The sequence below is a fragment of the Electrophorus electricus genome, unplaced genomic scaffold (assembly GCF_041902795.1).
Source record: "Electrophorus electricus isolate QZ-2024a unplaced genomic scaffold, ASM4190279v1 Scaffold78, whole genome shotgun sequence".
Lineage (NCBI taxonomy): Eukaryota > Metazoa > Chordata > Actinopteri > Gymnotiformes > Gymnotidae > Electrophorus > Electrophorus electricus.
In genome coordinates this window covers 79,415-151,503 of record NW_027658795.1, presented here as the reverse complement: position 1 = coordinate 151,503, position 72,089 = coordinate 79,415, and the positions used below count along the sequence as shown (strand labels likewise).

Below are 72,089 nucleotides of genomic sequence, written 5' to 3'. Positions count from 1 at the left end.
TGTACCTAGACTATGAGAATAGGCAGCTGTCTTTCTATTACATACTAACATATCTACATATTTATCGGAAACCTCCGGGAGAAGAAGCTGTATCTCCTCTTTGCACTGCTGGACAGACACGCTCATGACACTGTACTCATCAAAAGCTGCACCAGAGATGCACTGAGTCATATCCGGCGACACACCTCTCCAGCCAGCTTGTTTGCACATTTTGTCATAAAACCTAAGATGTCAGTTGTTGCTGTTATTATCTAAGATACACAAAATAATAGTGAAATCAAATCTCACAGTTACTCTCCCATCGAGACAATGGGAGGAAGATTTATTACTAGCCCCCGACGCCGCAGTTTGGATTAAAATGTGTAATAATCATTACGACATGACAGCAACACTAACCTACAATGCATTCAGTACAAAATAATACAGAGTACATTATACTACACATTGGTTGTTTAAAATTGGTTTCACAAGCTCAGCAATCTGTACATACTTTACTCAAAACACAGCTGACGATTACATTCACGCGACATGGCAGAGCACACCTATCAAGCAATTTTGGCAAGTCGTCATCACCAACATATCCCATGCTTTAAATAAATAACAATATCCATCCAACACCATCTTTATGTCTCCTAGGAGACATATCATCAACCAATATGACAGGATACTATGTATAACATTATTATATTGATATAATAAAAATATTATTGCAAAAAAACAACAAACAAAAAAAACATACTCATGAACTGGAAAACAAAAAATAATATTAGTGTCACCCAATAGAAAAATCTATTGATAGACTATATATCAATAGAATAATTCTCAGAATTAATCAATAACAGAACCAATAATCTAGACTGGACACCTTTGATAAAATCCATACAGAGCCAATCCATAAACGATAAATATCACACTCTAATACATGTACATATACAATCCAACATACATGTACTTGCACATAACCATATATATATATATATATATATATATATATATATATATATATATATATATATATATATATATAATGTTTCTCTCATACTCGAGGTTGCTTCACATAATTCATACGACATAGAACAGTTAACAAATGATATATATATATATATATATATATATATATATATATATATATATATATATATACATACATACATACATACACGCACGCACGCACACACACACACACACACACACACACCATTCCTGTAATGGTGCAGATGGCGAATACTTAAAAATATTCTATATACATTTTGCGTTTGTCTGTTCATCTGTCTGTCTTATTTTTAATAATAAAGCTCTAAAGGTCCTCTGATGGGGGGTAGTAAATTAATATATTTATTTCTCCAGATTTCTAACTCTGAGAGAAAATAAATGTCCTTTTACAAATTGCACCTCGTTGTGGACCTCGGCTAGGTTTACATTCCAGGTTATTATTTTAGAATTCAAGGGGAGGAGCTGCAGAAGTTGGAAGAATTAATTTGGAAAAAAGAAGTTATCAGAGCAATACAGGAATTAAACACACGCAAGACTCCAGGAGCCGATGGTTTACCTGCTAAATTTCATAAGGTGTGCGTTAGTGAAATTGCTGATCTTCTAGCTGATGTTTTTAATGAAGCATTAGATGGGGGGCAATTGCATGATTCATTTTATCATAGTGTGATATCATTAATATATAAAAAAGGAGATCCTTGTAAGTTGGATAATTGGAGACAGGTTAACCCTATTGAACTTGGAGTACAAAATTTGTGCAAAAATAATTGTTAATAGGATGTCAGAAATATTGAATGATATCATAGAGTTGGAACAGATATGTGCGATAAGAGGCAGATACATGTGGGATATTTTAGGAGTAATAAGGAGTTTGGTTACTGAAGGGTCTGAGAGGGATTTTTATATAATAGTAAAGGATCAGAAAAAGGCCTTCGATTATATTTCTAGAGACTACTTATGGTGTACATTGGAACATTATGGTTTTCCAGAGAGGTTTGTAAATATGATTAAATTATTGTATAGTAAATCAAAAGTACAAATTAATGTTAATGGTGTGTTAACTGAAGATTTTGAAATACATAGCGGGGTTAAACAAGCATGCCCATTGAGTGCTGCATTATATGTCATCGCTATTAGCCCACTATTATATAAAATTAAAAATGATCAGCGATTACAAGGTGTTCAAATGTTAGTTATGGAAAGATGGAAAATATCTGCATACGCAGATGATGTGATGGCTTATGTCAAGAATCAAAATGAGTTTCATATAGTTAAGAGACACTTTGAAATGTATAAAGTTGTGGCTGGAGGGAAATTAAATGAAAGTAAAAGTGAAGGGGTATGGATAGGAGATGGGCAACCTGTACCAATAGATGTAGAAATAAAAAATGAAATTAAAATATTAGGTTTGATGGTAGTAAATGGTAGATGTAGCGAACGGAATTGGGAGAAGAAGGAGTGTGAAATGAAACTAGAATTGGGAAAATGGAGGGTGTCAAACTATAAGACTAGAATACAGGAGGTTAAGACCTTTGTTTTGTCGAAATTGTTGTTTTTGGCTACGGTTTTCCCTCCGAATGAGAAATGTATTAAGAGGTTGAATAAAATGTGTGTTCGTTTTATTTGGGGAAAAAACAGAGAAGTGACAGAACGGGAAATTATGTACAAGTCGAAAGATAAAGGCGGATTAGGGGGAGTTGAGTTAACTCGGAAATTAGAAAATGCCTTTTGCAAAAATGTAACGAAAGCTATATTTCGGAAAGCAATGTGGGTAGGAGATGTAAATCAGTGGAAAGAAAAGAGGTAAGTCAAGGAAACATGCTCCTTATTTTAAATTAGTATATGGAGATTTTTTGTTTAAATATAGGCAGCTTAATATTGATTGGAATAAGTCCCCAAATAAAATGATAGATAAAACAATACAAGACTGATTTTGGGGGAATGTCAATTATAAGGGTCTGACAGTGACAGAATGTGAAACCTGTGTTAAAATTGTGCAGTCTAAAAGTATCTCGGAAAATGTTCGAGATACTGCATGGCTTATATCTGTTGGAAGACTGCCTGTATGATATATTGTCAAATGGAGTTGTTTTGTTACAACAAAGGAATGTCCGATGTATAATTGCATAGCCGATGAAACGATAGAACATTTATTACTGCAGTGCACAAGGACTATTGGAATTTGGGAGAAAATGAAAAGTATTGGGTTTAAATGGGATCGTAACAGGAAAAGTATTAGGTATGGAGTGTTTAATGAGAATTTGACTGAGAATGTGAAGGACCTTTGTTGGATGATTGTTTGTGTGACAAATTCGAAGATTTGGAAAACACGATGTAAGATGATTATTGAGCAATGTATAATACCTGCAGAAATAGTTTTTAAACAGATTGTGTGTGAGTTAAAAAGGTTGAAGACGTTTGATATGAGAGGAAAAATTCCCTGGACTCTTTTGGACATATAAATGGATGATGTATACCTAATTTACAGATGTAAATTGTGTTGTTAATTATTAATGTATAGAGTGAAGGTAGTCTGTATCCTCTGGTAGATATTGTTTGTGAGGTTTTTGTGATGGAGTGTTTGTATTGAATTGAACTGAATTTTCTTAATAAAGTCAATTTAAAAATGGAGAAAGGCAGTCCTAGAAACATAATTTATTTCCGTGAGTTTCGAACGAGAGGGTGGGATCCATAACTCCAAGATCTTTAACCGTTAGATAAGATGTGATTGGGAGACCATTGAGGTTCATTGAGTAATTAGAGAGTGGGGACCTAGCTGACTCTGGGCCTAATAGAAACACCTCTGAATGTCTCCGAATGTTAGAAATTAATTAAAAATACTAATGTCAATGTATTTACGACACATGCATTTAGGACATGTAACTACCTTCACTGAAAGTTAATGCTTAGAAGATTACAAGTGGCTAAGACATACCTTGTTAAAGGCTGTGCTTACTGATGTACACCAGGTGGACATAGTGTCAAAGCAGAGGGTCTGATGGAGCAGGTGGAACATCAACATTTAAAACAAAAATGAACTGCTTGTATTTAGCGAACTAAATAAAGCATAAGCATCCTATGCATGGCATACAGATCCATATAAGCTTTGATAAAATCCATCCTCATGTAAAAGATGTATTGTCCCAATCATAGTAAGTGAAAACTATGACCTAAAAAACTTTGCTTACCTAATATAAGCAGGCAATTATCTTTTAATTTGACCTACCCCAGTAAATCACGGTACCTAAGTTGATGAATAACAGGAATAATCACAAACTTCTAATGAAGCAAAGTAATATATAATTACAATTATAAAGGCCTAATTTGGTTCGTCTCCCCCAAAGCCATTAGAATGTTCTTTATATAACAGGTGAAAACGACCTACACCAATGTGATATACAAACCAATCCTGCTTTTATTACACAGAAGAGCTGAGCAATTATGGGGAGGCACCCTAAAAAGTTGAGGGTGGAATTACCTGTCAATAAACAAAGTACAGAATAGAAAAGCAAAACTATTCTGTTGCATCGTCTTTGAAATGACTCTGCAAGGAAAATGTTGATATGAATAAATGCTTGCATTCCTTTCTGATACAAGTCAAAAAATATCTTTAAAGTGGCTCAAACATAAGAACTATGTGCATTCCTTCACAAACATATACAAACCAATGAAAAAATCTCCCCTAATATGTGTATATACACAAGTGTCTGTGGGAGCCCCAAAGCTATATTATGCATTCAAATAACAAAATATATATCACAGTCCCTACAAAAAATGAAAGTAAAAAAGCAAACAAACAACAAAAAGGGGAAAATCATAAATGAAAATATCCCAAAAATAATTTACTAATGTCATGTTTGTAAGCAGCCGTGCTTTCCTGCTTCCTAAAATGGTGACATATATTAGGTACTCAGGCCACTGGAAACAAAAATATACACAGCAGTTCTTCCACACATTTAGAGGAACCTGATTTTTTTGTTAGATAAATATGTGTCGGTTATGACCGTTAAAAAGACCTGAACAAAAAAAATGTTTGGATTTTTATTCGCTGTCACCTTTCATCACGGGCAACATAAAAATTCTCACTACTGCAATATCGCTAACATGTTACTGGCATGCGAATAAGACACCTGAGCACAGAGAGAAACCCAGTGTTATGATTACAGTTGACATTGGAACTAGCTAGATAGCTCATATTAAGACACTTCTTTGGAGAACACGTGCTAAAGTGTTTTCCCCACAATCTATATGCATAATTTATTTGCCAACTGTGACCAGAGAGAGAACATAGCTAGCTACCTTACACACAGCCGAGGACATGCATGGATTTTGATGAGGACTGCATATGCCTGGGATCAATTCAAACACGTCATGACGACGATATAAAACCTGATGAAACAAGCTTGACAAGCAGCAGTTCCATTTTTCCGTGAAAGTATCAGGCACAGATGAAGACGTTTCTATGGTTATCTCGGTTTTATAAATATTAGCCTATAGAGTTGGGCTTAGTACGTGAATAAAAGATGGAATTAAACATGCATAAATTACAGTGTCCTGGAAAACCCATCGTGCTGCAAATACACAAAGCATATTCATCAAAGTGGTAACACACTTTAGAAATGCGGTGCAAATTTAGAAAACGCATACAACTTCAGGAACAAATCCTGTCACAACACAACGGAAGTGCTGTTTCCGGAGGACACGGAAAGGGGTGGACTTCTATGAGATTAACGCGAAGTCTATTGGAAGAAGTGACAACTGAGTAAAAAGGGTTGTTTTTTTTCCCCAGTTACCACGGTGTTATCAAGGGTAGGTATGTGATACAGAATGGAAGACTGACCTATTCATGCTCTGCATTCTTGCATATTTATTTATACATAAAGCAGCCTTAAAAACATGGGATGGAAATCCCATTTAACACAATATGCACTGTTTTACAGTCAGAGTGAAATAAGTAACATTCTCCTTTTAATATATATATTTTAAATGTTAAAATTCTTAACTATGTCAGTTAAGCTGCCAAAAATGCCCCTTTTGAAATTTGTATTTCTAATGTCACAAGAACACTTTATTTACCTATCTCTGCCTATTCAGCCTATAGAGGTTTAGCACATCCACTTATATTGCCTTTCTCAGGCATTTCAGCTCTGAGTACATTTTGAATGAAGCACAATACAGGGCAGCCAATCATAAAGGAGCTCATTTATCTTACATCCGTGTTAAAGGTGCAGTAGCAACAGGTGTCTGTTGAATTCCGAGTGATATATATATGGATAGATAGATAGATAGATAGATAGATAGATAGATAGATAGATAGATAGATAGATAGATAGATAGATAGATAGATAGATAGATAGATAGATAGATAGATAGATAGATAGATAGATAGATAGATAAAAGTTGGAAATTGGTTGTGTAAAAATGAATTGTGATTGTTACGCCACACAGATGTAAGTGGACATCAAGGGAAAAAATAGTGTGGGTGCCAAGTATGGTGATTGTATCTTAAAAGCTGTAGGAAATGTTACATTCAGAATGTTTGTGAGACAAAAAAAATAAGATATAATTACTATCCATGGTTTAATTGACTGTGTTGCAGACAACATAGGCAGGAATTAGACTGAAAAATGAGTATTTTTAATGCTGTTTATTGCTGTCATCAGAGGTTATGCAGCCATATCCTCCCGAGCAAGTACGGCTTCTAATCCTAACAGTTTGGCCACCTGCAGACACAAATACCGTGTTGAGCAATATTTAATTACATCTACTTGAAATGCATATTTAATTACATTGTTAGTATTTATGGAAAACAAGTGTTAGGACTGCTCTGCTGCATTGCAGACTTTCTCACTCTAGCAATCATGGCTTCCAGGTCCTCAATACATTTATCCCTCTCATTGACATTCATATCTTTAGGTTCCACCTGTAGATATGAGTAGAAATATTGTTGAACAGTATTTAAATACATTTAATTGAAATATGACTTTAATTACATTTTGATACATTTGTAATGTATAATTTGTATTGGACTGGAAAGGAAACAAATACAATTTTTATCGCATAGCCGTTATCACATAGCCTGCAGGCCTAATAATGTAAAAATGTGCCCGCAAACATCAAATGTTCAACAGAAATAACAGGACCTGACACACTAAGGTACCGTAGACCCATTCAAATTGTGCTATTGGAATAATAAATTCCAATGCATTCAGTCATTTTAGCTAGTGTTGATTTTAATTCTTGCCACAATTATACTAATAATCAGTGTTACAACTCAGCATGCAAAGTCACCGAACAGTCGACTGTTAATTCTATAGTAAGGAGAATGTAAAACAAACAAACAAAAAACCCACCAACAGTATTTTTTTTTTCCTGTAACTGACAAAGATTGCATATGCTAAATGTATGTGTCCTAAATATATTCTGAATACATTTACATTAGTGTTTTTAATTAATTTCTCAAACATTTGTTGAAATGAATTTGTAATTTATATTCAGAGACATTTCAGTGTACTTAAGTACAAGCATTCAATTAGCATCACTGTTCACCATAGCTGTTTTTCCATTTTTTTGTGGCTTTTGTCCATTGCCACAGTATGGCTTTAAATCATTTGTCTTGGTTCTACTTTACTTACTATGGCTGATTGAGTTCTCTCAATAGTGAAGTCATTCTTCATTAAACACTTTGTTCTAGTATCTGTTTAAAAAGTAACAGAAAATGTCTTATTAGCGTTGTATAGATACTTAGAACACTTCTATGTAGATCTCTCTCTCTCAGACAACCACACACACACACACACAGTAGTACATCCAAGTGGTGGCTGTGGTCAGAACTTACCCTTAAAGATGTCATCCTCTATTCTAGCAGGGATCTGGGCTCGTGTTTTTTCGTTTTTCTTTTTCCCATATTTAGCAAATATCCCGTGCTTTTCCTTTTCATATTTCTCAGAAGGAACATGTTCCTTGCGTCTTGGATTGCAATCGTAACTACCGGACTGACCCATAATAAATTTAGTTTTGAAAATCCAGGTGTAACCGTTATCTGTGATCTGTAGACTAAAAATGGTTCACAGAAATTGTTCATTTGAAAAATCTGTTCTTTGACTACATCATAATCGCTTAATTGATGCGGCTGCATTATGACATCACACGTCACGTCTGCAATAGTTTTCAATTTACACCAACTTTAAAGAGAAAATGATTAGCAAATGTAGTTGCTAGTGATTGTCTAGTGATTGCAAGCAATGACTATTCGTGCTCTGCATTCTTGCGTATTTATTTATGCTAGGCTGTACATAACGCAGCCTTAAAAACATGGGATAAAAATCCCCATGTAACACAATTCAGGTTCTGTCTAAATACATGGCTAGCTAGCTAGTTATTTTACAATCCCATTTAGCACATATATCGTCGTGAATGTCCTGAACAAAACACGCTGTACCTAATCCCCATAAATGACATATCTCTCACTGAATAAAAACTCGTATGCTTCAACAGTATACGGTGGGAGAAATGGCAATCACCTTTAAAAGGATTTCTTACTGTAGGCCTATTATAAACAACATGGAGGAAATTAAAATAAAGATACTTGTGTCAGACCGTGGGCACAGGCTGCTGATAAATCAGGTAAATGAAACTGGATGGACTGCTTAATTTTGTAAAAACACAACATTTATGGTTACAAGGATGTTTCACACATACACTCTTAAGTGATGCTGACCTCAATATCCATATTTCACATTGTTACTGTAACACTATAGATGAACCTAAACTTCACATTCTCGTCACGTTGATAAGCTTTTTGAAAGTTCCGCTCTGCACGTCTCTGAAAGGCAGGTGAGTTAAGCTCCTGGAAACATAAAAGCATGATCCTAAATCTTTCACTTTGTTCTTATATGCGAGTTGTCAATAATTCAAAATTCTTGTTAAAACTCTGGAACTCTGTTGCAGCTCACTCTCTCTGTTTTGCATTGCCAGATCGCTGGACAGGAGTATGTCCAGCTTTGCCACACGTGCCCTGCGCTGACCAGTACCGCCAGCAACCACAACACGTGGAGACGTAATCCTCTTTAACTACTTGTCCTTCCTCCACGTATATACACTCAAAACTCCAGTTTAGAGTGGTTAATGGCACTTACGCCAGCACACTGTACCGGTTTGTTCACCTGTAGTCAGAGATACACGGACCCGTTGGTGCGTATGCGTAACTCGGAGCAGGTGCTGCTCTACAAGGTTATGCTGCTGCTTATTGTCACTCTCTCACGAGCACAAGCCCTCATCTACTTTAACAAGGCTCAGTCACTGATAATGTAATAACAAACATGTTTGACAAAATACTAGGTCATGGTTTGCAGTCTGAAGTACTTCTGACCTGCTGAGAGTTAGCCTGATTTGATTTAGCTTGTTCTTAACCTTTGTTTAGTATGTTACGTAAAAGCTCATTCATTAGGGGTTTTTTTAATAGGCTGTAGTAATTTCAGGAGCTCAGGCAGGGGCATATTTATATTTATGAGTGGCTATGCAACACCCACTGAAATAAAAGCTGAGGATGTCATTGCAGAGGTAGGAGGAGCCAGAGCAGAATATTACAGAATATTACATGTCTTGAATAGTGGCTCTGTCTGCCCTGGGGGTATTATTGAAACCCAAAGGCTGAAAGGATGGGGAGAGAGAGAGGGTACGGCCCCTTCCCCCAAACGTCTCCCCGTGTGTTTGCTTGTGTGTGTGTGTGTGTGTGTGTGTGTGTGTGTGTGTGTGTGTATGTTCATCCGTGTGGCCACGCTCCCTTGTGTTTCTCGCCTGCTCTTCGTTGTGTTGTTAATGTTTGCGTATATAAGTCCTTTGTGTAAACGTTAACGTTGTCAGTGTTTGATCCCACGATAGCCTTAGTGCTACGTTGTCTTCCATGTCAATAAATAAACATCGTTGTATGCATCACTGCTCCTCTTTTGTATCCTGCCAAGCCTCCCTGCGTTACAATTATGATAAAATTTGATAAAATACTAGATCATAGTTTGCAGTCTGAAGTACTTTTGACCTGCTGAGAGTTAGCCTGATTTGATTTAGCCTGTTCCTAACCTTTGTTTAGTATGTTGCGTAAAAGCTCATGGAAATATTTCAGATGTAACATACATGTAACTAACCTAGTAGAGCAAAATTACAGAATTGTAAGGAGGAAGTGACGTTCTTGGGGCATATCATTAAGGGAAATACACACAAGCTGTCTCAAAACCGAGCACAAGCCATAATTTCGCTACTTAAACCAAAGTGGCATACTCCCCTCTTACTGTTTTAGTCCCACACGCAGTACACCGAATACTGCAGGACCAGAGTGCCACACTTATCAGCCCAGTGGTAGCTGAGATACCACACCACCCTCTTAGATATGCCTAATATAACTGTCAAAAGGTGTATAACACTGAACCCAGCTACACTCCTTCCTACGGAGGAGGATGGAGATCCACAAGACTGCACAGCAGTCTTAGCTGAAGTATATATACTGCGGGTTGATCTCTTTGAAGAAGCCATAAATAACTCAGACCTATGCCTCTATGTGGATGGGTCAGCAAGCAGAGACGACACAGGGGTCAATAGGGCAGCATACGCGGTAGTAACAGATCATGAAATACTTAAAACAGAAGTATTACCATCCTCCTATTCAGCGCAGGCTGCTGAACTAGTAGCACTGAGGGAAGAATGCAAACTAGCTGCAGACAAAACTGCTAATGATTTTTGAGCCATATGGAAACATAGGCAATTCCTGACAAGCTCGGGTAAATATATTAGACATCACCATCTTGCTAGAAGCCATTTCGCTGCCAAAGACAATTGCAGTTGTTAAGTGTGCAGCTCACAGGACTACAGAAGACCAAATCAGCAAGGGGAATAATTTTGCAGATAGAGTAGCAAAGGCAGCTGCAACTAAAACCGCTGTGCAAGCAATACAGGACACCGCTGCTACCCCGCAGGCCACATTACGGGAAATTCAGTCAGGGGCTACCGCCACTGAAGGCACCAGGTGGAGACAACTAGAATCTCCTGTTAACAACCCACACTGCTGTCAAAATAGAAGGACGAGGAACCTGGGTACATCACACACACTGTAAGAAGTTTCTGACACCAGCCCCAACTCCAAGCAGCAGCACCCAAACAGACTAGGTCGGAACTGTGTTGAGTAGGGTGTTAAAGGCAAAGCCTACCCTTTCGACACTCGGAACTGTCAAGAGACAGTAGAGAAAATCAGACACAGCTAACACAGTCAGAACATAGACTGCATATTAATATGGATGAAGAATCCCACGACTTATTAGAAGACTTGTTACCATTTCAGGGTCCCAACGCCACTGAGGCAGAATGATTAGCAGCTAAATGCCAACAAAATACAGCGTGTATGTCAGCCATTGTGCATGCCCAACATATCGAGCAAGAGTGCCTGGTGTGCCAGCATACCAGTGTTCCAAGGACTGTAATCCCTCTGAAAAACGCAGACGTAGGAGAAGTGAATATGGCAATCTCTATGTGCCAGGTTATTAACCAGACCTCAAACTGTCCCAGTCCCACTAACCCCGCACCACCGAAAATGATGCTGCATGTGGCAGCTAGAAAGGGTGAGATATGTGTATAGCAGATGAAGCAGCAGGTGCCGGTAGGCTGGTCCAGATGCGTCGACTATGTGCAGGTGCACAGCAATGGCACTTGCAGTGACTCCAATAGCAGTTCCCTGTGGAATTGCTCCATGACAACCCTGCAGGGGTATTGGAATGTAATGTGGGTCTGTGGTTCGGTGGCCTATGGTGAATTGCCACAGAACTGGACTGGTTGTTGTTATCCAGCTGTAGTGCGCCCAAGGACGCAGATGTATACACTTCCCCATGCCAAGCAGCACAGGGTGAGGAGAAACATAACCAGCACAGACTATTGTGGTAGAATTCTGAGGGACCCATGGACCACTCCGGGTGAAACCATTGGTTGGTCCCTTTTCCTGGGCGGTGGCACAGTAGCAGCCCTGCAAAAGATCAATGGCTTAGCTTATCAGTTACTGCAAGTAGTTAATGACACCTTAGCAGCAATAGGTGCCTTAAAGATAGAACAACAAGTGATAAGGGCAGTAGTGCTTCAACATAGAATGGTATTAAATCTCCTAACCATGAAGGAAGGAGGAGTGTGCAAAATGATTAACACTTCCTGCTGTTTTTACATTCCAGATCTCTGCGCTAATATTACTGATTATATGAATCATATGCGATCTGCCTTCACTCCGCAGCCTACAGTTCCAGGTGGATTCTGGGACTGGCTGACGGCCTGGTTGGGCAGTTGGGCAGCGAACCTAGCAGCTGTACGTTGCCCATTCTGCTACCCATTCTTCTTCTTCTTCTGTGTTTACCTCCTTTTTTGTCATTGCGTGTCAGACGTCTTTCTTGTGATTTCACCATGCCAGCGCTCAACGGTCAGGCCAATGACCAACCCCAGCTCTGTGAAGACATTCCGCTCCCCAAGATGGGCGGTGCTGGTGATCCACATGAAGACATCGTAGTGCTATTTGCTGAATAAATGTGTGATAATGTGTGATATAGAATAAAAGGGGGAAATGTTGTGGAAATTTACTTTGCTTCATTTTGTGGAAATTTACTTTGCTTTATTTTACTTTGCTTTATGTTTCTATAGTCACAGCATAACAGTCTGCAGATAAGCATGTGAGTCAGGGACACCAGCTGCTCACATAACATTCTAACCATAGAGATAGAAGAAGCCTTCAGCGCTCAGGCTAACCAAAACATGAACTAGCAGATACTCTGTAGGAGTCGTTTTTCTTTTTTCTCTTTCTTCTGTTCTCTGTATAAGGGCAGGGGGACCGTACTGCGGGTCAGTTCTCTTACTCTGTTATACAGGGGACAGAACCCAATAAACTTTTACTCTTTACTACTCAATGCATAAAGCTGTCTGTGTTTGATATGCTCTCATTTTCCCACCACATCCATTTAGCAGTACTTCTGAATAACCAAAATGGCTTAAAAGAGCTGAGGGGATGTTTGAAACTGAGTGATAAGATGTTCAGCAATTTATATATAATACAAGGCAGTAAATTAAATTGGGCTGAACTGGACAATAGTACCTGGAATGAAAAGTATGTCGTAGAGAGAGTAACAAAAAGCTCAACCTCTCACCTCACGCTCTGAGATGTCTCTGTCACTGTCTGTAGTGTCCTCTAGGATACTGCTGCCCTCACTAAAGTGTGTCACCCTAACCGGGTCAAACATCTCTTGAACATAATAAGTACACAATGGAAAATCAGCTTCAAGTGCTGCATTGAGCTAGAGTGCACTGTAAATGGCCAGATACAAATGGCAATGTCAGTAGTAAATTTATATATGCAGTCATGGAACAGGACCTAGCTGTAGAGCACAGCTTTAAGGTGCATATTATGATTTGCTCTTACCAATCATCCTCCTGGCTGTGTCTTGCTCTTTTGGCCAAATGTTTCTCTTCCAAAGCAGACAGACCAGACTTGCTGCATATTACTCCGTGCACTATAAATAAACCACATGTATAATGCCTTGTAAACAATGGAAGAAGGGAAATTTGAATTGTGACTACTCTGTTAAAGGGGCGGATAAGGCAACCCACCCAAACCCCCCGAAAGCTGTTCTGTTATCCCTAATTGCTATGCAATAGTCCTGTGATTAACTCAAAGGCTGGAGAAGTTTCACCTTTCTCTACTTGAATCCTGAAGGCTGTTCGGTTCCGTCGCCTACAATCCATCCTGTGTAATTAAACATTCACATCATAACTCGACCCCGTGTAATAGGGCAAACTCACTCGGATGGGGGAAAGGATTACAGACGACCTGTACTGCTGCCGCAACTCTGCGGCCATTCCAACAACATCCACATACATTCCAGCAACATCCTATTATAGGACACAGTGGGCTTAGGTACACCCATTTAATAGCATGTTGGACCTTCTTTGGCCTCCAGAACTGCAGCAATTCTTTCTGGCATAGTTTCCACTATGTGCTGAAAATACTCTGCAGGAATCTTGGTCCAATCTTCATAGGATATTTTCTCTCAAATTACATGGAGGGACTGACATGTTCTAAACTGCCTGTTGTACTCTTACAGCTGCTCTGAAATACAAAAAAACATATTTATCTTCCACTCCACTCAAGGATGGCCACACTTGGAATTTCCCTTGGCACATTTAAAACATTGTGTGAACCAGATAGCTTCTGTTTTCAACCTTCCAATGCTCTGAGTAGTAGTGTTCCATGCATATGAGATGCTTCAACACGTCCATTCGTGTTGTAAAGACACACAGTGTAAGCAGTATTAATGAAACTGCATCTCTTCCTCAAACTCACCAGTGTAACAATTACAGTGTGTGAAATCTAATTTTAAATGGCGATCAGCCTTCTTAACAAATCTCCAATAACAAATAAGCAGAACTCACCTTGTTGAGTGTTTGTGTTTGTTTGTGTGTGTGTGTGTGTGTGTGTGTGTGTGTGTGTGTGTGTGTGTGTGTGTGTGTAGTTTTAAGCATAGCAAGGCACTTCAGGGTTGCCAGGTGGAGCCTTCCTGAAGACTCTGATACTGAAACAGCATTAAAAGCTGCAATGGCACTGTAGTTGTATTTATCTGCACTAATACAGCTTTGAACAATTGCACTCTTACATACAGTAAGTTTCTGTGTACCTGTGTACATTTCTGTGTACCTTTAGTAAATAAAGGGATTCTATTCTAATATTACAAGTGCTAGAAGTACTGAAACTCCAAACAGTGAAGAAAGCAGTGGAGCTTAATGACTGGTCAGATGAAGAGAGTGAAGTGAGGAGTTTCCTTCAGTGTCTGCCATGTCCCAGCTGAGGTGAGTGTGAAGCTTTTATTAGTACTATAGGAGTTGTGTTTAACTTTGAAACTGATGGTGTCACAGCCATTTGTGGCCGGGAGTCTAAAAGAGCATAATTGGCTGTACTCTTAGGGAGAGAGGGAGTGGCACACGCTCTCTCCCTTGTTAATTACAGAGACACCGTGCAATCAAGGGCGTCTATAAGTTCACGCGTCAGAAGGGGGAGGAAAAGACTATTTTCCGAGTACTTAGAATAACATTCCGTACTTTTTGGAGAAAATTTTCTAGAGTGTTTTCATGTAGAGAGAGAAATGAGTGGCTAAAATTTCAGAAGCATTAAGGAGACAAATGGGGAATATATAACAGCTCTTTCCATGTGTTAGTGACACCAGCGTTCCCTCTTTTCGCAGATGGTAAAAAAGAGCCCTGACTCTTGCAAACTTCATTTTTTTGAAGAACAAAGAGAAAGATGAATAACTCGCTTTATGGCCTTCCACTCATGCATACCAATTCCAGTATGCATCCAAACATTGTCAGAATAGTAGGAGTGCAGACTTTGAAAAATGGTAGTGTCAGGTAATCTCTGCGGCTTTGTCCCTGGTTGTCTAGTGGTTAGGATTCGGCGCTTTATCAAAAAATCTCTTTTTTTGCTCATATAAAATGACAGATTCTGCATTAAAACATAAAGTTTGTGGGAGTCGGAGTTGAACCGACAGCCTAAGGACGACAGTTGTAACTTCTACTCTACCAACTGAGCTATTGAAAGTGACGTGCAAGTAATCCCACATGTCCAAACACCAGTATGTTGGCAAGAAACACAGCCAGTTTTGGATGTTTCAATTGTTAAGTTCATTTGACACAAAGAAGAAAGATCGCATTGTATAAGTTGTTCAGCTACAAACAGATATATCTTTTGATGACATATGGAATCATACTGGACTTTGTGTACATGAATGGAGAAAGGCCATAAATGGTTAGAATAACATTCAGTACTTTTGGAGAAAAGTTTCGAGAGTTTTGTCATGTAGTGAGAGAAATGAGTGGCTGAAATATCAGGCATTAAAAGTGCAATTTGCAATCATGGAAAGAAAATTGCTTTCATGTGGACTGCATTGAGATATCGAACTGCCTGTGGAACATAACACCTCTTAAGAGGCTAGATTTGTGCTCTCAAGTTGCGATGGTGGTTTTATCATGGCTTCTAAAAGAAGAGGCTGTGGTCAGGGTGGAGTGAGTCTTTGATAACCAAGATTGTTGTTGTTTTGGCCTTCAAATAGACAACGGCATTACCCAGTGTCAGGTCTTTCTCAGTAAACTGCAGAGAATGATATAGAGGGCAAGAAATGGTCAAGCACAGTTTAATTGGCTGTGTGTCTCTAAAAAACACTACAGCTCTCTGATACATTTTTGGTTCAAGAATCATTATGCAAATGATTTAATCATTGATTTAATCATTATGCAAATGATTGTGATTAACGCTTTGTCTGTTTAATTCAAATATCATACTATAAACCTAATATTTTAATAGGGTTGGCAACTTTCTAGATCCAATTACTACATGTGTGTGATGTACAGGTGCTGTAGCTATACGGTATACAATTGTTCACAGTAGCCTAATTATAATATATACAACCAAAAATGCATCTAAAATAAACACCAGAAACCTGGACTAAGGGTGATGTAAATAAGTGCATTAAATCTAGATAGGACTGCTCAATAGGTAGGATAACAGCAGAACAATTGTCCCGCCATATAAGCAAAATGAGAGCCTGCTAAGGCCACCAAGAGGGTGCCAAAGACCATGTATTTATTTCTATTTGTTTTTTTACCTATGTTATGTCAGTGGCTGCTCAGATTTCTTCATAGGGCCCCACACAGGCTTGGGCCAGCCCTGGTATCACAGTGTCGTGCACTGGAAAACCATCAAGCCTGTTGACTATGCTACCAGTGTTGTTCATGTAACTGTGCAAATAACCTGCAAACACAATTACTTTTAGAAGTATCATCCAGTTTGTTTTCGCAATTGCCAAAATGTAATGAATCACAGCCAGTGTTCTAAAACAGAGCTGGAATGTATTCCTGGCTGACGTGCCCTGTTTCTGGTTACAAAAAAAAAATAATAATAATAATTGGTGGATGAATTTTCAATGAAAGTGCTTCACTCAGCAGCCATTAATGATTCTTCTGTCCAGTATGAATAAATTGGAATTCCTATCCTTGTATCGGGTGTGGCAATTATGTGTAACAATTGTGAAGCAAAAAAGCAATAGTGAAATTTTAATATAACAATATAGGTACTATAGAATATAATCTGCATGCATATTAATTAGGCTATGCAAATAACACAACTACTTCTGTAGCACATCATTCATGCCTGTTGAATAGGCAGTTTTCTGCTTTGCAGATACTTGAAATCTTTTACTAATCTTTCCCCAAATCCACTAGGAGCTGCCTTTTACATTAACATGCCAGGAAACACACTGACTGGATTTTTAATCTTTCTAATGGGTAAGATATATTCGTATAGTCAAGAAAGATATTTTTTTAATTATTAATCAGTTAAGGAAGTCAAGCTATTGCATTTTGCTGAGATGAAGAAATATTGCATAACCCTGTACTGGCCAAATAATTAGATTTGATGTGCTATTTTGTGGCTTAATCCCATAACTGAATTATTCACATGGTTTTATAGCCATGGTTAATACTTGCTGTCAAAATGCTGAGGTTCATAAGAACTTCTTTCCTTCATAAAGAAGCTTCCTGTTTTTGAAACTGTTTCAGCATACTAGCTCTTACTGCTCTCTATCTGTTTAACAAATTTTTCCTTGAATTTAATTACTTTCTACCTGGAAACTGGCAACTTCCATGGAAAACTACTTTATCATCACAAACTATATCTAAGGAACTACAACAAACATAAGTAATGTTAACATTTTCCTTTTTCATCACGACTTATGTTTTACTTCAGAGCACTGAATGCAGCATGTTTATTCTTCGTCATTAGTGGCAGTTTTATCTGTGAGAAGTGTAGATGAATTGCTAGTCTGACAGAGAAGACTCTAGCACCAGAAGTGCACATCCAGACAGCAAGGCAAATGGGTGACGTTACGGCAAAGTAGACGAGCTTCGACCAGCTCATGGGAGCACTACACATTCCCAACATTAAGTAGCAAAACCCCAGAGACCTTCTGCCTGTACTGGCCAGACTTCAGATCAGAAGGTGAGAGAATACAGTCATGTGTTGTGTGGCTCAGATTGTTCACACAGTTAGTAACAGTCCAAACACTTTAATTATACTGTACAGCATGAGACCTGGAAATGTGTGTGTGTGTGTGTGTGTGTGTCTTCTCCCCAGGCTGAGCTCCAGCTTTGTACTGTCCATCATCAGAGAGATCTATCAAACTGGCTCTGCTCACTGTGTGTCCAGCTTGTTGAGTTCAGCAGAGAACTGCATCAACCTGAACAGCAGAGAGGTGGACTCTGTCCACTGTGCTGCCCTGTGTTTCACCCTCCAGCACTGCACAGCAGTCTCTCTCAGCCTGCTGTTCACCTCCATACCAAAGGCGGAGCTGGAGAGCATTGAGCCACTGCTCTAACACGTCTCCCGTCTCAGGCTTGAACTTTTCTTACATTCAGAATTTTAACACACAACAGGTCTGTTTAGGGAGTGTTATATAAACGTTTATGTATGTTTATGTGTTTTTCACGAGTTTCCTCAAAAGTCATTTTGTGCCAGTATCATTTAGGTTTTATTGAGACTCCTGTCAGGTAATCAGCAATATCCATGGATATTTTGCTCAGGTGTGTTAGGACAGAATAAAATGACTTTCTGGAGGAAATTGGTAAATTTAGGTGAAATATTTATATTAATCTGAAATTAACTGCCCTGCCACTGTCTGTGTGTGTTTTGTTTTCTCCTTGTTGACAGGCCGCTGTTGCTGAGGCTGCTCCACTGCTACAGTGTCTCTGAACTACAGCAAGGGGCAGCAGCAGCAGATCTGCTCTTCGCTCTGCAGCACAGACTTGATTTCTCCTGCTGCTCTGCTCTGGAACTCACAGCAGACAAACAGACACACACACTGACTCTGAGCACTGAGGACTGCAGAGTCGTCTCCATGGTCATCCAGAGAGCAAGCTCTCACACACACACACACACACACAGCTCACTCTACACGGCTGTGAGGGCAACTCTTCCCCATTTTACACACAGTCACCCTTCAGTAAGCCACTGACTCAACACCACACAAACTAGGGAAACATTCTGGAAAAGGGGAAAGAATTTTATCATTTGAAACAAAATGTGTGTAAATAGCATTAATGTTAGTAGTTATGTGAGTGTGTTAGTGTTTTGTGACTCTACATGTTGGTGAATGTTGAGTGTGTTCAGCTGCAATAAAGCCATGCTGCTCCAGTTCCTGTCTCTTCTCTGTGTGTGGACTGATATGGAGTGTGTGAGATGCACTGTGGCTCTCTCCCGGGCTCTGGGTAAGATGGTGGACCTCAGTCAGACCCGGCTGGACCAGCAGGCCTGTAGGTCACTGGCGCTGTTTCTGGAACATTTTGAAGGGCTGTCAGAACTGGACCTTAGCCACTGTCAGCTTACTGACCACTGCCCGCAGCTGCTGTTCCCACACCAGCACAAAGCCCACATCCTGGAGTGAGTGGACAAGCGGGAGGAGGAATGTGTAGAGAGTCTTGATTGTTGAGTCCACAGTGAACACTAACATAGATATAACACATTTTACTCTTTTTCTCACAATTTAACACAAAATCTGAACATAGAAGCTGTGTGTGTTCATTGTAAATCATTGTATGTTCCTTGAAAGGCTCTATATAAATGTAACTTTGCTCATTCAGTCATATCCTGTGTTCCTTCAAGGACTTATTTTTTTCAAAAGCAAACAGCAAAAAGTTTGATTTTCTTGGTGATTTTATTTGGAAATGACAACCTCTCTCACTGGCTGCCTGGTTCACTGATCACTGCCTGTACTTGGCAGGATGGACCTCTGTGGTCTACAGAATATCCAGACTGCTTGTAGAAACACATGTTCTCATTAAAAAGAGAAATAAGGCATAACAGACTCTTTACGATTTACAGTTTCATGCCTGATAGATAACAAGTCATGTGTACAAGAACTGAAATAAATGATATTTTGTTTAAAATGTCAAAATGCATAATTATCTGGCCATTAATGACTCAGGTCCACTGACACAAATATACTATTAATTCTTTGCTTATTCATTCATTTGCTAATTCAGTCATTCATTTATTCATTCATTCGTTCATTAATTTAATTAATTGATATATAAATCTACAGGTGTTTGTACTACTACACGGTGATTTAATAGAGGGAGGTGTGTTTGGGAATCCTGAACAATGTGGTAATTATAATCCATCTAATTTCAGCCTCAGTCACAATGACATCACTGATGTGTCAGCAAAGCGGATCTATGATACTGTCTCCACCAATAACAATATTCACACTGTGAGGTAACTCTGTGTGTGTGTTTAGGCATTCAAAATAAGGCTGTATTTATTTGAGTTTAAAATTTCAAATTGAAAAGCCTATTTTGATTTTATAGGCTCTTCAACAACAGAATTACAGGCATACAAATCTTCCTCTCAGACAAGTGCTTTGAAGTCTGGTGATGTTGATGTGTTGTTGGCACTGTAATGATGAGATTTTATTTTATTAGATTATTGAGACTATCCAAATTATATTTTTGTTTTAAGTGAAAAAAATGTAATGATTAAAAAACATATTTTAGTTTTCTTATGAATTTTAAGATTACATATAAAAATCAAATACTCAAAATTTATTTATAAAGTGCTTTCTAAAATTTTATTTTATTTTATTTTATTTTATTTTATTTACAACAGGTGTTGTTACAAAGCAGCTTTTCAAATGTCCAAGTCCAAGCCCCCAGTAAGCAAGCCAAGGGTGACAGTGGCAAGGAAAAGCTGCCTAGAGCATGAGGAAGAAACGTTGAGAGGAGCCAAGACTCAAAGGGGGCCCCATCCTCCTCTGGCTGTTTAAAGAGAGACATAAATGAAAAAATTAAATAAGCATTTAATGTTTAGTCCAACTTTCTGGAGGTTCTAGACTTGTCCCGATAGTGTGCATGTGTCCGAGACCCAAGTCACAAGAGAACGTCCATTAAGGTCAACAGAGAGTAGCTGGTTGGGGTGGACGTGGTGTGGGTTACAACAGGGGACATCAGGGGATGATGGGAGTAGCCAAGGCATCTGAGACAGGATGAGGCTCAGTAACATCACGACATCAGGGGTAGGCATACCTCGACAGAGTCCACTATCAGTCCAGTGTATTAGTGCGATGATGTTTGATTCCTACTCAAAGAACATGTGATACTTTCAACATTCACATTAGGTATCAATGAAGTTGTGACATCAAGCAAAGGAGGACAGTGAGACATGAGTAGACAAGCACAAGTTGGACTTATTAGGGACAATGAAACAAAACCTGAAGACAAGAAAACAGAAATGAAAGTCTGAGTGAGCTGAACTGAACTGAATCAAACTCCTACCACTATATGGACCTAGCTCTGTAATATAGTTGAAACTGTAAGTTGCTATAGATAAGATGTCTGCTCACATTAAGCAGTGCAGTTGTGCAGTGTGAACATGACATCTGTCTTTTACAGCAAAATCAGATTATTTTATTATTCTTTAAATGTCTTTAAATGTCTTCATGGTCTAGCAACTCATAATGGCATTAGCACTTGAAAGCAAAAAAAAACAAAAAACAAAAAAAACAAACCAACAGCAAAACAAAAACATCTCAAAACACACTTATTGCATTGAGTTCTGTTTAGATGACTTTTGATTTTATATTAACACATCTACTGTTATCTATTTACCTTTTCCTTTTATCATTATATATGTCATTTTATTTTTTATCCTTTGGGCAATTAGTCTCTTCTCAATGCGTTTTATTTTTTGTGTGCAGAGAGAAGGGGTAAGAAGATGCATACAGAGGTCTGGAAAAGCTGTGCTGTCAAAGGTTAGGGGAAATGAAATAAATAAATGTTCCAAAATGTTTTTTAAATAGTTTAGTAACCAACATTGTAAATTCTAACATTTATGGTTACCCCCAGCAGTGATCAGTGGTAGCTCAGTGTTTGAGGTACTTGACTTGTAGTCAGAAGCTTACCGGTTCCAGCCCTACTGCTGCCAAGTTGCCACTGTTGGTTCTCTGAGCAAGGCCCTTAACCCTCAATTGCTCAAGATATACTCACTCGTAAGTCACTTTGGATATAAGTATCAGGTAAATGTATGATTGTGTTTTTTATAATCTTGTACACATAAATGTCATATTCAACCAGAATATGTAAAACACACTGTCAAATCGTGTTTATAAAAATACGTTTCAGTTTTAATTAAGTTCTATAACTTCATGTCCCTTATGCTGATACGGTTGTTGGCTAAGACAACAATGGCCACAAGAGGGAGACAAAGAGCTTCCCTAGTAATCAATGAAAACAGGCATACCCTGTAACTGTATGCTATACTATTCTTTTATTTTATATTTTTCCTTGATGTCCACTTACAATGTTTGCATGGCTTTATGTTCCAAAAATAATCATAATCTATTTTACACAAATATTTTCCAACCTGTTTATCTTGTAGAATTAAATAGGACATGTATTACATTACAAATAAAGAATTCTGCGCTGCATACACTTAGACATCGGTAATGTAATATAACTTGCAGTTATATAACTTCTAGTGAAAATCCTTGAAGCAGTCAACACCATCATCTGAGCGAGCTCCATTTAACCCTCTGAAGTTAAACAAAGAATTGCAGCTAAATTCTACTGTCTAGTGTCTTTGTTTTGATTTACTCCCTTGTTGTGGTTCCATTCCTTCGTTTCGTTTTCTGCACCCCTCATAATTTGCACTTGTGTCTGGTTTAATGCTCATTTGACCATGTTTTTAAGCCCTGTTTTAGTTTAGTCTTGTTGCTATTTATTGTAAGTCCAGCTGCTGTTTGTTAATCGAGGCTTCCGTGCATGTGAATATAAGCCTGAATGTTTATCCTCGCCCCAATGTTATAGCCTGCATCCCTGGTTTGTCTTCGTGCGCTTTTCTTTACTTTAGTTTATCATGAATTCTCGGACTCTCCATGTTAATAATTTGACCCTGGACTTTGAGGTTTTTTTCAATCTGTGTAAAATTACATAATTTCTACTGTTTCAGAAGTGAAGGATTTGCGTGCTCTAAATTTTCATCATGCCAATGCACAGAGGTTTTGATATGGAGATTTTATCCCGATCTATAGGAGCAGGTGTAATGGACTATAAAGTTGACGAGAAAAAAACCATCCGTTTCGCCGCCGTTTATGTCCATAGATGCTGCTATTACCAAAACTAGTACTGCGCTGATTCTTTAGAGGACAGTCGATTTGACCGGATGTCGCAGCAGTACGGCCGACTACTCCTGATCATAACGCATTCATGACAACTCAGCCCTTTTTACGACTGAGGTGCTCACACGACAACGCGTGATCTTGCACCTTTTATGTGTTTTAAGAAAAACGCTCAGTGTTTTAAAGAGCAGCAGCGAATTTTCCTCTAACGCGTTACTAAGCTCTGTGAGCAGAGTAATTTCTCCCATTGTGTTGAAATGAACAGGTGTCTGTTAAACTCATTAATGAGCGTATTTTAACGCGCGTTCAATATCGTCCGAGCTGTAATCTTTTGAATTCTGTAACCATGCGGCGTCATACGTATAACATTCTAGTCGCGTGGTGTGATAGCAACTGCTAGTCAGAATAAACAGAAGACAAACAGTAGTACAAACATTTCAAATAGATAAGAATACAAAAGTGAGATGCATTTTTGGCAGAACAGCGTTCATCCTTTGGAAGTTAGTTGCAGCAATTCACACACTTTAGATCCGACCTACATTGTAAGACATCCTCCTGTTGAGCTGGATATCAGTGTGTTAAGCAGGTTTCTGTTTTGTAGGAGGACGGTAAGCAGCTGGAAGATTCCACCGTGTCAGCGCATCGTAGAGTGAGTTATCAACACAGCTGGCGACTGTTACAACTAACACACCACTTTAAATTTTGATATGAGGCCCTTTTTAGATAGAAATTGCCTGTTAGGGATTAGAATGAGGCTCTGCAGCATCTCAGATTGAAAAAGAAAAAAAGAACGCAGAGAAGAACAGAATAACTATATATATATATATATATATATATATATATATATATATATATATATATATATATATAGAATCTTTGTTGGCTGAAGATCTCTAGGGACCGAATACACATTGCTGGGTCATATGTCTCTGCATGTTCTAAATGGGAAACCATAAGGTGGAGGAGGAGTTGAGGAAAGAGACCCTGGGTGAATGTCGGAGGAAGACAAGGGAGGACAACCGACGGAAGGCTGCACGTGTGGGGCGGTGTCTTGGAGGTCTAGACCTCGAGCTAGCAGTGCGAGAACTGCAGAGGGAGAATGTGGAGATCAAAGCTGAACTGAGAAGGCTGAGAGCACAGCTTGAGAAAGTAGGAAAAGTTATACAGTTATACTGCAGTGCACATCCAATGAAGCAATGTTCTGCTATACACAGGAGATGATTTTAGATTGAAATAAGGAACTATAATTAAAGTCCAGGTAAATAGTTAGCATAAATGTGTTAGGGCATATCAACAAATGGATTACCTATGACACTACAATATCACAGTCTAACTTATATTATATTTTTGATAGTATATCAAAGTGTGTGCACATGCATGTATTTAATAGTGATGCTAAATTAAATGCTTTTTTCACAGTTGGAAAGCGCAAGGCCCAGTTTCCCCCTGGAGTCTCCCAAACCACGAGACAACAGGTTTCCCTCACTCTCCCTCAGACAGCCTACCAGATTTGCACCTGGTGAGCCCCACTGGCTCCAAGAAGCCCCATCATCCAGACCCTACAGGCCTTGCCGTCCACTACTGCCTCCCCTGTCCTTTCACTCAGATGTGAGGGCAACACCAAATGCACAGGAGAAGCTGTTCAAGGAGACACATGAGAAGACACATGAGAAGAAGAAACTGAAACGTCAGCAAAAAGACATAGAGCAGACAACGAAAGAAGCAAATGGAGCCTCGGAAGCAAGAAAATGTGAGAAGAAAAGATTTCGAATTAGGATTGTATGGAAAGGATTTAAAGGAATTAAGTCTTTCTTTCAAAAATAGCTGTGGTATAGAATTTCATGTCCTTTCCATATTAACATAACTTTACTCCTATACTGTATGCAATAAGCCTGCCAAAATAATTTTCCAGGCATTTTTCATAGATTTTGAATTGATTTAAATATGAATGTCTTATTTCAAAATGTGCTTATTAGTTCATGTCTGTTTTATAATATAAATAAAGATATTTTATTAAATAAGTGAAAAGTCTGGCATCAGCTTAATAGGTACAGTTGGACCATTTAAGTCCATTTAAGTGTTCCAAGTAAGATCATGTCATGATTTATTGACAAAATATTAAAAATGTTTAGTTTTGAAAGAATTAACAGCCCAACATTTATTCAGTAAGAAGTTCAGGAGTAGAAAAAATGTTAAGACGCCCTCTAGTCCCCCAGTCCCAGAGTCACATGCAAGGTTTAACCATCAAATATTAAAACCCTGAGAAATGTTCAGTCTGAGATCTGAGTGAATAGTTTAAGAAGAGATTTGTCCAACCATCCATGTTCTGTTACAAAAATGGGGTTGCGGTCTGGACCTCCTTGACACCAAGAATTGTACAACCGTTTCCCTTTGTAGATGATGAATCTGCCCAACAACATTCCCAGTGATGTGGACTGTTATCTGTTCCCTCCCACTTCCACCTGTAGTCTGGTACATAATCTTACAGGATTTGTCATGGACCAGTGACAAATCCTGTCTCATCTACATTGTAGATATTCTGGGATTTTGTTGTGAAATCTGTGAGATAAGCATATCAAAGCAGCGGGTGAATATTCCAGTATCAGCTGAGGTCTTCACTGTAGCCACAGGAAACTGTTCTGATTTGTGAATGGTCTGCTCAGGATGATCTCACATAAAACAATAAAATCATTTTCTCCCATTGGGGAAAGGGCTCTGAATTCCACTAGCCAGATTATAATCCAGAACAAGATGTAAAACATCTGTTTCAGTGAAGCTCCAACCCCAGTCACACATCACCTGCCAGGATTGTAAGAACACATGGACACATTAGCCTAAGCCATTTATGATCACATCGTAACTTCATATTTGTCATTCATTTATTCCATCAAACAGCATTTATTTTGCGTATCATAATTTCTTACTTGCAGCCAGTACAGTGAAAACTGATGCAAGTTTGTACTTGAAGGAACTCCTCATTAAAACACTCTAAGGTCATCTTAAATGGAGTCTAGTGGGCTTAAATGGTTTCAAAGTGACTAGTGGTGAAAAAAGACAATGTGTTCATTTTTAAATAAAAGATATATTTACATGCATGGAGCCTAAATATAATGTCGACTATGAATCATATTATTATTTTGCCCACATACAGAAATATTAAGTTATTCTAATTCAAGGATTGCTTGTTGCCTATGGTTGGCATGCTTTTTGTAGTGCTGTATCACTTAAACCCACCTTTTAAAGAATCTAATTTTTGAAAATATTCAGATGTCCAGAAACTAGATGTCTGCTTATTTGTTAATATGTAAATGTAATTAGAAAACTGTGTACATACGTGGTAATGCTTAAATATAGGTGTATCTGCCAGTGAAGTTTATGCTTTGACCTTTAGATTAGCTGTAATGCTGAGACAGGCAGGGCAAGACACAAGCGTGTTGTCGAACTTTGTTTATTAGGAGGAGCAGAGCAGGTTACCAGAATACATGAGAAACAAAAAACAAAGTGCAGCTAACCAGGAAGAAGAAAACACAGAGGTAAAAGTCAGATAACACAGATATTAAGAACACGGGAATGGAGAACAATATGGAAAACGAACAGGCAGAGCAAGAATACATATGGTAGAAGTCCAATGTAGTGATGGGATGTTAGATACTGAGGCATCAAAGCTCACTATTGCAAAGCACATTGATTCAACACTGTATTGAAGATTGTATCAAAGTTACTATTAGCATATGACTAATGAGGTCTAAGCATCAAACGTCATCTAAACACTGGATGAAGTGGCACTGTTTACAGGTCTGGCACTGTCCTATAACTTGCAAGCTATAAGAGAGTGTAAAATCTCCAGACATCTTTTTCCCACAAAATTTGAAATATGGAAAATATGGAAGCAAATCTTTCCATATGAGGATAAATAACATAAATTGATCAAGCACCATTTCTTAATACACAGAAATGAAAGCATTAAAATCTCATTTGACATAATATAAATGCAGTTACCAAAAAGTGGCTGAAAATAACCAGGAAACTGGGCGTGTTATAAAAACCTATATACATTTACATACACTTATAAATACATTTATGTGTGTTTTGGAAAGTTTCAAAGATGTCATTTTGTGCCAGCATTGTTTAGGTTTTATTGAGACGCCTGTGTCAGGTAATCAACATATTACAGTCCATGGTAATTGGTAAATTCAGGTGAAATATTTATATTAATCTGAAATTAACTGCCCTGCCACTGTGTGTGTGTGTGTGTGTGTGTGTGTGTGTGTGTGTGTGTGTGTGTGTGTGTGTGTGTGTGTGTGTGTGTGTGTGTGTGTTTTGTTTTCTCAGTGTTGACAGGCTGCTGCTGAGGCTGCTCCACTGCAGCAGTGTCTCTGACCTCCAGCAGGGGGCAGCAGCAGCAGATCTGCTCTCTGCTCTGCAGCACAGACTGGACTTCTCCTGCAGCTCTGCTCTGGACCTGACAGCAAACACACAGACACACACTCTGACTCTGAGCACTGAGGACTGCACAGTCGTCTCCATGGTCATCCAGAGAGTGAGCTCACACACACACACACACACACACACACACACACACACACACACACACACACACACACACACACAGCTCACTCTGCATGACTGTGAGATAGAGGAGGCTGGAGTGGAGCTACTCTTCCCCATTTTACACACAGTCACCCTGCAGTAAGCCACTGACTCACAACATCACACAAACTACGGAAACATTCTGGAAAAGGGGAAAGAATTTTATCATTTGAAACAAAATGTGTGTAAAAAGCATTAATGTTAGTAGTTATGTGAGTGTTTTAGTGTTTTGTGACTCTACATATTGGTGAATGTTGAGTGTGTTCAGCTGCAGTAAAGCCACGCTGCTCCAGTTCCTGTCTCTTGTCCGTGTGGGTACTGATTTGGAGTGTGTGAGACGCGCTGTGGCTGTCTTCCGGGCCCTGGGTGAGATGGTAGACCTCAGTCAGACCCGGCTGGACCAACAGGCCTGTATATCACTGGTGCTGTTTCTGGAACATTCTTAAGGGCTGTCTTTCTTGGTGATTTTATTTCTGTCACTGGGTGCCTGGATCACTGATCACTGCCAGTCCTTGGCAGGATCTTAACCTCTGTCAGCTCACTGACCACTGCCTGCAGATGCTGTTCCCACACCTGCACAAAGCCCATGTCCTGGAGTGAGTGGATAAGAGAGAGGAGGAATGTGTAGAGAGTCTGATGTTGAGTCCACAGTGAACACTAACATGGATATAACACATTTTCCTCTTTTTCTAACAATTTAACACAATATCCAGCATGTGACTGAATGTAGAAGCTGTGTGTGTTCATTGGAAAGCATTGTATGTTCCTTGAAAGGCTCTATATAAATGTAACTTTGCTCATTCAGTCATATCTTGTGTTCCGTCAAGGACATTTTTTCAAAAACAAACAGCAAAAAGCCTGACTTTCTTGGTGATTTTATTTGACAATGACATCACTGATGTGCCAGCAAAGAGGATCTATGATACTGTCTCCACCAACAACAATATTCACACTGTGAGGTAACTGTGTGTGTGTGTGTGTGTGTTTGTGTGTTTAGGCATGTAACATAAGGCTGTGCTTGGACTCAGTCGGTTTCTCATTTTGGAAATAACCTCTCCGGCTTTGGAGAAAACTCTTTCACATGGTACTGAGGAGGCACAAGTATCCCACAGCAAGCCTGTAGAGGTTTGGATATATGCACCTCTGCCTATCCCAGTACTGGAGGGGATCCTGTTTTCTGCTGATGTTCTGTTCTGCCAGGTATCTCTGTACTTCAACTGTGGCATCAGCAGTGACATGGTGAGTTTTTTCTGGCCTACATGAGCATGGCATCAAAATGACACCACAGTTTGCTTCCTGAGAAGCAAAAACAGATCATATGAATGAGGTCTTAACTCTGCAATGGACTTTAAACCAATGTAAAAATACTAACCAGGTCTTTCAGTTACAGCATCCTGTGATGTTGAAGCTGCAGCTGGGGTTGAATGTGACTGTCTAGATCCTATTGCATTGGCATATTCAAAGGCGAGTCATTTTATTGCTTCATCTGTCTTTGTTGGGCAGCACAGATAACACAGCACTCCAGAATCATGTACTAGAGTATGGTGTGTCCACCGGGAGTAGGTGGGTGGTTGGAAGAGCATAAAAGACTGTTGTTACTGTAAAGATTCATTTAGACCTTTCATTAGGACTGTTATTCTTTTTTTTTTTAGGTGGGGGGGGGGGGGGTGTATTTAATGAAATAATAATGAAAAATTAATAGATGAATTCATACCAACTTAAATTTCCTGGTAAATAAATAATTTGTAAGGTAAAAGTTATTTTGAGAGTGATGTTAAGGATTTTTTTTTAAATGTTAATTACAATTTCAAATTAGAATAATTCTAATATCTACAGGATGATCTGAGGGTTAAAGAAACAAAAGGTGGATCTTATGGGCAATACTGCAAAAGTCATTATTGTAGTACAAGACCCTTTCTTCTAGCTAAGTGATCTGCTGCGTCTCAGTTTGAGTCATGTAGAATTCTAAAGACAGAAAGTCTTAATTCTGGCATAAAACAAAACTGAAGGGGGAAACATACTTTGAGTTAGCACCAGTAGTTATTGATTTTTTTAACAACAAAAAAGACAAACAATGTTTTAGTGGTGCTGGTTTAGACAAAAACATCTTGCTATAATCATCAACCATTTAACTTGCTGTAACATTGAGAGGTAAGGAGGCAGACGCATGTCCGAAGAGGAGCGAGATTTATTATGGGCAAATCCAAAATCAGAGTCGTTTATATGGTCCGGGGTCACAGAGCCGACACGGAGAGTACTGGGATACATTACAAAACAAAAACACACAAAGGCAAACTAGGGAAACAGGCTATAACTAAGACAAGGGAACACTCAGGACTGGGAAACACGAAGGCATGAAGTACAAAGAAACAACCTTCAAACAGTCAAACATTCATTCAACAGTTAAACAAACAATGAAACAATGAACAGCCATGACCAAGGCACACAAGAGGGTTTAAATACATGAAATTCACAAAACTAGAAAAGGACAGGTGTAAGCAATCAATGTGAGGACAAAACAAAACTATGGAATGGAACAAAACACAAGACATGGAACAAAACAAATTACATGGAAGGGACTGATCGTGACACTTGCCCAGTGAATTTAAATGAAAGAAGTTACACCGAGTTGAGATTTTATTTATTTTTATTTTATGTAACACTAAACAAGTTTGATAATTAAACAAGTTTGCCGTGTTGTCCATTTGGTTGGAAACCAAAACACTGTCTAACTGGCATATTGATCCCCTTTTTCTGATCAAGCTCGTCCATTCTCACTGTCTACTGGAGAGGAGGTCACTGGTACCAGAGTCTCTGCTTCATCTGCACAGACTGCAGCATGCTTTGCCAGACTGAAAAATCTGTTATGTTTTTAAGTTTCTTTTTAAGAAATGTATCAATTTTGTGTTGGTGTGGACTATAATCAAATGCAATCTTTTCTACTGTATACATGTTAACTAGCCACAGATGAAAAAGCTTGTACAAGAAAATGATTAAATAAAGGCAAAAATCTTTAAAAAGTGGTCTTGATATGTGACACAAATCAACAGAACAATCATTTGCATTATATTGTCACAAATTTAAAAATTATGACAATATTCAATAATGTCATTTATCAGCCCAAGTTAAATTGGTGACCAGGTGAATTAATTTACTTTATCTAGCAGATAGTTAACACAGTGATAATCATGTAGTGTAAGCAGGATAGGTAACATGAATTTGATGTGATGAAACTATATTGAGGTTTCTGTAGCTTGTCACCCCTGAATAATGATAAATCGGCTTATAGAAGGAAAGTGATTGTTGTTTGGTGCTGCACACTTAAGATGAGTTAAAACTTTTTGTTTTGTTTTAGCCATTTGACAGTTTTTCAGTGTCAGGTCTGCCCTCATTCATCAACCTGGATGCACCACCAGCTATAACCGCCAAAGATCCTCTGAATTCTAACCGTTTCCAGAACTGGTTCAGAGGTGAGTCTACCTATTAGTCTACAGTCATTACCCAGGCCTAAACCCCTATCTTTGTGGAGTCTTGCCATCCTTTCATTGTGGGCATTTCTGAAACTTTTTTTCCCGGTGTTTTGTTTGCTACCTGTTTTTTTTGTCTCTGTCTGCTTTTGATTTTAGACTTGCTTTATTTTAGTACTGTTGCTGTCTCCAATTACTTCCTGACCCTTTTGGTCTGTGCCTCTGATGGCGTTTTGCTGAGGGTTTGTATTAATAATAGGTTCTATACCATTAGGTCTAGTGGGTTTGTATTAATAATAGGTTCTGTACCATTAGGTCTAGTGGGTTTGTATTAATAATAGGTTCTGTACCATTAGGTCTAGCGAGTTTGTATTATCTACATGAGGGATAATGTTTGTCTCTGAAAATGTATTATCAGTATGTGCCTAACGCTCCTCTCTATTCCAAAGATGATCCGATTTCCATAATTCTCGTATTGCATAAAACATTTATTTCCATTAAATGTTTTAGCATTCAGGTGGTTGTTTTTCTTTGCAACAATTATTGGCGTGAAATCTACTGTGCCATATACTCAAGATCCAAAGTCAAACGAGTCCGCACATCAGGTGTTGAACCCATTCATAGTATTTTTCTGCATATCTAATATGCCAATATTTTCTCGTAACCATCCCACCAAGTCCTAAAAACACTGAAACCTAAATACTTAGTAACTACAGTAAAGCTTGTGTCACTGTCTTAATTTATATTCTGCATTAGTTCATCAAATGGTTATTTATTGAGAGTGAGTCTGTATTTTTTAATTGAAAAAAAAAAAAACTTTGTCAGCACTAAACAGGTTTGTTGTCTGGTTTGAAGGCGGTGGTTCTGCTATTTTTCTGGCCTTTCTGCCCTTCCAACTAGTTTCTGTACCCAGTCATTCCATCAAGGGAGGTGTGTTGCTATTGAAATGTCTAATTTCCTTTATCTATTGAATTCATAACATACATTAGAATTACATTTATTATAGCTGCAGGTGGCAATTAAGGGGTCCAATCATTTTATCACAGCTGCACAACTTGGTTGCTGATGACATCCCACATTAAGTTCACCAGCCTCTGTGGTTGGTTTTGAGGTTTTGTTCCCAGGAATGTTGTATTTTAAATCTAATCTCTCAATTTTCTCTGCTGAATTGCTTTATATAAATATAATTTTTTTCTGATTTGACATGAGTAAGAAATATAGTTCCCCCAGAAGGTCAGTTCACCCCAAATGTACTTGCATTCACAGTATGTTCATATACACCATTGAAGTTTGGTGATAATCTAACACTCTATGGCTAAGTTTTATGCTATTAATTAAGAAAAATCCTGCTCTTGGGGATTGACAGTTAAATACACATATTTTTGAGCATTATTTACGAGAAGATCTGCATTTTTTACATTTAAAAGGTATCTCTAGATCAAAAGGTCACTCACTTGTTTGAAAGGTACATTTGACAAACTAATTTAGGTATCAAAAACAGGCTAAAAAAAGGTTTACGAAACGTATTGAATTTATTTGTGGAATAGTCACAAAGTATTGTACCACATTTCTCATGCACAATTTGAACACAATGGGATTGACTCATTTTTCTGTTTTTAAATACCTTTTCATATGTCAGAGGGGCTCTATTGGCTAAAATGTCCTATAATTGCCATGCTAGCTCAAAGTCCATAAATCGGTACTCATGTCAAGTTTCATAAGAATTACTCAAAGAAGTATTTATTTTTTTCAGCTGTTTTGAATGAATCAGTACACCTTGGAAGGATTGATAGGTATGTAGGGGCCATATACCATACAAATATCAACATGTTTCAGTCTCATCAACATTTTGATACCAAATTTGTGAAGATTGGAGAAAGGTCCTACGACTAGTGTTACAGTTCATCAGCAACATAAAAAGCAGTAGGATATTTAAATTCAAAGTAATTTCTACAAGAATCAATGTTATAGCAGTCCACTGAAGCCAGTTCTATGATTAGCCAATTACCTGAAAAACATTAGCCAATGTTTGAGTCATCCTTAGGAATCTTCCAGCTTGCTTACAGAAGCAGTATGCAAAATTTCATCTTGATCAGAAGAACAGTTGTTGAGAAACAGTTATTTGCATATTATAATGCCCCATATTGACAAAACTGCTACATTTGGTAAGCTACCTCAAAGTCAATACTGGTATAAGTCTTTTAAATTTCATGAAATCTGAACACGTCCTTCAGGAGTGACAGCTAGTTAAAGTTAAAGCCTGACATTTGTACTACTACTTTGTACTACTAATATTAGACTGGAATAGGACAGCTGTATTTTTTATGTCAGGTTTTTGTTTAAATAATTATTGAGATTCAGATCCAAATATTTTGACACCAATTTCACTCAGATTGTGTGAAAATCCTAGGACTGGTATGAAATTAGCAAAAACAAACAAACAAACAAACAAACAAAAAAAGTTAAATCTAATGGGCAGAGCCTATCTGAATTCAGGAGAAGCCAAGGAAGAATAAAATAAAAAGAAATAATAATATTTCTATATTCATCTCTGCCTTTTGTTTGGAACAACTGCAAATGTTACATTTAGTTTTAATTGCAGTTCATAAAGGAAAAAGCAAAAATACATTAGAGTCAGAACTTTTGTTTCTTTGTCACACAGTTTTATTATTGTTTTGAATTATTGTATTGTCTTTTAGCACACGTTGGCAAATGTGTCCATCCTCCTGTCAATTGTCCTTGGACTTGTCCTCGGCCTCACACAGCCAGGTGAAAAAGGCTGTCACGGATTTGAGGGCCACACCTTTGCCTCTTGTTTTGCTTGGACAGCAGCTGCTGGTGCACCTTCCTCTGCTCCTCGTGCTCCTCAAGTTTGGCCTCCTTATGGATTTGCTCGATGGTCTTGGGCCCGTGGTCAGCTCGCCGCGACACCCAGTTATGCTAAAAAAGCAAAATCAGCAGATGCATTCTTTTGCATCACCATGCGCTGGAATGGCAAACACAAACACACAAACACACGCAGAGTCTCTAACCAGTCGCAAGTCGATGACGTCCTGGAGCAGGAACCGAATGCGTGAGGAAGCCCTCCTCTCCTTCACTGTCTTTTCTATATATTTAAAGTAGTGATCCATTTTTGGCTGGGAGAGAGAGAGAGAGAGAGAGAGAGAGAGAGAGAGAGAGAGAGAGAGAGAGTGTGTAAGAGAAACGTCGACAAATTTCAGGTATTCTTCCCCTTTCGATTCGATCAGGTGTGCTCTCAGCTGAACTCATGTCGCAAGACGTTTATGACTCTTATGTAAACCCTGCTGCCTTGCACGTTGGTCAGTGCTGTAAAGCAGTTCACTGCCACTGTGGGTGTAGCTGTGCTGTCATCAGCTGCACTTGGCTTTGGGGAATCCAGGGTGCAGCAGCAGGAGGCGGCAAACGTGGAGGAGGCTGTGAGAGCAAAACCTTCTAACAGCTGACCAGTCCTGAATAAAAGCCTTTCATTTTGTCAGCTGCAGTAGGAGCAGAGCTAACAACCACACTGACAACTTCACTAAACAACATGAACTTGGACACTTTTAAAATCATTGCCAAGGCCTAATAATACACTGATATCAGCACAGCATGCTAGTCGCACTATAGATGATGATCCTAATTAGTTGGCTACCCTGTAGTCAGAGTGCAGGCAACAGGCAAGCAACAGAAAACACTGACGGCAAAACTTTTATAGACAACATTTCAACATGCTTGTTTTTTGGTTAAAAGCGTGCATGGAGAAAACAATATACAATAAAAAAGACCAGGAAAATTAAACACAAATAACTGTCACACTAGGTGGTGACTGAACTGTCCACATTACAACTGTTGTTCCTACCAGAGACAAAATGGACAGTCAAGATACAATATTCAAAACATCTTCATTCAGTTTTGTTGTGTAAAGTACTTGCTGTGAAAAACACATCATGGACAAAATCCGGAAAAATGTGCACAGTCGCTGCACTGCACACTAGCACTCATCTACACATGCACCGTAAACCTTTACATGACATATTAAAGATAATCCGATGCAAGTGCTGAGCATCTGCTGAGAATATTAAATCAACCCAGACCAGGCCCGCGGCCTGCTTACCCTGGCCTTCTCCAAGTCCAGGTCTTTGCCGATGGCTGCGAGGAGGTGGCACAGACGCTCCAGGCTCTCCTCGTTGTGGTTCATGAATAATTTGACCACGCAGTCGTGCATGATGGCCTCCGACAGCATGTGCAGCTTGAACAGCTCCCCGATCAACTTGATGTTGCCGATGGACCTCCTGTGGGCCTTGTCCTTCGCCTCCTCCAGATCCTCCTCCAGCCTCTCCCGCTCGCTGGCCTTGCGAGGAGTAACCAGAACAAAGACAAAAGCAAGAAACAGCGCGTTTGGACCCGATAACGACCTGGCTGGCTCCCAGCACTGCTGCCGATTTCAGTCCCCTTTCTCCTGATCTGTGGGTTGGTGAGTCGGGTAAACTAGACAGGAGTGCTGCTTACTAAAGTGGCCGCTTCCAGCTGGTGCCGCAGCTTCTCCAAAACATCATCGTTGACCTTGTCCTTCTCAAACTCCTTCTGACAGCGGTTCAGCAGCAGCTTTTGGAAACTCAGTGCTGGTGGGCTTGTCTGCCATGGGCACTTTTAACTACACAGGAAAGACATGTAGGAGAAACACTTGGGTATAAGATAGTGTTGAGAGTTCTGTTACTAAATAGAAGCTGATTAAAGCTCCATGTCCGTTTAGAGTGGTTCAAACAGAGTTCACTTCTGTGTGGCATTTGCTTTTGTATGGAACTTCAGCAGCAATGTATGGGAACATGTTACTCACCATAGCCAGGCAGCTGCACATATTGCCATAGGCCATAGAGAAGCTGGGCTCATCGATGGCTTTTTCAAAAACCAGGTCAACCACGCCTTTGAGGCGCTCCTCCGTGTCGATGGTGAGGTCCATCACCTGCTTCATCAGCTGGTTAAACATCTGTGGTGTCAGTTTGTTCAAGATACTGCGCACCTTCTGGAAAAGCTCCTGGAGAGGAAAACAGACTACCAACTAAGCTTTCCATTACAAAGAACCCAATCTTTTGTTAAATTCAGCAGTTCTTCCACATAATGACTAACTCCTCACTTTCACCAAATATTTACTCTGCCATTTGGAACTTTGTCATGAACAAAAATCACTCAGCTTTACTATATAGACAGATAAAGGCATCATACATCAATCACACTTTCCGAGAAGCGTAGCACCGGCAGCAAACAGTTTATCAAATCTTATCAACTAAAACCCCTCATGTGCTCCAAATTCAAATTAAAAGAAAACCCATTAGAACTACCTACAAGAATTTCAGATTTAATCAACATATAACTCCTACAAACAAAATAATATATACATAATAACCAAATCTGATCCAATAATAACCCTACCGACCAGACAATGCAATGAAGATCTGTCAATCTCTCCCAATGCTGAATTGCGCACAAATTTGCAAGAATATTTTAAACACAACCACTGGGCGCTAACCTATAATATATACAAGATCATCCACAGAATACACTACTGTTCACACATAACACCGTAGATAACTATGCATGCCATATGGCACAGTACACCCATAAAACATTTTTGGCAGGAAGCTGCCAACCTTTTATCACACTCTCTAAATATCCTTCGGTCCTCATCTCCCGCAGTGTCTGCTAGGAGACACATCAGCAATCACTGGGACAGAGAGGGCCTCCAAAGCATACACCATTAATCCAAGAAAACCATACTTCTGAACTGACAAACAAGAAAGCACCATTACTCACTAGAGAAACTTACTACTGAATTGCAATGGCAAAAGTTTTATGCATGCATCAAAAACAAAACTACTCTTTTTTAACTCAAGTCTGAACACCTCACTTCAATAATCTACAATACTCTCTCACCAAAATCAACACCACAATCAACAAAAGGAACAACAAGCACACAAGATCTGGCCCTCAGTATCATCACACCCCCTGTTTACACTAGAAACCAATGTCCCCCTGCATAGCTACATTCGTGCACACTCCCCACACACCCACCCAATTAAACAACGACTCTATAATTTAAATATCCAATTCTTGAAGAGCATATCGCAAAAAAAATTAAGTATCTTTCAAGCCAACCATAACAGGCTGTGACTCTGAAATCTGAAAACAGGGCATGGCGGAGTGAGGTGCTGACCTGAGTTTTCTGGGTCTCGGGGTTCTGGGTGTTCTCCCTTTTCCTGCCAGGTTTCCAGGCATTCTCGGCCTTCTTCAGCTGCACCTCGTCGTTCATGGACACGTTGGTGATGATCTTGCGGGGAGACGGCTGTCTCGGGCCTACACTGAGCAGCTGAAGCAACGAATGGGTGCTCTTTATTATGGGCGGTAACAATGTCACAAAGACCTCGGTCACATAAGATGACCAGGCGCTCATTCATTTGTGCAAGAGACAGAAGAGAAGGGATGAGCGTAGAGACCCACCGGTGCACCCCTGCCTCCAGGAATTGCCCTGCGGAAGTCTGCAGAGGCTGGGTTGAAGCCTGGGTCTCTGGCGATAATGCGAGGGCCCACCTGCTGCAGGGGCAGCTTGTTTTGTTTGATCTAGAAAAGAACAGAGTCAAGTCGAAGTCCATCAGCCCCTCTCCATGGAATGGTTTTAAAGGTCCCCTAAGGCCAATGTTTTAGCAGGCTTACCTTGTCCAGTACCACATCAGAGATGGGAGGAAGCCCCTCTGGCTTCTGCATGCAGGCAGGCATGAACTGGAAGGCCAACAGGAAGTCTCTATCATACTGCCTCTTCCCATCCTTCAGCTCTGGCTCTGCATGCAGAGAGGGGTACAGTGAGCACCTGGAGAGAGGAATCACCTCTCTGTCAGGACACTGGGCCTGCCCCACAGGAGTGTCCTCTTTTGGCTTCTTCCAGGTGTTGGATAAACTAATAGCTGTAAAACATAACAAATCAGTCTGGTGTCTTTTTAGTGTTCTAACATAGCATGTCATGCATGTGGTTATTTACCTTGACTCAAGCTTTGCCTAAGCTTGGACTGTAAGATGGGCCCCACTTTATCCTCCAGCAAGACCTCTGGATCCTTCCCAGTCTCTTTCAGCTCTGCCCCAGTGGAGGCTCCACAGGCCTGGACTGCCTCTATAACAGCCTGGCCAGGGAGAGTGAGGCCTGAAGGAGCAGCAGTGCTGGAAGGCAATGAGGGCGTCAGCGTGCCTGAGGCAACCGCCTCTCCGGCTGCTGGACTTGCAACCTTCGCCAGACAGTGGGCCTCCAGGGCCAGGCCGACACTGACATTCCCCTGCTCTGCTACCTGGCTGTTCAGCTGCTGGGATTTGAGGTATAAAATGTGAGGATAATGAGGGTGTGGACATAAAAACTAGCAAAAGACAGAAAAGATGGAGAGAGAGAGAGAGAGAGAGAGAGAGAGATACTGCACACACATGCAGAAGAAGGGGAATGGCAACGAGGGTGGGGGGGTGAGCACAGCACAGCACAGCACAGCACAGCATAATTAGAGAAGTGAGTAGAGCAAGAGGCAAAGAGAGAGAGAGAGAGGAAATGAGAAAACACAAGAGGGCAAAAGATCCAGCTGCAAAGGCACAAAATGTGTGTGTGTGTGGAGGGTGAAGACACAAAGACAGCAAGAGACAGCAGACAAGCATGGGGTGCTTAAATAAATGGGCAGGAGAAATAGAGAAAGAGAGGAAAGAGGAACACTGTTAACATTTAGGGAAAGAGGACACAAAGTAAGTGCAACAGCGCAGTAGTGAGTGTTCCCTTTACAGAGAGGCCTTTCCTCAGAGGAGCTGAGGTGCTCAGGGTTTGGCTGAATCCTTCTTACAGGGCCTTTACGTGGGCTGTCTGTGTAGAGGGAACACGAGGGAAGATCAGGAGGATTCGAGTGGCTGTGAGGGAGAACTAAGATGGAGGCAGACGAAAGAATAGGCACGGCAAGTCGGAACATCAAAACACATCTGAGAAGCCTTCTGAAATCAGAACAGCCACAATCACACAAGCTACTGGAACAAGTCAAATATGACAGAGGAGGGTCAACGGTGCGACCGAATCACTGAAGAAGGAAGAGAGAATGGCCGGAAATCAAACTACACCATCAGATTTTGTTGCTGATTGTATGATGCTTTTAACAGGACAAGACAATGAAAGCCAGCCAAACAACCAAACAATCAGCTCAGAGCTCATTATGAGGGAGGACTAGATGAGAGAGTACTTTGACCTGTGGAGTGGATCACGCGAAGCAGCAGTCTGCAGCCGATCAGGGGCTCGGGCTGTGGGACTGAATGGCTTACCTGTGGAGCAGTAAGGGTAGTGCAGGGACGTCCCACTGGTGGGCTTATGTTCTGGCTAATGCCTACTCCTGACATGATCTCCTCTGTGATATCCTTGCCATCCTGGTTAGGGTCTCGGATACGGATCTTAGCGAACAGCAAGTTATTGCATCTATTAAGTCAAGCTACAATTAAATCAATTTCACCTCTGAGGCATGGGGAATACTCACTGTTTTCTTTACCCTCTTAGTGGATGGAGGCTGCTGAGCTGTATGCACTATTATGGATGGAGATTTGGTGTATATGGTCTGGCCAGGATAGTATGAAGGCCCTGCCACTAGTGGTGACCAAAAAAAGCACTTGTTTCAGTAAGAGAGCAAAAGACAAAACAGTTTCAGCCAGCGGGAATACCCAGAAGAAAGGTCTCTTTATCGGTGAGAGCACGCATGTGTGTTTCCCAGGTGGGGGTAGAGAAAGGGAAGTCCAAACTCACCATATGCTAGTGGGCAGTCTGCAGGAAAGAGCCCAGGGTAGAATGTACTGGGTCCTGTGGGCTGGACGGAGTACTGCTGGGGATGTCCCACGTAGGGAAGGCCACTGTGGCGATACTGAGAATGAAACAGAACAGCAGAGGTAAAGGGCCTAGCACCAGACATGGCCATTCATATAGGACACTCCTAAAAGAGATATTCGAAGCAGTAAACAAACAAAAAATACAAAAACATTTAGTTTTTACACTGAAAAAAAAACTAAACTAGAACTTCTCATTTCTGCTTCCAAGATAAAACATATTTTTATCTACACATATTAGGAGCAGTTTATTTATTGCTGGCCAACCTGTTTATAGACAGATTTTCAACCCATTTGCTACACTGTGTACATATTTGCACAGGCGCTTTTCTCTGCTCTGGGTACCTGGGGCACGTAATACTGGAGTACGTAGTACTGGGTGGTCTGGGATGAGGTGAAGGGCATGGGCGTCAGGAACATCATGATGGGCTGGCTGGACACGGGTCAAATGGAAGGGCTGTTACTTGGAATGGCAGGCTGGGCTGTCTGCATCTGAGGGATCTGGAAAAGCTGGGAGAGGAGAGGAGCGGAGAGTGAGGGTCACAGAGCAGCGTGGCGTATGCCGCAGCAGCCGGCTCAGACGCTCGGAGTGAAGACTTTAGTCAAGAGTTGAGTCGTGGACTCTACAGCAGTTGTACTGGGAATGTTGAGGAGATATATACATAAAAAAAAAAAGTTTAATATTTTCAAGGGATTTTGAATGTCCTATTATGCTAGGCATGCAAGATACAAAAAGAAAACCTTTTAAGAGTCTGTTTCACATGCATGACACTAATACAAGGGTGAATGAACTAGCATGAAAAATTAAACAATTACAATGACGGATGCAGCTAATTAGCCATGATTGCAGGAGAGGGGATATATATGTAAAAGACAACTAATCTTGAATGTAAATTTGTACTGATAACCTGAGTCTATCAAAGCCAATGCTGACAAAATATGACATGAGCTAGAATTCAGAATGTGACAAACCCCCATCCCAGTTGGCTTTGATGCTCAGAATGGGAACATAGTGAGGGAATTCCTTCTACATGAGAAACAGTAAAATGAGCCTAAGAGGTGATTCTCACATACTGTCTCCCACCGAGCTGTTGCCATCTTAACATTTTCTGGACATAAAATCCTCCCTCCAGCAGTTATGCAGGCAGGCAGAAATGAACCTTTGTATGGGCTCCTGGGTAATGGAGCAGCCATACCATGTCCAAAACAGATTATTAAAAAGCACTGGAGTCCAAAGGAAATAAAGAGAAACAGACTAAAAAAGACTAAACATAAAAGACTAAACATAGGTGCTGGCATCCTCCGAACTGGGGAGCAGAGTGGAGCGCAGGTGCACCACTGAGCTACTGGAATGTCTTTCAATGCATTTTTTGAAGACTGCAAAATTACCTGAATGGATCTCAATCCTCCCTTGAATATTGAAGCAGGAACGAGAGAGAAGCTAGTGGAAGAACGCACTAATGGGTGTGGAGGCTCAGAGAGACTGTAACACGCTCACATACACTGGCACACACAATTTAAACAAATCTTTAAACAAATTTAAACCAAACCAAGTTTTTTTTTTTTTTTTAAATGACGGAATTGAACACTGTTGTTACAGTGGAATTGTGAGGTCAGAGGCAGAGCAAATGTGTTCCACTAACCTTCCTGGCCCTTTAAGTGCACTACTGCAGATAGACTGAAAACAAATTTCACCTAAATAAAATCACACTGTAACAATGAAAACATAAACACAGACAAGCACTGAATGAGTGGTAAAGGGCATTAAAGCCTAAGTATTACATGGAGATCACCGCTCAGATGTTCAATTCTTTCCTTTGATAAAACAACTCACATTAACAGCCAAGGCACTGCACTGGCTTTCTAAAAGGAGATGACAGATGGCACTATCAATTAGCTTCACTCAAAAATGGGAGAAAACAAGGAATGCAGCAAGTTATGCGCTCGTGCACATAGTTCGGTCACACGTCTCTGCTATGGTCTTCCAACGTACACTGCCCTTGATATGAGGCAATATGGCCACCTACTGTAAGCTCAACGTTGGGTCACGATATCATGCAGAGCCTTCATAATACCCTATGCTTCTGTGCATGTGCTAGTCAGATTCAAGCTCAAATATCGTCTCTCTCAGCTAGCACAGCCCGACCTCATCTGTCTACAAAACTTCCAAGAGGTCTCCGGTACACTAGACAAATGTTGCTGTTTTGTATTCACAGAGAACATTTATCCAAGTATGTGTACAGGTCAAAAAGTTGGGATGCGGCTGGGAGGCAGGAATCCATCTGCCTCTGAGATTGATGTGTGAGTTGGGGAGGGGAGTGCAGTGGCTAGAACACTAAACTTGGCGAGGTTTTACCACAGGCACACAGAGGAGCATGCAGCATACAGTGGGAGGTGCTGCGCTGCGGAGGCAGACATTAGCTGCTGGTGGGCAGGACGAGAGAGCAAACTGGGGGTGGAGGAGGGTGGGGGGAGCCAGGCAGAGACTGTGGGGGCAGGATGTGTGCAGACGCATGTCACATGCTGCAGGAATCTGGACCATGTTGCTGACAAGTTCATTGAATGTTTTGAAGCCAACTACAGCACATGCATGTTTGTATTGTATCTGGGCTTGGTGGAGTAGGGTCAAGGAAGATTTATTTTTAGCTGAAGATGTCTATCAATAGCAACACACTTAACTGCAGATAAGCATATTTACTGCTAAACTTTGGCTGACATCTCAAGTGAGGTGCACTTCATACAGAATGAATACAAGAGTTAATTTACTGTCTTGTGCAGTTCAATATGACAAGCTCATGGTTCATAGCAGGTGGAGCCACCGTTCTTGTTGACTGAAAACCTTAAGAAGCAGAAGCAACAGTCCTATTCCAAGCTAGAGAAAAAAGGCACAGGACTCTCACACAGCAGACTCTGAAATGGAGGATCTCTCACATTAAGGTATAGCTATGCAGCCTTGAATTTTTACCTCCAGACATTCTTGTGCGGTTCCTAGATTTTTCCCACATTCCAGTCCATTTCTCAAGTACACTTTAAATAGAAAATAAAGATATAGACGCAGTAATTAATTGAAGGGAATAGCCAGTGCCATCTTTATTCTGAGCTCATTGTTGCATACAGACGAGGTATTGTCCACAGAATGTCTAACAGTCTCAGGTGGGTTCAATCTTTATACATTTTCATCAAGTTACAAAACCATTTTTTATTAAAATTGTATCTTTAGGTGGTATCCTGGTCTCAATCCCGGACTTGCCACAGAGGCCATATTTGTTCATTCTCACTTCCTGCTTACTTCCGAAGCCTAATTTGGTCTTTTACAATTCCTGCCATCATATTATTACATTAATAATTTCATTTTATTACCTCACTTGAGTACACCTCTGGCTGGATATTGAACCACTTGGTTGTAATCCTAAATGAATCATGATTGATGCAATCAAAGGATCACTGCTTGAAGCCAAGCAAAAAAGTTAGATTTTTCACATTCACAGACATGAAGAACCAGCAGGACGAACCAAGACTGATGTGAACTGTGTGGGAAAGTAGACTTTGCACATACTGTAGAACAAAACCGCTTTGATGAAGTTGTAAGCAAAGAGGCATTAAGAACATAAGCCTGTGTAAATCCTGATAAGCAATTGTAGTTCAGAAGTGTTTGAATATGTGTATTGTTTGTTTGTATTTTCACAGGCCAAAAACAAGTACTGATTAGCAAGATTTACTACCTCCCAGTACAACATTTCTTTTTACTGCCTGATTAGATGTTGATGGAAGTCAAAAGGCCAACAGAAGCAACAGCCATCTGGTGGTTGCTTCCAGACTACCAGATCAGCTTGATATTCTCTATTGCCTCTCTCTGGCAGAATACCCACCAGGTCATTCCACATTTGCATAGTTTTGGTGATGCTCTTTGCTTTGGCTTCAATGTCACTTTGGTGGGCTTCTTTGGGTGGGATGATTCCCCCGCTGAGAGTGTGCGGGCTGTTGTGGAGAGAGGATGTGTCTCCAGAGTCACATCCAGACCCACATATGGCCACCGCAACCAGAAAAGCACAGGTGAGGAAGGCAAGGCTTCTGAGAGCTACCAGCCAAGCAGGTGTGGACAGAAAAGAGGTGCTCTGTAGCAAAGAGAAAGGAAGCTGATTGCTTGGTATGTAAAAGGAGAGAAACCTGGAAGCTGGTGTGGATAGTATGAAACCCACCAAAAATGAAAACAACAGCTTCATTTGGAAAAAAAAAAACAAAAAACACAACAAAATGCAGCAAGAGAGAACAGGTCTTTGCTTATCTTAGATAAATCAGTGTTTGATATAATCAATGCTTAAAAAAGCATGGTAGCCAGGAACAAAAAAGGAACCAAAAGTATTCAAGGTAAAATGTGCAGTGTATTGGCTCAGTCATTTCAACTGTTCCCCATTTTTTTTATATCAATTTTCATCTCTGACAAGGAAGATGTGGAGGGGAACCTGGGAGCCTGTTGGACAGGGTAATGAACTGGATTGCAGGCTCAAACACTGTATGCACTTATATGCACTTGAAGGACAGTGTACCAGTTCCGTGTACGCCTTTTTTTCTATCGTCACTTTGTATCAACCGGGAAGGAGCAACTGTCATTCACACCCAACAGGAATGCAGCTTGTTGTGACCTTGAGAATTCTTGGCTATGGAATCGCCAAAAAGTATCTTAAGCACTTCAGCACCATTCTAAGACAACCACTGACAATAATTACTCACCTTAATGAATGCTTTGTCCGCATCTTGGCTGCATCTGAGCTGGTGGTTGAAAAGCAGGGCCCGCAGCTGTCGGTTCTGGTGCTGGATGTCATACTGCTCAGCGGTCTGACAGGCACGCACAACTCATAGGTCTGTTCAAGGTGGTGCTTGTACACCTCAATTTCCATCGTAATTGTCCTGTACAACCATTAAAAATTTGACAGAAGTTAAAAAACAGCAGAACGGTTTGTTACAACTGGAAAAAAATAAATAAGAAAATATTGTTTGTTGTTGTACATGAAAGTCAGTGAGCCATCAGGATAAGCCCTCTTGTCCAAAGTTCTGATCAGCAGTTATGACCTCCTAACACTGCAATCAAAATGCACAGGCAAAAGATGCATTACTGAAAAAAACACTCTGCAGATCTGGAATTCATGTCACCACAGTCAAGGTTGAAGGCTTTGTTCAGTGAAAAGAAAACAAATGCATCAAAGTTGGCGTTATACTCAGTAAGAACTCAGTACAGTAAGAAACTGCAAAATACTCAGAAAACTCTGTGCATGAGTCAGTGGCTCAATAGTCCAACTAAAATCAGCCAGGACCACAGTTTAGTTGGGCTAAACATGAGTCAACTAAATCCTTAGTCAGAGAATGATATTCTGTCTTTGCTGCTTACATGATCAGCTTCTTTTAAATAGCCATGTCAAATTAGTTATTTAGGAATAATATCAAACTACATGTGGGCCATCAGATCCTGTTTGCCCTTGAAGACCCACTCACAATCTCTGCCCAAGTCAGAGACTATTTACAGCTATGATCTTAATTCCAGCACTGGACATGCATTACCTTTCATAGTTTCACAACTCTGGCACTGCAATCAACCCTGCATATGTCTTAACTAAGAAGGCAACAGTTCAAATGGAAAACCTACTTCCTTTCTGGGAGTGAAGGAAGCCAGCTGCTTGATCTTCAGTGTCTGGTTGAGTCTTGGATGCATCAAGCACAGGGACACCAGCTGATACCCCATGGTTGAGGTGCTCCATATATTGTGCAAGGATCGGTTCGTTATAATCACCATTCTGCATTTTTTAACAGCAGCAACAACAAAAAATGGTTCAGTTAAGGGTGCATCATTGGAAGACTTTCACTAAAATATGTCCTCACCATGTCTCAAATACAGCAATACCTCTTAGAAGCCATTGTACTGCACACAAAATGGACAGTCCCAGCAGTTTCTGTTCCCATATGGAACCTCAGTGTTTTGATTACACAACCAGCAATTCACAATGAGATGAACTGGTTTCTTCCCATTGAATAGGGAGTTTATATATATATATATATATATATATATATATATATATATATATATATATATATATATATATATAATATATATATAATTGTGAGCAAGGAGCTTTCATTTTACAGCCTAAAAATGAAAGTGACAAATAAATGTATGTGACAAATAAACCAAACTTGAAACTTGAAACTTTATATAAATAGCTTCATGTTAAATATACACAGTTAATCAGTCATTAAAAAAAACACATTCTATTAATTAAGAATGTTTATGAAAGTTAATTTAATCTAACTAACAATAAATGAACAGTCGAATATTGTAGTTCAAACAGTCCGATAGCTGTAGTAATGGCTTACCTCATTTTGCTTATTTAGAGAGAACGATAAATTTGAAAACCGACAGGTTTGTGAATTTGGGTCTCTAAATCATACAAAAGTAGGTTTTCTATTTCTGAACAGTTAGCTAGCTAACAAACTACCAGCACCTAAACGATCAAAGTTGAAAGATGAACAATGAAATGGTTCCACAAGGAATGGTTTATAGCCCCGAGTTAGACACTCGCTGACCTCAACTATTAGCTAGCTAACTAGCTTATCGCTGTGATAAAGCGATACAATTTTTAACAATGAGGACATGAATAAAGTATCCTTTACAATTTTCACAATATTGTTAACGTAACTGTAATATCTGAAAACGGACCACACAGAAAGGTGTAAAAATGAACAACTGCAAACACCCCGTTCCTTATCTTACCTCGTTAGGTAGCTAAGATAGCTAACCTAGGTTAGACCCTTTAACCATTTAAAGGTCTGAAATGTCAAACTGCGTTTCCGTTAGGCAGATAAATAGTTTGACGCCGTTTGGTGAAACTTATGCAGCCATAAGAATGATTTGATCGCCGATACCTTTAGACATCATGGAATAAAAGAGGCTTATTTTAGCTGATGTGTCCGTGGAGTTGTTTGGGGGCAGCTATGAGCTGGAAGCTAAGCGTTGGTTCAGTGGCTTCTAGCATGGACTAGCTACGATCATAATTCTGCTACAAAATGTATAAACGAGGAAATATACAATTATTTACAGCATTTACAGTATTAAAAGCGTGATTTAATGGGATGAATAGTTAACTAGCTAACGTTAGCTATCCTAGCTTGATGGCTATCTTTGCTCACTAACGGTTACTGCATCTTAGGGCTAACTTTATGCTGCACTTCGCCCCCTAGCGGGCCCGCGGGAGAATCCACACTGGCATACTCAAATAAATCACTTTATAACATCCAATATTCTTAAAGTGCAGTACATTTTTCGAGATAACATTTCTTAGGAATAAAACAATTACCTGCTTACCGATTTTCAGATGTCTACATGCAGCCTAATTTGGTCTTTTACACTTCCTGCCATCATATTATTACATAAATAATTTCATTTTGTTACCTCAGTGTCAGGAATTCTGTCACTGAGCCACAGTTCTGTGAAAACTAAAGCACAACAGTCTCTACACTCGCGTTGGGTGCTATGCTAGAGTTCACCTGTTGACCAGGGAACAGACATTGGAGAGCAGGATGGACAGTAGAGTTGGTCTGCTAGGGTTAGCTTTTTTTTTTTTTTTCCAGTGGTAGCTCAGTGGTTAAGGTATCAGAAGGCTGCTGCTTCAAGCCCCCCCACTGCCAACTTACCACTGCTGGGCCCCTGAGTAAGGCTCCTAACCCTCAATTGCTCAAGCTGTACTTAGTCATAATTGTAAGTTGATTTGGATAAAAATGTGTCAGCTAAATGCCATAAATGTAAATCCAGCATGAACTCATGCCCTCTATGGTTTGTTTTTATTCAGCAGTGACTCCTGTCTCTAGGGTTTCTGCGACCTTGAGTATGAGAGAAACATTTTATTTATATATATATATATTACATCTATTGTTATTATTATTATTGTTAGATACTGGAGCCTTTCTGTCTTCAGGCACCCAACACAAGGTCTCTGCCTATCAGCCATGACATGGCGGCTTGACCACGAGCTGGTCGCCCGAGGTCTTCCACTCCTTCTTCTTGTCTCCTTTACCCCTCCCTTTCTCTTTCTTTCTCTCCCTGTCTCTCTTTAAGCATAGGAGTACCTCATGGCGGGTACGGGAACAGCTCGTGGGTCGTTCATGCAAAGAACATCTAATTTTTACTAACCTTGTCGCTTTCCTTTCTACGTAGACCCTTAGAACATACCTCACTTTTCCCATCATCCTGTAGATTTAGATAGTAGATATAGGACACATATATACTCTGTGCTTTCCTCAATAAAGTTGAATTCTCTTCATTCACTACCTTGGTGTCAGTGTCTCTTGACTTCCCCGGATCCGGCTACAGAGGACAGAGGGCAGAAGGTAACTTGGAGGAGATCGAACCTGAGGGACTGGTCACTTTGATCCAGTTTCTAACAATTATTATTACTATTATTATTATTATTATTATTATTATTATTATTATTATTATTATTATTATTATTATACATGTGCCTCCATATGTCAATGCTATTTTAAATCCCAAAACACTGCAATATTAATACTTTGTGATGTTGATATTGACAGCCAATGTCCAAATTAACAGGCTCCATTCCAGCACCTGTCAGTGTAACATCACCTGTCAGGACAAATGTTCTCTCATCTGTCCTCCCCTTCACCTCATTATAGTCATTTATGGCCATTCTTTAGTGAGACTGTATTTGAATCTATCAAACCATATCTTATTTATGTGTTTTAAACTAGCTCTGAGCGCTGGCGACAGATTGAAATATGAAACACTTGCTCTTGTTTCACTGGCTGATATCACACACAACAGCTAACACACTAATCCAATAAAACTTAACAAAACCTCTTGATTCTCCTTCTGGTAATGTGCAAGCTACATTCTACTATTTACTTTATGCACCTACAGGATATGTTTTCATTTTTTTTTTCCTGGATTGAGCGCAACTACACACCTTTTTTCTTTATGAATATAATTATCAAGGTTTATAGATCTTTTTGAAAATCTAACTATCAGACCATATCTTATTTATGTGTTTTACTATAATTATCACCCCATATCTTATTTATGTGTTTTAATATAATTATCAGACCATATCTTATTTATCTACGTGACAGTGGGGATCTTATGTGACAACATGAACAAATAGAGTAACATGGTTTTCTGTTTCTTGCCTTTAACAGCTCTTAATTCCACTACTAATGATGTCATAGTGAAGTTTTCATTTATTAATCCCTCAGATTAGGAAATTGGCTCCTTTTACCCAGAGATGAAAACAGGGAAGGCACTTAGCCTTATAGGGCATTTTGGGGGCAATTATCAAATACAATAATTTATAGATACACAGTATTATATGCAAACTTTGAATAAATGGACAAACATTATGATCATTTGGTGAATTGAAAAGATTAATCTGATGTGGCACAGTTATAAGAATTCAAAATAAATGTAGCATAATGAAAATATTCTTGCATGAGACCCACTAACTCTTACAGCTGCTTTGAAAGACAAAAAACGTATTTATCTTCCATTCCACTCAAGGATGGCCACACTTGGACTTTCCCTTGGCACATTTAAAACATTGTGTGAGCCAGATAGCTTCTGTTTTCATCATCCAATGCTCTGAGTAGTAGTGTTCCATGCATATGAGGTGCTTCAACACGTCCATGCGTGTTGTAAAGAAACACAGTGTAAGCAGTATTAATGAAAGTGCATCTCTACCTCAAACTCACCAGTGTAACAATTACAGTGTGTGAAATCTAATTTTAAATGGCGATCAGCCTTCTTAACAAATCTCCAATAACAAATAAGCAGAACTCACCTTGTTGAGTGTTTGTTTGTGTGTGTGTGTGTGTGTGTGTGTGTGTGTGTGTGTGTGTGTGTGTGTGTGTGTGTGTGTGTGTGTGCAGTTTTAAGCATAGCAAGGCACTTCAGGGTTGCCAGGTAGAGCCTTCCTGAAGACCCTGATACTGAAACAGCATTAAAAGCTGCAATGGCACTGTAGTGGTTTTTATCTGCACTTATACTGCTTTGAACTCTTGCACTCTTACATACAGTAAGTTTCTGTGTACCTGTGTACATTTCTGTGTACCTTTAGTAAATAAAGGGATTCTATTCTAATATTACAAATCACTATGTCCAGTGTTCTGATAAATGACATCTTCAAATGATCTTTGCTGTTTCTTTGCATTAAACTTTAAACCTGCCTTTTAATTATTCCATAATATTATACAGGATAGTCTTGACTATAAAGCTATTTTGAATTAAACTTAAATGAAAAAAAATGTAATAAATGGGTTGTTGTGTTTGCAGGTTTGATTCAACACAGGATCAGACAGGTTCCTATAAGTGGGAAAATTAAAAAAAATAAATAAATCTGCTGAAACTGAGTCTGCAACAAGCTATTCATCAGAGAGAGACTATTAACAGACCTATAAAGAAACTGATGTCATATGCATATGATGAACAAGATTTCCTGCTGGATTTGTACTCTCATGTGAAGGACTCTGAGACTCAAATAGGCAGGAGTGTCCTTCCAGCATTACAGCCAGTTTACCAGTCAGCATCTGCAGTCTGCTACATAGACCTCAGAGAGAAAGACCTCCCTCTTCCTAGAAGTGCTGAAACTCCAAACAGTGAAGAAATCAGTGGAGCTTAATGACTGGTCAGATGAAGAGAGTGAAGTGAGGAGTTTCCTTCAGTGTCTGCCATCTCCCAGCTGAGGTGAGTGTGAAGCTTTTATTAGTACTATAGGAGTTGTGTTTAACTTTGAAACTGATGGTGTCACAGCCATTTGTGGCCGAGAGTCTAGAAGAGCATAATTGGCTGTACTCTTAGGGAGAGAGGGAGGGGCATACGCTCTCTCCCCTGTCAATTACAGAGACACCGTGCAATCAAGGGCGTCTATAAGTTCACGCGTCAGAAGGGGGAGGAAAAGACTATTGTCTGAGTACTTAGAATAATATTCCGTATTTTTTGGAGAAAGTTTTCTACAGTGTTTTCATGTAGAGAGAGAAATGAGTGGTTAAAATGTCAGAAACATTAAGGAGACAAATGGGGAATACTATAACAGCTCTTTCCATGTGTTAGTGACACCAGCGTTCCCTCTTTTCCCAGATGGTAAAAAAGAGCCCTGACTCTTGCAAACTTCATTTTTTTGTAGAACAAAGAGAAAGATGAATAACTCGCTTTATGGCCTTTTTCCACTCATGCATACCAATTCCAGTATGCATCCAAACATTGTCAGAATAGTAGGCGTGCAGACTTTGAAAAATGGTTGGGTCAGGTAACCTCTGCAGCTTTCTCCCTGATTGTCTAGTGGTTAGGATTCGGCGCTCTCACCGCCGCGGCCCGGGTTCGATTCCCGGTCAGGGAAAAACCTCTTTTTTTGCTCATATAAAATGACAGATTCTGCATTAAAACATAAAGTTTGTGGGAGTCAGAGTTGAACCGACAGCCTAAGGATGACAGTTTTAACTTCTACTCTACCAACTGAGCTATTGAAAGTGACGTGCAAGTAATCCCACATGTCCAAACACCAGTATGTTGGCAAGAAACACAGCCAGTTTTGGATGTTTCAATTGTTAAGTTCATTTGACACAAAGAAGAAAGATCACATTGTATAAGTTCTTCAGCTACAAACAGATATATCTTTTGAGGACATTTGGAATCATACTGGACTTTGTGTACATGAATAGAGAAAGGCCATAAAGGGTTAGAATAACATTCAGTGCTTTTGGAGAAAAGTTTCTAGAGTTTTGTCATGTAGTGAGAGAAATGAGTGGCTGAAATATCAGGCATTAAAAGTGCAATTTGCACTCATGGAAAGAAAATTGCTTTCATGTGGACCGCATTGAGATATCGAACTGCCTGTGGAACATAACACCTCTTAAGAGGCTAGATTTGTGCTCTCAAGCTGCGATGGTGGTTTTCTCATGGCTTCTAAAAGAAGAGGCTGTGGTCAGGGTGGAGTGAGTCTTTGATAACCAAGATTGTTGTTGTTTTGGCCTTCGAATAGACAACGGCATTACCCAGTGTCAGGTCTTTCTCTGTAAACTGCAGAGAATGATATAGAAGGTAAGAAATGGTCAAGCACAGTTTTATTGGGTGTGTGTCTCTAAAAAACACTAGAGCTCTCTGATACATTTTTGGTTCAAGATTTAATCATCATGCAAATGATTGTGATTAACGCTTTGTCTGTTTAATTCAAATATTATACTATAAACCTAATATTTTAATAGGGTTGGCAACTTTCTAGATCCGATTACTACATGTGTGTGAAGTACAGGTGCTGTAGCTATATGGTATACAATTGTTCACAGTAGCCTAATTATAATATATACAACCAAAAATGCATCTAAAATAAACACCAGAAACCTGGACTAAGGGTAATGTACATAAGTGCATTAAATCTGGGTAGGACTGCTCGATAGATAGGATAACAGCAGAAAAATTGTCCCACCATATAAGCAAAATGAGAGCCTGCTAAGGCCACCAAGAGGGTGCCAAAGACCATGTATTTAGTTCTATTTGTTTGTTTACCTATGTTATGTCAGTGGCAGCTCAGATTTCTTCATAGGGCCCCACACAGGCTTGGGCCAGCCCTGGTATCACAGTGTCGTGCACTGGAAAACCATCAAGCCTGTTGATTATGCTACCAGTGTTGTTCATGTAACTGTGCAAATAAACTGCAAACACAATTACTTTTAGAAGTATCATCCAGTTTGTTTTCACAATTGCCAAAATGTAATGAATCACAGTCAGTGTTCTAAAACAGACCTGGAATGTATTCCTGGCTGACGTGCCCTGTTTCTGGTTACAAAAAAAAATAAAATAAATAAAAATTAATTGGATGAATTTTCAATGAAAGTGCTTCACTCAGCAGCCATTAATGATTCTTCTGTCCAGTAGGAATAAATTGAAATTCCTATCCTTGTATCGGGTGCAGCAATTATGTGTAACAATTGTGAAGCAAAAAAGCCATAGTGAAATTTTAATATAACAATATAGGTACTATAGAACATGATCTGCATGTATATTAATTAGGCTATGCAAATAACACAACTACTTCTGTAGCATATTATTCATGCCTGTTGAATAGGCAGTTTTCTGCTTTGCAGATACTTGAAATATTTTACTAATCTTTCCCAAATCCACTAGGAGCTGCCTTTTACATTAACATGCCAGGAAACACACTGACTGGATGTTTAATCTTTCTAATGGGTAAGCTATATTCTTATAGTCAAGAAAGATATTTTTTTAATTATTAATCAGTTAAGGAAGTCAAGCTATTGCATTTTGCTGAGATGAAGAAATATTACATATCCCTGTACTGGCCAAATAACTAGATTTGATGTGCTATTTTGTGGATTAATCCCATAACTGAATTATTCACTTGGTTTTATAGCCATGGCTAATACTTGCTGTCAAAATGCTGAGGTTCATAAGAACCTCTTTCCTTCATAAAGAAGCTTCCTGTTTTTGAAACTGTTTCAGCATACTAGCTCTTACTGCTCTCTATCTGTTTAACAAATTTTTCGTTGGATTTAATTACTTTCTACCTGGAAACTGGCAACTTCCATGGAAAACTACTTTATCATCACAAACTATATCTAAGGAACTACCACAAACATAAGTAATGTTAACATTTTGTTTTTTCATCATGACTTATGTTCTGCTTCAGAGCACTGAATGCAGCATGTTTATTCTTTGTCATTAGTGGCAGTTTTATCTGTGAGAAGTGTAGATGAATTGCTAGTCTGACAGAGAAGACTCTAGCACTAGAAGTACGCATCCAGACAGCAAGGCGAATGGGTGACTTTACGGCAAAGTAGACGAGCTTCGACCAGCTCATGGCAGCACTACACATCCCCAACATTAAGTAGTAAAACCCCAGAGACCTTCTGCCTGTACTGGCCAGACTTCAGATCAGAAGGTGAGAGAATACAGTCATGTGTTGTGTGGCTCAGATTGTTCACACAGTTAGTAACAGTCCAAACACTTTAATTATAATGTACAGCATGAGACCTGGAAATGTGTGTCTGTCTTCTCCCCAGGCTGAGCTCCAGCTTTGTACTGTCCATCATCAGAGAGATCTATCAGACTGGCTCTGCTCACTGTGTGTCCAGCTTGTTGAGTTCAGCAGAGAACTGCATCAACCTGAACAGCAGAGAGGTGGACTCTGTCCACTGTGCTGCCCTGCACTTCACCCTCCAGCACTGCACAGCAGTCTCTCTCAGCCTGCTTTTCACCTCCATACCAAAGGCGGAGCTGGAGAGCATAGAGCCACTGCTCTAACACGTCTCCCGTCTCAGGCTTGAACTTTTCTTACAATCAGAATTTTAACACAGAACTGGTCTGTTTAGGGAGTGTTATATAAACGTTTATGTACGTTTATGTGTTTTTCACGAGTTTCCTCAAAAGTCATTTTGTGCCAGTATCATTTAGGTTTTATTGAGACTCCTGTCAGGTAATCAGCAATATCCATGGATATTTACCACAGGTGTGTTAGGACAGAATAAAATGACTTTCTGGAGGAACTTGGTAAATTTAGGTGAAATATTTATATTAATCTGAAATTAACTGCCCTGCCACTGTCTGTGTGTGTTTTGTTTTCTCCTTGTTGACAGGCTGCTGTTGCTGAGGCTGCTCCACTGCTACAGTGTCTCTGAACTACAGCAAGGGGCAGCAGCAGCAGATCTGCTCTTCGCTCTGCAGCACAGACTGGATTTCTCCTGCTGCTCTGCTCTGGACCTCACAGCAGAAAAACAGACACACACACTGACTCTGAGTACTGAGGACTGCAGAGTCGTCTCCATGGTCATCCAGAGAGCGAGCTCTCACACACACTCACGCACACACACACACACACAGCTCACTCTACATGGCTGTGAGGGCAACTCTTCCCCATTTTACACACAGTCACCCTTCAGTAAACCACTGACTCAACACCACACAAACTAGGGAAACATTCTGGAAAAGGGGAAATAATTTTATCATTTGATACAAAATTTGTGTAAATAGCATTAATGTTAGTAGTTATGTGAGTGTGTTAGTGTTTTGTGACTCTACATGTTGGTGAATGTTGAGTGTGTTCAGCTGCAATAAAGCCATGCTGCTCCAGTTCCTGTCTCTTCTCTGTGTGGGGACTGATATGGAGTGTGTGAGATGCGCTGTGGCTCTCTCCCGGGCTCTGGGTAAGATGGTGGACCTCACTCAGACCCGGCTGGACCAGCAGGCCTGTAGGTCACTGGCGCTGTTTCTGGAACATTTTGAAGGGCTGTCAGAACTGGACCTTAGCCACTGTCAGCTCACTGACCACTGCCTGCAGCTTCTGTTCCCACACCAGCACAAAGCCCACATCCTGGAGTGAGTGGACAAGCGGGAGGAGGGATGTGTAGAGAGTCTTGATTGTTGAGTCCACAGTGAGCACTAACATAGATATAACACATTTTACTCTTTTTCTCACAATTTAACACAAAATCCGGCATGTGACTGAACATAGAAGCTGTGTGTGTTCATTGTAAATCATTGTATGTTCCTTGAAAGGCTCTATATAAATGTAACTTTGCTCATTCAGTCATATCCTGTGTTCCTTCAAGGACTTATTTTTTTCAAAAGCAAATAGCAAAAAGCTTGATTTTCTTGGTGATTTTATTTGGAAATGACAACCTCTCTCACTGGCTGCCTGGTTCACTGATCACTGCCTGTACTTGGCAGGATGGATCTCTGTGGTCTACAGAATATCCAGACTGCTTGTAGAAACACATGTTCTCATTAAAAAGAGAAATAAGGCATAACAGACTCTTTACGATTTACAGTTTCATGCCTGATAGATAACAAGTCATGTGAAATGATATTTTGTTTAAAATGTCAAAATGCATAATTATCTGGCCATTAATGACTCAGGTCCACTGACACAAATTTACTATTTATTTCTTTGCTCATTCATTCATTTGCTAATTCAGTCATTCGTTTATTCATTCATTCGTTTATTAATTTAATTCATTGATATATAAATCTACAGGTGTTTGTACTACTACACGGTGATTTAATAGAGGGAGGTGTGTTTGGGAATCCTGAACAATGTGGTAATTATAATCCATCTAATTTCAGCCTCAGTCACAATGACATCACTGATGTGTCAGCAAAGAGGATCTATGACACTGTCTCCACCAATAACAATATTCACACTGTGAGGTAACTCTGTGTGTTTGTTTAGGCATTCAAAATAAGGCTGTATTTATTTGAGTTTAAAATTTCAAATTTAAAAGCCTATTTTGATTTTATAGGCTCTTCAACAACAGAATTACAGGCATACAAATCTTCCTCTTAGACAAGTGCTTTGAAGTCTGGTGATGTTGATGTATTGTTGGCACTGTAATGATGAGATTTGATTTTATTAGATTATTGAGACTATCCAAATTATATTTTTGTTTTAAGTGAAAAAAATGTAATGATTAAAAAACATATTTTAGTTTTCTTATGAATTTTAAGATTACATATAAAAATCAAATACTCAAAATTTATTTATAAAGTGTTTTCTAAAATTTTATTTTATTTTATTTTATTTTATTTTATTTACAACAGGTGTTGTTACAAAGCAGCTTTTCAAATGTCCAAGTCCAAGCCCCCAGTAAGCAAGCCAAGGGTGAAAGTGGCAAGGAAAAGCTGCCTAGAGCATGAGGAAGAAACGTTGAGAGGAGCCAAGACTCAAAGGGGGCCCCATCCTCATCTGGCTGTTTAAAGAGAGACATAAATGAAAAAATTAAATAAGCATTTAATGTTTAGTCCAACTTTCTGGAGGTTCTAGACTTGTCCCGATAGTGTGCATGTGTCCGAGACCCAAGTCACAAGAGAACGTCCATTAAGGTCAACAGAGAGTAGCTGGTTGGGGTGGAGGTGGTGTGGGTTACAACAGGGGACATCAGGGGATGATGGGAGTAGCCAAGGCATCTGAGACAGGATGAGGCTCAGTAACATCACGACATCAGGGGTAGGCATACCTCGGCAGAGTCCACTATCAGTCCAGTGTATTAGTGCGATGATGTTTGATTCCTACTCAAAGAACATGTGATACTTTCAACATTCACATTAGGTATCAATGAAGTTGTGACATCAAGCAAAGGAGGACAGTGAGACATGAGTAGACAAGCACAAGTTGGACTTATTAGGGACAATGAAACAAAACCTGAAGACAAGAAAACAGAAATGAAAGTCTGAGTGAGCTGAACTGAATTATACTCCTACCGCTATATGGACCTAGCTCTGTAATATAGTTGAAACTGTAAGTTGCTATAGATAAGATGTCTGCTCACATTAAGCAGTGCAGTTGTGCAGTGTGAACATGACATCTGTCTTTTACAGCAAAATCAGATTATTTTATTATTCTTTAAATGTCTTTAAATGTCTTCATGGTCTAGCAACTCATAATGGCATTAGCACTTGAAAGCAAAAAAAAACAAAAAACAAAAAAAACAAACCAACAGCAAAACAAAAACATCTCAAAACACACTTATTGCATTGAGTTCTGTTTAGATGACTTTTGATTTTATATTAACACATATACTGTTATCTATTTACCTTTTCCTTTTATCATTATATATGTCATTTTATTTTTTATCCTTTGGGCAATTAGTCTCTTCTCAATGCGTTTTATTTTTTGTGTGCAGAGAGAAGGGGTAAGAAGATGCATACAGAGGTCTGGAAAAGCTGTGCTGTCAAAGGTTAGGGGAAATGAAATAAATAAATGTTCCAAAATGTTTTTTAAATAGTTTAGTAACCAACATTGTAAATTCTAACATTTATGGTTACCCCCAGCAGTGATCAGTGGTAGCTCAGTGGTTAAGGTACTTGACATGTAGTCAGAAGCTTACCAGTTCCAGTCCTACTGCTGCCAAGTTGCCACTGTTGGTTCTCGGAGCAAGGCCCTTAACCCTCAATTGCTCAAGATATACTCACTCGTAAGTCACTTTGGATATAAGTATCAGGTAAATGTATGATTGTGTTTTTTATAATCTTGTACACATAAATGTCATATTCAACCAGAATATGTAAAACACACTGTCAAATCGTGTTTATAAAAATACGTTTTAGTTTTCTATAACTTGAATTTGTATAGTTTTCTATAACTTGAATTGCTATAACTTCATGTCACTTATGTTGATATGGTTGTTGGCTAAGACAACAATGGCCACAAGAGGGAGACAAAGAGCTTCCCTAGTAATCAATTGAAAACAGGCATACCCTGTAACTGTATGCTATACTATTCTTTTATTTTATATTTTTCCTTGATGTCCACTTACAATGTTTGCATGGTTTATGTTCCAAAAATAATCATAATCTATTTTACACAAATATTTTCCAACCTGTTTATCTTGTAGAATTAAATAGGACATGTATTACATTACGAATAAAGAATTCTGCGCTGCATACACTTAGACATCGGTAATATAACTTGCAGTTATATAACTTCTAGTGAAAATCCTTGAAGCAGTCAACACCATCATCTGAGCGAGCTCCATTTAACCCTCTGAAGTTAAACAAAGAATTGCAGGTAAATTCTACTGTCTAGTGTCTTTGTTTTGATTTACTCCCTTGTTGTGGTTCCATTTCTTCGTTTCGTTTTCTGCACCCCTCATAATTTGCACTTGTGTCTGGTTTAATGCTCATTTGACCATGTTTTTAAGCCCTGTTTTAGTTTAGTCTTGTTGCTATTTATTGTAAGTCCAGCTGCTGTTTGTTAATCGAGGCTTCAGTGTGAATATAAGCCTGAATGTTTATCCTCGCCCCAATGTTATAGCCTGCATCCCTGGTTTGTCTTCGTGCGCTTTTCTTTACTTTAGTTTAGCATGAATTCTCGGAATCTCCATGTTAATAATTTGACCCTGGACTTTAAGGTTTTTTTCAATCTGTGTAAAATTACATAATTTCTACTGTTTCAGAAGTGAAGGATTTGCGTGCTCTAAATTTTCATCATGCCAATGCACAGAGGTTTTGGTATGGAGATTTTATCCCGATCTATAGGAGCAGGTGTAATGGACTATAAAGTTGACGAGAAAGAAACCATCCGTTTCGCCGCCGTTTATGTCCATATATGCTGCTATTACCAAAACTAGTAATGCGCTGATTCTTAGAGGACAGTTGATTTGACCGGATGTCGCAGCAGTACGGCCGACTACTCCTGATCATAACGCATTCATGACAACTCAGCCCTTTTTACGACTGAGGTGCTCACACGACAACGCGTGATCTTGCACCTTTTATGTGTTTTAAGAAAAACGCTCAGTGTTTTAAAGAGCAGCAGCGAATTTTCCTCTAACGCGTTACTAAGCTCTGTGAGCAGAGTAATTTCTCCCATTGTGTTGAAATGAACAGGTGTCTGTTAAACTCATTAATGAGCGTATTTTAACGCGCGTTCAATATCGTCCGAGCTGTAATCTTTTGAATTCTGTAACCATGCGGCGTCATACGTATAACATTCTAGTCGCGTGGTGTGATAGCAACTGCTAGTCAGAATAAACAGAAGACAAGCAGTAGTACAAACATTTAAAAAAGATAAGATTACAAAAGTGAGATGCATTTTTGGCAGAACAGCGTTCATCCTTTTGAAGTTAGTTGCAGCAATTCTCCCACTTTAGATCCGATCTACATTGTAAGACATCCTCCTGTTGAGCTGGATATCAGTGTGTTAAGCAGGTTTCTGTTTTGTAGGAGGACGGTAAGCAGCTGGAAGATTCCACCGTGTCAGCGCCTCGTAGAGTGAGTTATCAACACAGCTGGGGACTGTTACAACTAACACACCACTTTAAATTTTGATATGAGGCCCTTTTTAGATAGAGATTGCCTGTTAGGGATTAGAATGAGGCTCTGCAGCATCTCAGATTGAAAAAGAAAAAAAGAACGCAGAGAAGAACAGAATAACTATATATATATATATATATATATATATATATATATATATATATATAATCTTTGATGGCCGAAGATCTCTAGGGACCGAATACACATTGCTGGGTCATATGTCTCTGCATGTTTCAAATGGGAAACCATAAGGTGGAGGAGGAAGAGACCCTGGGTGAATGTCGGAGGAAGACAAGGGAGGACAACCGACGGAAGGCTGCACGTGTGGGGCGCTATCTTGGAGGTCTAGACCTCGAGCTAGCAGTGCGAGAACTGCAGAGGGAGAATGTGATGATCAAAGCTGAATTGAGCAGGCTGAGAGCACAGCTTGAGAAAGTAGGAAAAGTGAAACACTTAGTTACACTGCAGTGCACATCCAATGAAGCAATGTTCTGCTATACACAGGAGATGATTTTAGATTGAAATAAGGAACTATAATTAAAATCCAGGTAAATAGTGAGCATAAATGTGTTAGGGCAAATCAACAAATGGATTGCCTATGACACTACAATATCACTTACATTATATTTTTGAGTGTGTGCACATGCATGTATTTAATAGTGATGCTAAATTAAATGCTTTTTCACAGTTGGAAAGCCCAAGGCCCAGTTTCCCCCTGGAGTCTCCCAAACCACGAGACAACAGGTTTCCCTCACTCTCCCTCAGACAGCCTACCAGATTTGCACCTGGTGAGCCCCACTGGCTCCAAGAAGCCCCATCATCCAGACCCTACAGGCCTTGCCGTCCACTACTGCCTCCCCTGTCCTATCACTCAGATGTGAGGCCAACACCAAATGCACAGAAGAAGCTGTTCAAGGAGAAAAAGACACATGAGAAGAAGAAAATGAAACGTCATCAAAAAGACATAGAGCAGACAACGAAAGAAGCGAATGGAGCCTCGGAAGCAAGAAAATGTGAGAAGAAAAGATTTCGAATTAGGATTGTATGGAAAGGATTTAAAGGAATTAAGTCTTTCTTTCAAAAATAGCTGTGGTATAGAATTTCATGTCCTTTCCATATTAACATAACTTTACTCCTATACTGTATGCAATAAGCAGGCCAAAATAATTTTCCAGACATTTTTCATAGATTTTGAATTGATTTAAATATGAATGTCTTATTTCAAAATGTGCTTCTTAGTTCATGTCTGTTTTATAATATAAATAAAGATATTTTATTAAATAAGTGAAAAGTCTGGCATCAGTTTAATAGGTACAGTTGGACCATTTAAGTCCATTTAAGTGTTCCAAGTAAGATCATGTCATGATTTATTGACAAAATATTAAAAATGTATAGTTTTGAAAGAATTAACAGCCCAGCATTTATTCAGTAAGAGGTTCAGGAGTAGAAAAAATGTTAAGAAGCCCTCTTGTCCCCCAGTCCCAGAGTCACATGCAAGGTTTAACCATCAAATATTAAAACCCTGAGAAATGTTCAGTCTGAGATCTGAGTGAATAGTTTAAGGAAGAGATTTGTCCAACCATCCATGTTCTGTTACAAAAAGGTGGTTGCGGTCTGGACCTCCTTGACACCAAGAATTGTACAACCGTTTCCCTTTGTAGATGATGAATCTGCCCATCAACATTCCCAGTGATGTGGACTGTTATCTGTTCCCTCCCACTTCCACCTGTAGTCTGGTACATAATCTTACAGGATTTGTCATGGACCAGTGACAAATCCTGTCTCATCTACATTGTAGATATTCTGGGATTTTGTTGTGAAATCTGTGAGATAAGCATATCAAAGCAGTGGGTGAATATTCCAGTATCAGCTGAGGTCCTCACTGTAGCCACAGGAAACTGTTCTGATTTTTGAATGGTCTGCTCAGGATGATCTCACATAAAACAATAAAATCATTTTCTCCCATTGGGGAAAGGGCTCTGAATTCCACTAGCCAGATTATAATCCAGAACAAGATGTAAAACATCTGTTTCAGTGAAGCTCCAACCCCAGTCACACATGACCTGCCAGGATTTTAAGAACACATGGACACATTAGCCTAAGCCATTCATGATCACAGCGTAACTTCATATTTGTCATTCATTTATTTCATCAAACAGCATTTATTTTGCATATCATAATTTCTTACTTGCAGCCAGTACAGTGAAAACTGATGCAAGTTTGTACTTGAAGGAACTCCTCATTAAAACACTCTAAGGTCATCTTAAATGGAGTGTAGTGGTCTTAACTGGTTTCAAAGTGACTAGTGGTGAAAAAAGACAATGTGTTCATTTTTAAATAAAATATATATTTACATGCATGGAGCCTAAATATAACTTGGACTAAGAATCATATTATTATTTTGCCCACGTACAGAAATATTAACTTATTCTAATTCAAGGATTGCTTGTTGCCTATGGTTGGCATACTGTGTACACGAAAACTGTGTACATACATGGTAATGCTTAAAAATAGGTGTATCTGCCAGTGAAGTTTATGCTTTGACCTTTAGATTAGCTGTGATGCTGAGACAGGCAGGGCAGGACACAAGCGTGTTGTCGAACTTTGTTTATTAGGAGGAGCAGAAACATTATCCAAGAGCAGGTTACCAGAATACATGAGAAACAAAAAACAAAGTGAGGCTAACCAGGAAGAAGAAAACACAGAGGTAAAAGTAAGATAACACAGATATTAAGAACACAGGAACGGAGAACAATATGGAAAACGAACAGGCAGAGCAAGAATACATATGGTAGAACTCCAAAATAGTGATGGGATGTTAGATACTGAGGCATCAAAGCTCACTATTGCAAAGCACAGTGATTCAACACTGTATTGAAGATTGTATCAAAGTTACTATTAGCATATGACTAATGAGGTCTAAGCATCAAACATCATCTAAACACTGGATGAAGTGGCACTGTTTCACAGGTCTGGCACTGTCCTATAACTTGCAAGCTATAAGAGCGTGTAAAATCTCCAGACATCTTTTTCCCACAAAATTTGAAATATGGAAAATATGGAAGCAAATCTTTCCATATGAGGATAAATAACATAAATTGACCATTTCTTAATGCACAGAAATTAAAGCATTAAAATCTCATTTGACATAATATAAATGCAGTTACCAAAAAGTGGCTGAAAATAAGCAGGAAACTGGGCATGGTATAAAAACTTATATACATTTACATACACTTATATATACATTTATGTGTGTTTTGGAAAGTTTCCAAGATGTCATTTTGTGCCAGCATTGTTTAGGTTTTATTGAGACTCCTGTGTCAGGTAATCAACATATTACAGTCCATGGTAATTGGTAAATTCAGGTGAAATATTTATATTAATCTGAAATTAACTGCCCTGCCACTGTGTGTGTGTGTGTGTGTGTGTTTTGTTTTCTCAGTGTTGACAGGCTGCTGCTGAGGCTGCTCCACTGCTACAGTGTCTCTGACCTCCAGCAGGGGGCAGCAGCAACAGATCTGCTCTCTGCTCTGCAGCACAGACTGGACTTCTCCTGCAGCTCTGCTCTGGACCTGACAGCAAACACACAGACACACACTCTGACTCTGAGCAATGAGGACTGCACAGTCGTCTCCATGGTCAACCAGAGAGCTCACACACACATACATACATACATACATACATACACACACACACACACACACACACACACACACACACACACACACACACACACACACACACACAGCTAACTCTGCATGACTGTGAGATAGAGGAGGCTGGAGTGGAGCTACTCTTCCCCATTTTACACACAGTCACCCTGCAGTAAGCCACTGACTAACAATTTAACACAATATTTGGCATGTGACTGAATGTAGAAGCTGTGTGTGTTCATTGGAAAGCATTGTATGTTCTTTGAAAGGCTCTATATAAATGTAACTTTGCTCATTCAGTCATATCTTGTGTTCTGTCAAGGACATTTTTTTGAAAACAAACAGCAAAAAGCCTGACTTTCTTGGTGATTTTATTTCTCTTACTGGCTGCCTGGTTCACTGATCACTGCCTGTCCTTGGCAGAATGGATATTGAGTGTCTCTGAAAATGTATTAATATTATTAGTATGTGCCTAACGCTCCTCTCTATTCCAAAGCTGACCCGATTTCCATAATTCTCGTATTGCATAAGACATTTATTTCCATTATATGTTTTAGCATTCAGGTGGTCATTTTTCTTTTCAACAGTTATTGGCGTGATCCAATAGATCCAAAGTCAAACGAATACGCACATCATGTGTTGAACCCATCCATAGTATTTTTCTGCTTATCTAATATGCCAATATTTTCTCGTAACCATCCCACCAAGTCCTAAAAACACCCAAACCTAAATGCTTAGTAACTACAGTAAAGCTTTTGTCACTGTCTTAATTTTTATTCTGCATTAGTTCATCAAATGGTTATTTATTGAGAGTGAGTCTGTATTTTGTATTTGAAAAAAAATAAAACTTTGTCAGCATTAAGCAGGTTTGTTGTCTGGTTTGAAGGCTGTGGTTGTGCTATTTTTCTGGCCTTTCTGGTCAACTAGTTTCTGTACCCAGTCATTCCATCAAGGGAGGTGTGTTGCTATTGAAATGTCTAACTTCCTTCATCTAGGGAATTCATGACATACATTAGAATTACATTTATTATAGCTGCAGGTGGCAATTAAGGGGTCCAATCATTTTATCACATCTGCACAACTTGGTTTCTGATGACATCCCATATTAAGTTCACCAGCCTTTGTGGTTGGTTTTGAGGTTTTGTTTCCAGGAATGTTGTATTTTGAAACCAATCTCTCAATTTTCTCTGCTGAATTGCTTTATACAAATATTTTTTCTGATTCGACATGACTAAGAAATATAGTTCCCCCAGAAGGTCAGTTCACCCCAAATGTACTTGCATTCACAGTATGTTCATATACACCATTGAAGTTTGGTGATAATCTAACACTCTATGGCTAAGTTTTAGCCTATTAATAAAAATCCTGCTCTTGGGGATTGATAGTTAAATACACATATTTTTGATAATTATTTACAAGAAGATCTGCATTTTTTACATTTAAAAGGTATCTCTAGATCAAAAGGTCACTGACTTGTTTGAAAGGTGCATTTGCCCAACTAATTTAGGTATCAAAAATCAGGCTAAAAAAAGGTTTACGAAACGTATTGAACTTTTTTATGGAATAGTCACAAAGTATTGCACTGTATAAACTGCATTTCTCATGCACAACTGGTACACAATGGGATTGACTCTTTTTTTTTTCTTAAATACCTTTTCATATGTCAGAGGGGCTCTGTTGGCAAAAATGTCCTATAATTGCCATGCTAGCTTAAAGTCCATAAATCAATACTCATGTCAAGTTTCATAAGAATTACTCAAAGAAGTCTTAATTTTTTTTTCTGCTGTTTTGAATGAATCAGTACACCTTGGAAGGATTGATAGGTATGTAGGGGCCATACTCCATACAAATATCAACATGTTTCAGTCTCATCAATATTTTGATACCAAATTTGTGAAGATTGGAGAAAGGTCCTACGACTAGTGTGTTACAGTTCATCAGCAACATAAAAAGCAGTAGGATATTTAAATTCAAAGTAATGTAGCAGTCCACTGAAGCCAGTTCTTACTAAATTACATTACATCCTTTGAAGCCCACTGAAAAATGATTAGCCAATTACCTGAAAAACATTAGCCAATGTTTGACTCAGCCTTAGCAATCCTCCAGCTTGCTTACAGAAGCAGTATGCAAAATTTCATCTTGATCAGAAGAGCAGTTGTTGAGAAACAGTTATTTGCATATTATTATATGCCCCATATTGACAAAACTGCTACATTTGGTAAGCTACCTCAAAGTCAACACTGGTATAAGTCTTTTAAATTTCATGAAATCTGAACATGTCGTTCAGGAGTTACAGCTAGTTAAAGTTAAGGTTAAAGCCTAACCTTTGTACTACTACTTTGTACTACTAATATTACTTTGCAATAGGACAGCTGTATTTTTATGTCAGGTTTTTGTTTAAATAATTATTGAGATTCAGACTCTTGCAAATATTTTGACACCAATTTCACTCAGATTGGTGTGAAAATCCTAGGAAAAACCCAAACAAACAAAAAAAGTGAAATCTAGTGGGCAGAGCCTATTCGAATTAAGGAGAAGCCAAGGAAGAATGACATAAAAATAAATAATACTATTTCTATATTCACCTCTGCCTTTTGTTTTGAACATCTGCAAATGTTAAATATAGTTTTGTCTGCAGTTCATAAAGGAAAAAACAAAAATACATTAGAGTCAGAACGTTTGTTTCTTTGTCACACAGTTTTATTATTGTTTTGAATTATTATATTGTCTTTTAGCAATTGTCAATTGTCCTTGGACTTGTCCTCGGCCTCACACAGCCAGGTGAAAAAGGCTGTCACGGATTTGAGGGCCACACCTTTGCCTCTTGTTGTGTTTGGACAGCAGCTGCTGGTGCACCTTCCTCTGCTCCTCAAGTTTGGCCTACTGATGGATCTGTTCAATGGTCTTGGGCCCGTGGTCAACTCGCTGCGACACCCAGTTATGCTAGAAAAGCAAAATCAGCAGATGCATACTTTTGCATCACCATGCGCTGGAATGGCAAACACAAACACACAAACACAGGCAGAGTCTCTAACCAGTCGCAGGTCGATGACGTCCTGGAGCAGGAACCGAATGCGTGAGGAACCCCTCCTCTCCTTCACTGTCTTTTCTATATATTTAAAGTAGTGATCCATTTTTGGCTGAGAGAGAGAGAGAGAGAGAGAGAGAGAGAGAGAGTGTGTAAGAGAAACGTCGACAAATTTCAGATATTCTTCACCTTTCCATTCGATCAGGTGTGCTCTCAGCTGAACTCATGTCGCAAGACGTTTATGACTCTTATGTAAACCCTGCTGCCTTGCACGTTGGTCAGTGCTGTAAAGCAGTTCACTGCCACTGTGGGTGTAGCTGTGCTGTCATCAGCTGCACTTGGCTTTGGGGAATCCAGGGTGCAGCAGCAGGAGGCGGCAAACGTGGTGGAGGCTGTGAGAGCAAAACCTTCTAACAGCTGACCAGTCCTGAATAAAAGCCTTTCATTTTGTCAGCTGCAGTAGGAGCAGAGCTAACAACCACACTAACAACTTCACTAAACAACATGAACTTGGACACTTTTAAAATCATTGCCAAGGCCTAATAATACACCGATATCAGCACAGCATGCTAGTCGCACTATAGATGACGATCCTAATTAGTTGGCTACCCTGTAGTCAGAGTGCAGGCAACAGGCAAGCAACAGAAAACACTGACAGCAAAACTTTTATAGACAACATTTCAACATGCTTGTTTTTTGGTTAAAAGCGTGCATGGAGAAAAAAATACACAATAAAAAAGACCAGGAAAATTGAACACATATAACTGTCAAACTAGTTGGTGACTGAACTGTCAACATCACAACTGCTGTTCCTACTAGAGACAAAATTGACAGTCAATATGCAATATCCAAAACTTCTTCATCCAGTTTCGATGTGCAAAGTACTTGTTGTGAAAAACGCAACACAGACCAAATCTGGACAAAATAGGCACAGTCGCTGCACTGCACACTAGCACTCATCTACACATGCACCGTAAACCTTTACATGACATATTAAAGATAAACCGATGCAAGTGCTGAGCATCTGCTGAGAATATTAAATCAACCCAGACCGGGCCCGCGGCCTGCTTACCCTGGCCTTCTCCAAGTCCAGGTCTTTGCCGATGGCTGCGAGGAGGTGGCACAGACGCTCCAGGCTCTCCTCGTTGTGGTTCATGAATAATTTGACCACGCAGTCGTGCATGATGGCCTCCGACAACATGCGCAGCTTGAACAACTCCCCGATGAACTTGATGTTGCCGATGGACCTCCTGTGGGCCTTGTCCTTCGCCTCCTCCAGATCCTCCTCCAGCCTCTCCCGCTCGCTGGCCTTGCGAGGAGTAACCAGAACAAAGACAAAAGCAAGAAACAGCACGTTTGGACCCGATAACGACCTGTCCGCCTCCCAGCACTGCTGCTGATTTCAGTCCCCTTTCTCCTGATCTGTGGGTTGGTGAGTCGGGTAAACTAGACAGGAGTGCTGCTTACTGAAGTGGCCGCTTCCAGCTGGTGCCGCAGCTTCTCCAAAACATCATTGTTGACCTTGTCCTTCTCAAACTCCTTCTGACAGCGGTTCAGCAACAGCTTTTGGAAGCTCACAGTGCTGGTGGGCTTGTCTGCCATGGGCACTTTTAACTACACAGGAAAGACATGTAGGAGAAACACTTGGGTATAAGACAGTGTTGAGAGTTCTGTTACTAAATAGAAGCTGATTAAAGCTCCATGTCAGTTTAGAGTGGTTCAAACAGAGTTCACTTCTGTGTGGCATTTGCTTTTGTATGGAACTTCAGCAGCAATGTATGGGAACATGTTACTCACCATAGCCAGGCAGCTGCACATATTGCCATAGGCCATAGAGAAGCTTGGCTCATCAATGGCTTTTTCAAAAACCATGTCAACCACGCCTTTGAGGCGCTCCTCCGTGTCGATGGTGAGGTCCATCACCTGCTTCATCAGCTGGTTAAACATCTGCGGAGGAAGCTCTGATTTCTCAGGGGGATAAGAGTCTGGGGTGGGGGCAGGAGTGGGAGCTGGAGCTGGGACGGGTCCATGTGCAGAGACAGGAGCAGGAGCAAAAGCAGGACTGCCGGGCTCTCGTCTCTGCACAGGAGGCTCGACTGGCCGTAGTGCTGGTGATGAAGACTTCAGCATTGCACACTCAAGCTTTGGCTCGTCATCTACAGCCAATCACAGATGAGGGTTGGGAAAGTTGAACCACCAAAAAGGGGGAAAAAAATTCAAATAAAATAATAATCAGTGGAGTCAAAAGCAAACCATCCACAAAACTAGTACTAGTTTCATAAGGAAGTTCATGCATGTGCTAGCTAGCCCTAAACCAGCTGTGTGTGTGATGTAGTTAGAGGGTTGAAAGGGACAGTGAGGCCTGACCTGGTTTCAAGTCCACAGGAGCAGGAAGGACCTGAGCACTGTCCACGTTATACATGACATTCCCCTGCTCTGCTACCTGGCTGTTCAGCTGCTGGGATTTGAGGTAGAAAATGTGAGAATAATGAGGGTGTGGACATAAAAACTAGCAAAAGACAGAAAAGATGGCGAGAGAGAGAGAGAGAGAGAGAGAGAGAGAGAGAGAGAGAGAGAGACTGCACACATGCAGAAGAAGGGGAATGGCAACGAGGGTGGGGGGGTGAGCACAACACAGCACAGCACAGCATAATTAAAGTTTACAGAGAGGCCTTTCCTCAGAGAAGCTGAGGTGCTCAGGGTTTGGCTGAATCGTTCTTACAGGGCCTTTATGTGGGCTGTCTGTATAGTGGGAACACGAGGGAAGATCAGGAGGATTCGAGTGGCTGTGAGGGAGAACTAAGATGGAGGCAGATGAAAGAATAGGCACGGCAAGTCGGAACATCAAAACACATCTGAGAAGCCTTCTTAAATCAGAACAGCCACAATCACACAAGCTACTGGAACAAGTCAAATATGACGGAGGAGGGTCAACGGTGCGACCGAATCACTGAAGGAGGAAGAGAGAATGGCTGGAAATCAAACTACACCATCAACTTTTGTTGCTGATTGTATGATGCTTTTAATAGGACAAGACAATGAAAGCCAGCCAAACAACCAAACAACCAAACAACCAGCTCAGAGCTTATTATGAGGGAGGACTAGATGAGAGAGTACTTTGACCTGTGGAGTGGATCACGCGAGCTGATTTCAGTTAAGCACCTAGTTATGGAAACTATAAAGACTAACATTGTCATAAAAATGTGCTAGGGTTAGAATACATTCTTTGCTCGCTTCAAGGCTACATCTAGCAGCGCTAATGCTAACAGCGTTAATGCTAACAGCGCCAATGCTAACGGCGCTAGTGCTAACAGCGCTAGTCCAAATGGCACTATCGGCGCAGCCAATGGCACATGCGCGGGGCCCACCATAGAACAGCGCCCTCTCATCATCACGGAAAGTGACGTGAGGAGAGTGTTTAAAAGGGTGAATACCAGGAAGGCGATGGGACCAGGCGGTATCTGCGGGAGGGTCCTCAAAGCCTGTGCAGATCAGCTAGCCCCGGTATTCACCGACATCTTCAATCTCTCCCTGACGCTCGGTATCGTCCCGTCCAGCTTCAAGCAGTCCACCATCGTCCCCGTCCCAAAGAAACCTCGACCCTCCGACCTCAATGACTACCGCCCTGTCGCCCTCACATCAGTCGTGATGAAGTGCTTTGAAAAGCTAGTCAGAGACTTCATCACATCTTCACTGCCAGCCTCCATGGACCCACTGCAGTTTGCATACCGCCACAACCGCTCCACTGACGATGCAGTTGCACATCTGCTCCACACTACACTGACTCACATGGACGAAGGGAGGGGAAATTATGTTAAAATGCTATTTGTCGACTACAGTTCAGCATTTAACACTATCATCCCCTCCCCACTCACTACTAAGTTGGGGGATCTAGGACTGCATACATCCCTGTGCGACTGGATCTCCAACTTCCTAACAGACAGACCACAATCAGTACGGGTGGGCAACTGCGCCTCATCCACCCTCATCCTCAGCACTGGAGCTCCTCAGGGTTGTGTCCTAAGCCCCCTGCTCTACTCACTGTACACCTACGACTGCACAGCCACTTCCAGCTCTAACATCATTGTCAAGTTTGCTGACGACACCGTTGTCATGGGTCTGATCTCGGACAACGACGAGAGGGCCTACCTGGAGGAGATTAAACACCTGGAAAACTGGTGCCAGGAAAATAATCTCCTCCTAAACGTCAGTAAGACAAAGGAGCTGATCGTGGATTGCAGCAAGAAGCAGGAGCGGCACTACCAACCAGTGAGGATCGGTGGAACCACGGTGGAGAGAGTAGATAGTTTCCGGTACCTTGGAGTTCACATCTCGCAGGACCTGTCCTGGTCCCGCCATACCAACTCCCTGGCAAAGAAGGCTCGTCAGCGTCTTTACCATCTCAGACGCCTAAGAGACTTCAGACTGCCCTCCAAAGTACTGCGGAACTTCTACACCTGCACTATCGAGAGCATCCTCACGGGGAACATCACAGTCTGGTTTGGGAATAGCACCAAGCAGGACAGACAAGCACTCCAAAGGGTAGTGCGTTCAGCAGAGCGCATCACTCACACGGAACTTCCTGACCTGCAGACCATCTACTACAAGCGGTGCCAGACCAAGGCCAGGAAAATTGTGAAGGACCCCACCCATCCCAACAATAGACTCTTCTCTCTGTTGAGGTCAGGGAGGCGCTTCCGCTCCCTGAAGACCAAGACAGAGAGGCTGAAGAGGAGCTTCTTTCCACAGGCCATGAATCAGGGAAACTGATAAACTGTGGGGACCACCACCACCATGTAACATAACTGTATATCTGTACATCTGTATATATAGATTTATACTCAATTACCTTGTTAAACAACAACTGTAGATATGTTATTATACAAAATGAATCTGCACATTCTGTAGATTGTGTACATATATACCCAACCATATTACACCTGCACTGTACATTCTGTAGATTGTGTACATATATACCCAACCATATACATTGTACATTGTGTATATAATCATAATATACATATACTGTACATACATTGTTAATATATATTTTGTACATACATAGAATATATATATATTTATCTTGCATATATATATTTTTCTCTATGCACCCCTGTTTCTTTTCCTCAGTTTGGACAGGGCACTCTCCACCATTTCACTGCAAGTTATACTGTGTATGACTATGTATGTGACGAATAAACCGAACTTGAATTTGAGATCCGGATACAGAGGACAGAGGGCAGAGGGTAACTTGGAGGAGATCGAAACTGAAGGACTTGTCACTTTGAACCAGTTCCTAACAAGAAGTACGAAATACATAAGATCTACCTTAAACATTGATAAGTGCAATAAACAATAAGTACTAGAGTACTACTAGACCAGCAAGTAGTAAGTTGCAGTAGTTTAGCTTTGAGATCACAAGAGACCGCACAAGCA

General features: G+C 40.0%; 1 long non-coding RNA gene, 1 other non-coding gene and 1 pseudogene across 2 annotated transcripts; 1 reads left to right on the top strand and 2 right to left on the bottom strand.

Annotated features, from left to right (window-relative positions):
* Positions 1 to 6,661: 6,661 nt before the first annotated feature.
* On the bottom strand, positions 6,662 to 7,713 carry LOC145656545 (uncharacterized). The gene is made up of 3 exons (XR_014122182.1): positions 7,626 to 7,713; positions 6,842 to 6,913; positions 6,662 to 6,713 (listed from the first exon to the last, which is right to left on the bottom strand). It is a non-coding gene; the product is annotated as an uncharacterized LOC145656545 (long non-coding RNA).
* Positions 7,714 to 33,962: 26,249 nt separating this feature from the next.
* Positions 33,963 to 39,800, bottom strand: LOC145656543 (eukaryotic translation initiation factor 4 gamma 3-like; annotated as a pseudogene).
* Positions 39,801 to 51,474: 11,674 nt separating this feature from the next.
* On the top strand, positions 51,475 to 51,546 carry trnae-cuc (transfer RNA glutamic acid (anticodon CUC)). Its single transcript has one exon. It is a non-coding gene; the product is annotated as a tRNA-Glu (tRNA).
* Positions 51,547 to 72,089: the final 20,543 nt, after the last annotated feature.